Consider the following 72089-nt stretch of genomic DNA (forward strand, 5'->3'; position numbering starts at 1 on the left):
TATAAGATACAATTTGTAAAACACATGAAACTGAAGAAGAATGAAGACCAAAGTGTGGACACTTTGCCCCTTCTTAGAATTGGTAACAATCACACATGGAAGGAGTTACAAAGTTTGGAGCTGAGACAAAAGGATGGACCATCTAGAGACTGCCATATCCAGAGATCCATCTTATAATTAGCCTCCAAACGATGACACCATTGCATACACTAGCAAGATTTTGCTGAAAGGACAGTGATATAGCTGCCTCTTGTGAGACTAGGCTGGGGCCTAGCAAACACATAAGTAGATGCTCACAGTCAGCTATTGGATGGAGCACAGGGCCCCCAATGGAGGAGCTAGAGAAAGTATCCAAGGAGCTAAAGAGATCTGCAACCCTGTAGGTACAACAACATTACGAACTAACCAGTACCCCAGAGCTCTTAACTCTAGCTGCATATGTATCAAAAGATGGCCTAGTAGGCCATCACTGGAAAGAGAGGCCCATTGGACATGCAAACTTCATATGCCCCAGTACAGGGGAACGCCAGGGCCAAAAAATGGGAATGGGTGGGTAGGGAAGTGGTGGCGGGGAGGATATGGGGGACTTTCAGGATAGCATTCTAAATGTAATTGAGGAAAATACGTAATAATAAAAAATATTAAAAAAATATTAGAAAGAAGCATCCACAGCCTGATGTTTCTTCAAGAGATTTATCACCACTGATTTGATACACTCTATAGAAGTCAAAGATCAGATCTCAGGGTGATACTTAAAATCACCCACCCAAATTGTTACACATGCACAGTCTTTTATTCATAAATAACATAAAACATGCACAGATTATCCTCTCTCACCTACATGTCAAGATTAATATAAGCTCTTGTGTAAGAGGTATAACTAATACAGAACAAACTCTGTCTCAAGCATAATCCATTTTAAACTTAGGAGTTAGCCAGAGCAAAGCTGACTTCATGACAGTCTGGATACTGACAGGTCAGGATTACGGCGGGAAATTTTTTTTTTCATTTTTTTTTCTTTTTTTTAATTAGATATGTTCTTCAATTACATTATCAATGTTATCCCAAAAGTCCCCCATAAACCCCCAACTCCCCTACCCACCCACTCCCACTTCATGGCCCTGGCATTCCCCTATAGTGAGGCATATAAAGTTTGCAAGACTAATGGGTCTCTCTTTCCAATGATGGCCTACTAGGCCATCTTCTGATACATATGCAGCTAGAGACATGAGCTCTGGGGGGTACTGGTTAGTTCATAATGTGGTTCCACCTATAGAGTTGCAGATCCCTTCAGGTCCTTGGGTACTTTCTCTAGCATCTACATTGGGCGCCCTGTGATCCATCCAATAGCTGACTGTGAGCATCCACTTCTGTGTTTGCTAGGCCCTGGCATAGTCTCACAAGAGACAGCTATATCAAGGTACCTTTCAGCAAAATCTTGCTAGTGTATGCAATTGTGTCAGAGTTTGGAGGCTGATTGTGTGATGGGTCCCCCAGGTATGGCAGTCTCTAGATGGTCCATCCTTTCGTCTGAGCTCCAAACTTTGTCTCTGTAACTCCTTCAATAGGTGTTTTGTTCCAAATTCTAAGAAGAGGTAAAGTGTCCACATTTTAGTATTCATTCTTCTTGAGTTTCATGTGTTTTGCAGATTGTATCTTCTATCTTCTGTATTCTAAGTTTCTGGTCTAATATATACTTATCAGTGAGTACATATCATGTGAGTTTTTTTGTGATTGGGTTAACTCACTCAGGATGATGCCCTCCAGGTCCATCCATTTGCCTAGGAATTTCATAAAGTCATTCTTGTTAATAGCTGAGTAGTACTCCATTGTGTAAATGTACCACATTTTCTGTATCCATTCCCGTGTTGAGGGACATTTGAGTTCTTTCTAGCTTCTGGCTATTATAAATAAGGCTGCTATGAACATAGTGGAGCATGTGTCCTTCTTACCAGTTGGAGCATCTTCTGGATATATGCCCCGGAGAGGTATTGCTGGATCCTCCAGTAGTACTATGTCCAATTTTCTGAGGAACTGCCAGACTAATTTCCAGAGTGGTTATACAATCTTGTAATCCTACCAACAATGGAGGATTGTTCCTCTTTCTCCACATCCTTGCCAGCATCTGCTGTCACCTGAGTTTTTGATCTTAGCCATTCTGAGTGGAGTGAGGTGGAATCTCAGGTTTGCATTGATTTGCATTTCCGTGATGATTAAGGATGCTGAACATTTTTTCAGGTGCTTCTCGGCCATTAGGTATTCCTCAGGTGAGAATTATTTGTTTATCTCTGAGTCCCATTTTTTTAATGGGGTTATTTGATTTTCTGGAGTTCACCTTCTTGACTTCTTTGTATATATTGGATATTAGTCCCCAGTCTGATATGAGATAGGTAAAGATCCTTTCCCAATCTATTGTTGGCCCTTTTGTCTTATTTACAGTGTCTTTTGCCTTACAGAAGCTTTGCAATTTTATGAGGTCCCATTTGGAGATTCTCGATCTTACAGCATAAGCCATTGCTGTTCTATTCAGGAATTTTTTTTCTGTGCCCATATCATCGAGGCATTTCTCCACTTTCTCCTTTACAAATTTCACTGTCTCTGGTTTTATGTGGAGTTCCTTGATCCACTTAGATTTGACCTTAGTACAAGGAGATAGAAATGGATCAATTCGCATTCTTCTACATGATAACCGCCAGTTGTGCCAGCACCATTTGTTGAAAATGCTGTCTTTTTTCCACTGGATGATTTTAGCTCCCATGTCAAAGATCAAGTGACCATAGATGTATGGATTCATTTCTGGGTATTCAATTCTATTCCATTGATCTACCTGTCTGTAGATGTACCAGATCCATTCAGTTTTTATCACAATTGCTCTGTAGTACAGCTTTAGGTCAGGCATGTTGATTCCAACAGAGGTTCTTTTATCCTTGAGAAGAGTTTTTTGCTATCCTAGGTTTTTTCTTATTCCAGATGAATTTACAGATTGCCCTTTCTAATTCGTTGAAGAATTGAGTTGTAATTTTGATGGGGACTGCATTGAATCTGTAGATTGGTTTTGGCAAGTTAGCCATTTTTACTATATTGATCCTGCCAAACCATGAGCATGGGAGATCTTTCCATCTTCTGAGATCTTTAATTTCTTTCATCAGAGACTTGAAGTTGTTATCATACAGATCTTTCACTTCCTTAGTTAGAATCATGCCATGGCATTTAATATTATTTTTGACTATTGAGAAGGGTGTTGTTTCCTTAATTTCTTTCTCAGCCTGTTTATCCTTTGTGCAGAGAAAGGCCATTGACTTGTTTGAGTTTATTTTATATCCAGCTACTTCTGTGAAGCTGCTTATCAGGTTTAGGACTTCTCTGGTAGAATTTTTAGGGTCATTTATATATACTATCATATCATCTTCAAAAAGTAATGTTTTGAATTCTTCCTTTCCAATTTGTATCCCCTTGATCTACTTTTGTTGTCGAAGTGCTCTGGCTAGGATTTCAAGTACAATGTTGAATAGGTAGGGAGAAAGTGGGCAGCCTTGTCTAGTACCTGATTTTAGTGGGATTGCTTCCAGCTTCTCGCCATTTACTTTGGTGTTGGCTACTGGTTTGCTGTAGATTGCTTTTATCATGTTTAGTTATGGGCCTTGAATTCCTTAACTTTCCAAGACTTTTATCATGAATGGGTGTTGTATTTTGTCAAATGCTTTCTCAGCATGTAATGAGATGATCATGTTGTTTTTCTCTTTGAGTTTGTTTATATACTGGAATACATTGAAGGATTTCCATATATTGAACCATCCCTGCAGTCCTGGGATAAAACCTACTTGGTCACGATGGATGATTGTTTTGATATTATCTTGGATTCAGGTAGCTAAAACTTTATTGAGGATTTTTGCATCGATATTCATAAGGCAAATTGGTCTGAAGTTCTCTATCTTGTGAGGTCTTTTTGTGGTTTAGGTATCATAGTAACTGTGTTTCATAGAATGAATTCAGTAGAGTACCTTCTTCTATTTTGTGGAATAGTTTCTGAAGAACTGGAATGAGATCTTCTTTGAAGGTTTGATAGAACTCTGCATGAAACCCATGTGGTCCTGGGATTTTTTTTTTTTTTTTTTTTTTTGGTTGGGAGACTATTAATGACTGCTTCTATTTCTTTAGGAGATATAGGACTGTTTGGATCATTAACCTGATCCTGATTTAACTTTGGTAACCTGTATCTGTTTAGAAATTTGTCCCTTTCATCCAGGTTTTCCAGTTTTGTTGAGTATAGCCTTTGGTAGAAGGATCTGTTGGTATTTTGGATTTCTTCAAGATCTGTTGTTATGTCTCCCTTTTCATTTCTGATTTTCTTAATTAGGATGCCTTCCCTGTGCCCTCTAGTGAGTCTGGCTAAGGGTTTGTCTATCTTGTTGATTTTCTCAAAGAACCAGCTCCTCTTTTGGTTGATTCTCTGAATAGTTCTGTTTGTTTCCACTTGGTTGATTTCACCCCTGAGTTTGATTATTTCCTGCAGTCTACTCCTCTTGGATGAATTTGCTTCCCTTTGTTCTAGAGCTTTTATGTGTGTTGTCAAGCTGCTAGTGTGTGCTCTCTCTACTTTCTTTTTGGAGGCACTCAGAGCTATGAGTTTTCCTCTTAGAAATGCTTTCATTGTGTCCCATAGGTTTGGGTATGTTGTGACTTCCTTTTCATTAAATTCTAAAAAGTCTTTCATTTCTTTCTTTATTCCATCCTTGACCAAGGTATAATTGAGAAGAGTGTTGTTCAGTTTACACATTAATGTTGGCTTTCTATTATTTATATTGTTATTGAAGACGAGCCTTAGTCCATGGTGATCTGATACAATGCATGTGAAAATTTCAATATTTTTGTATCTGTTGAGGCCGCTATTGTTACCAATTTATATGGTCAGTTTTGGAGAAGGTACCATGAGGTGCTGAGAAGAAGGTATATCCTTTTGTTTTAGGATAAAATATTCTGTAGATATCTGTTGAATCTTTATTTTTCATAACTTCTCTTTGTTTCACTGTGTCCCTGTTTCTTTGTTTCCACGATCTGTCCATTGATGAAAGTGGTGTATTGAAGTCTCCCACTATTATTGTGTGATTTGCAATGTGTGCTTTTATCTTTACTAAAGTCTCTTTAATTGATTTGGCTGCCCTTGCATTTGGAGCATAGATATTCAGAATTGAGATTTCCTCTTGGAAGATTTTAGCTTTGATGAGTATGACGTGCCCCCCTTGTCTTTTTTTGATAACTTTGGGTTGGAAGTTGATTTTATTCGATATTGGAATGGGTACTCAAGCTTGTTTCTTCAGACCATTTGCTTGGAAAATTGTTTTCCAGCCTTTTATTCTGAGGTAGTGTCTGTCTTTTTCCCTGAGATGGGTTTCCTGTAAGCAGCAAAATTTTGGGCCCTGTTTTGTAGCCAGTCTGTTAGTCTATGTCGTTTTATTGGGGATTTGAGTCCATTGATAATAAGACATATTAAGGAAAAGTAATTGAAGCTTCTTACTATTTTTGTTGTTAGAGCTGGCATTCTATACTTGTGGCTGTCTTCTTTTACGTTTGTTGAAGGATTACTTTCATGCTTTTTCTAGGACCTGGTTTTCTTCCTTGTATTGGTTTTTTTCTGTTATGGTCCTTTGAAGGGCTGGATTTGTGGAAAGATAATGTGTGAATTAGGTTTTGTTGTGGAATACTTTGGTTTAACCATCTATGGTAATTTAAAGTTTGGCTGGGTATAGTAGCCTGGGCTGGCATTTGTGTTCTCTTAGTGTCTGTATAACATCTGTCCAGGATCTTCTGGCTTTCATAGTCTCTGGTGAAAAGTCTGATGTAATTCTGATAGACCTGCGTTCATATGTTACTTGACCCTTTTCCCTTACTGCTTTTAATATTCTATCTTTATTTAGTGCATTTTTTGTTCTGATTATTATGTGTCGGGAGGAATTTCTTTTCTGGTCCAGTCTATTTGGAGTTCTGTAGGCTTCTTGTATGTTCATGGGCATCTCTTTCTTTAGGTTTGGGAAGTTTTCTTCTATAATTTTGTTAAAGATATTTGCTGATCCTATGAGTTGAAAATCTTCATTCTCATCTACTCCTATTATGCGTAGGTTTGGTTTTCTCATTGTGTCCTGAATTTCCAGGATGTTTTGAGTTAGGATATTTTTTGCATTTTGCATTTTCTTTGATTGTTGTGCTCATATTCTCTATGAAATCTTCTGCACCTGAGATTCTTTTTCCCATCTCTTGTATTCTGTTGCTGATGCTCACATCTATAGTTCCAGATTTCTTTCCTAGGGTTTCTATCTCCAGCGTTGCCTCACTTTGGATTTTCTTTATTGTGTCTACTTCCCTTTTTACGTCTTGTATGGTTTTGTTAATTTACATCACCTGTTTGGTTGTGTTTTCCTGTTTTTCTTTAAGGACTTGTAACTCTTTAGCAGTGTTCTCCTGTATTTCTTTAAGTGAGTCATTAAAGTTTTTATTGATATCCTCTACCATCATCATGAGATATGCTTTTAAATCCGGGTCTAACTTTTCGGGTGTGTTGGGGTGTCCTGGACTGTGTGAAGTGGGAGTGCTGCGTTCTGATGATGGTGAGTGGTCTTGGTTTCTGTTAGTAAGTTTACCATTCTCCACCTGTTATTCCCTGGAGTTAGTTGATATAGTTTTCTCTAGTTAAAAATTGTTTCTCTCATGATTCTGTTAGCCTCTATCTGCAGAACTGGGAGACTAGCTCTCTCTTTAGTTTCAGTGGTCAGAAACCTGCAGAGCTCTCCTCTTACAGGAAGGTGCACAGATATCTGGCTTTTGGACCTGCCTCCTGGCTAAAGATGAAGGCCTGAAACAGTACCTGTCCCAGAAGCTGTGTAGCTTAGTCCTACCACAGAAGCGGTTAGCTTCTGTAGTCCAGTCTCACCTGTACAGACTAGTCTTGGTGGGATCTGGGAACCAAATGGCTCCCCCAGATGCTCAGGCAAAGCCATCCTGGGCAGGATTGACTCCTCTCCTCTGGCAGGGAAGGTGCCAGGATGTCTGGAGCCTGAAATGGTGTCTGCCTCAGAAGCTGTCCTCTAGGGACCTTAGGGGTGTCAGCTGACTCTGTGCCCAGGTGATCGGGTGCTGGTGCAGACTGGAAGGGGCCCATGTCCCTGGTCAGGCTGTGCTTCCTGCTTCCCTAATTGTAGCATCAGCTCTAGACCAGTAAGAACGATAGGACCACCAGTTCTTCTAACAGCATTTTATTCAGCAAGCTTCAGTTTTCATCTCTTTCCCTCTTCTTATCTCTCTTCATCTCTCTCCCCCTAACCCCGGGCCTCTCACTCTTATATACTCCCAGCCCCCATCCACTCAAGGCATGGCTTCAGACAATCAGGGCCGCCGGGGCACGTCTCTACCAAATATGGACTTGTTTACACCACCAGCTCTGCATCTACCAGGTGCCATCTTTCAGGTGTCGCTTGGGCAGCCCAAGGGGGGGCCGAGGGGGTAGGCCACGGTCTCCCACACCTAATGCTGTCTCAGGTCCTGCGCAATTGGATTGGAGCAGAAGCTGTGTTCCACTCACCAGAGGTCCTAGGATCGCATGGAGAGTCCTCTAGGGACGTTGAGGGTGTCCGCTGACTCTGCACACAAGGCCACCTGGTACTGGCACTGACTGGAAGGGATCTGGACTGTGGTCAGGCTGGGTTTTCTGCCTCCCCAATGCTGTCTCAGGTCCCGCGTGATTTGTTTGGAACAGAAGTTGTGTTCCACTCACAGGTGGTCCAAAGATCGTGTATAGAGTCCTCTAGGGGACCTGGGGGGTGTCCACCGACTCTGGGCCCCAAGAAATTTTAACTGAGATCCAGGAACCTGCAACTGACTGTAACAACTATGGACAACCAATAAAAAGACACCTTGCAATATGGCCTACAATAGAAATAGGTAGCTGAAATAAATAGATAATCAGCCCTTAGGAGGGAAGTATATGGCATCTAATGTTTTAGAAGTCATAGACAAATTGCTAAAGCTAACTGAGCACACTGCTAGCTAATGACTATGTGACATGCTTATAGTTTCACATGCCAACCAATCATGTACCTGCCAAGTTGAAAACTACTAATCCTGCTACAACCAAACTACAAAGGCTAAATCTTAGGTGCTCTAGGTCTTCAGTGCTGCCATGCTGCCCCAGAGAAGCCCAAGGATCCAATCTCTGGCCTGAACAAAGACTCTCTGCTCTTGTGTATAGGTTTTACTCCTAGTGATCTTTGAGAACCTCAGATCTGGGCATTACATAAATTACTTAATGCCCTGTTGTAAACCATATACACATGGGCACTTAAGAACCTCCAGTTAGTTAATGGTACAGATTACATATAAATACACGTGTATAAGTATGTTTTATGTATATGGTAATCATGAATATACACATATGTATATTTCAACAACCTTTGCTTATAGTTCAGTTTTTATGTTGTACCTGTCATTTGACACGCACTTTTTACATCTAGAGTTTATAATTTGTTGGCCTACAGTTATTAAAGATTCTCACTAACTGAGTAGATTTGTTTTATTGTCAATGTGACCCAACCTAGAGTCACTTGGGAAGAGTCAATCTTAATTAAATCACCTAGATTAGAATTGCCTGTAGCCTTGTCTGTATGGAGTTTCCCTTGTTACTGATACAGGGAGGACGCAGACCATGGTGAGTGGTTCTGTCCCTAGGAAGGTGGCTGATCATCAGCCTGGGTGAAAGCTAGAGAGGGAGTGTTCGTATATGTTCCTGAATTCAAGTGCTTGAATCCATGCTTTTGCCACCATGTTCCTGCCTCCATTCTTTTGCCTCCATGTTTCTGCCTCCAGGCTACTGCCTTGAGTTCTGCCCTGCCTTCCCTCAGTGATATACCATGATCTAGAAGTGTAAAATGATATTTGCTCCCTTTCTGACAATTTCTTTTTTTGTCAAAGTCATTTTTTACTGCAACAAAAAGTAACTAGCACACTAATAACATATTATGTTTCTTTGGATTTTAAGTCTTCTTTTCCTTTTTTGACAATTTTTGACTGGTCTGGATATAATACTGTTAGTAACCTTGTATTGCTCTCAGGTCTCTTTTCATTTGTTTCTGCTTTGAACTTTGTTCTTTCCTGGTGATATTTTGGCCTTCCTTAACTTTTCTGTACTAAGGCCATGTTATGCATTGTTAGGTTGACTATCTGAAATCGATCCAGTGTTGATACAGGTATGTATTCTTTGCTGTACTCAAGATAAACCCCAAGGATTTTGTATGCTGTGTTTTCCTGCTAGTTTGTGAAAAACAATATTTTATTCTTACTTGTGGTTTATATAATTGCAATTTAGTAGCATGTTTTTCATTCTCTAAGTATTTTTTCACAAAAAAGTGCATAGTATACTGATTTATTTAACTCACTGTGTGTATTCCCCTGAATCTCAGTGGTGTTTTTCCATCATCCTCTTGAGGTTTATTTTTGTTTGTTTGTTTGTTTGTTTGTGGACTCCTGCTACTTCTTTCCCTCTGTGATCTGTCATAGGGAATAACTGGACAAGGCAGTATTCCTTTGGTAGTTTCTCTAGCTTAATCAACAGTGTTGGTTAGATGTGCCTGGTGAAGTTGTCTGGGTACTGTGGGAAATCCACGCCTGTAGTGTCCCAGCTAGAATAGGGCACAGGCAGTGGAGAGGAAGAGCTGCTTTCTGGCCTAAGGCAATGTGACTGAAAGGAGTAGGAAGATGGGGGATAGTGGGCACTCTCTACAGTCTGGCTTCAGGAGGAAGTGTGATTATCTTATGCTAGGCTCCAAGGCTTTGTGTTTGCCCATCACAACCCATGACAGTGGGAGGTTTCATAAATTATTATACAGAAATCCATGTATACTTTCTCATTAGACAGAGTTAAAATTTTCAGCTCAGCTCTAGACACCAGGGTAAAACTTTATAATTCCAGCTACATGAGAGGCTGAGATAGGTGGAGCACAAGTTTGAAGCCAGCCTCACTCAGGAGTATAGTGAGACCACAGTTGTAAGAAAAAGACTCAAACTTTTCATCTTTTTGCTTTTTGATGTTGGATATTCTACTTAGCTTCTTTCCGTGGAAGACACACATCTGAAATTCAAGTTAGGTTAAGTATTAGTTGCATAGAGGTTGTTTTCTGAGCAAATAGCTATGGCATGGTAAATGCTCAGCTGAGACTCAGTTTTCTCTAAATTGCACTTGACATTTAGGTTTACCTTAGATCTCTTACTTTCAAAGTTATGACTGAAACATTGATTTGAAACCAGACAAAATGCACCAAACTCCAATCACATAAAAAATCACACAAAAATTACCAAACTGTAAAATGTCATAAAAATTGGATTAAAACATTATAATTTGCCAACCATCACACAAGAGCTCAGGGACATTAACAGCATCCATGGAAGGATCTTGACATCTTCAGCAACTGCAGAACAGACATGGAAATTCATTAATCATTGTCTTGTCTCCATAGTCTTCACAGTTTATTTGGATTATGACCTTGGACAAGTCATCTAAATCACTAGCTTTAATTATCTGCCAATCAGAGAAATTATAAAAATGATAAATGACAGAATGGGTTAGTTAATGAGAACATGTTTACTGAAATCTTTGAACTCTTAAACAAAAATATGGTTCCTGGGTCACATAGTATACATGATATGTATATGTATGTGTATGTGTATGTATATGATGTATACACACATATGTGTGTATGTGTGTGTCTGTCTGTCTGTCTGTGTGCATACACATACTCATAAGCATATGCATATACATCATATATGTGTAAACATATACATACATATACAATGATTGAAATAATTTGATGTAATTTTAGAGGAAGGAACAAAAGTGGGATTTTTTTTTTTTTTGCAAAACTTGACTCTTATAGCAACTCCATAATTAATTATTTTTATAACTATATTGACACTATGAAAATACTAGTTGTAATGTTTATATCCTGAGGAAATTTGTTTTTGTTATTAGTTCGTCAGTACTATCAGATTAATATTCATAGAATTCTTTTGTTGTCCTAATTTTCAGGGTCTTTGGTTTTGTTCTTAATGTTGATATCTACAATTGTCAAATTTTGACATTGAAATTTGTCACCATAAAATTAGGTTTCCTTAATTCTCTGTGGAGTTTTATGTGTTGTCATTACCCAATGACATGTACCCATGTACATATTAATGGTTTTAAAGATAAACAGTTTAAATTTGTTCCTGTATTTTCATTGATATCCATTTTATTCTTGATTTCCTCTATCTGGAGGTTATCTTACAATTCAATTTTATTGTGTATTAGTGTATTAACTATCTTTCTGATTACATTTTTATGAATATCAAACCACAGACTAGTTCAGATTCAATGAAGCAAGAGTTGTTTGTTTTGTAATTTGTCACAGTGTCTCTTCAGACAGTATTAGCGATTTTTATAGTTTAGAAAACAAAACTATAGACTTCTCCAACGTCCAGTTTTGCGTTATTATCTTATATATTTAACAGAACTTATGTTGAAGCCCCCAGGATACATTTTGTTTCACAAGACACTGTTAGTTTTGTTTTGTTTTGTTTTGTTTTTTTGTTTTGTTTTGTTTTGTTTTGTTTTGTTTTGTTTCTGTTTCTTATATCACTATTAACTTCTTGAGCACTTGTCTCACACTGACTGAATTCACTTTTCTAAGGGTCTGTTCTTAGTATTCCTGGACATCAGCATATTAAAAATGCCTCTGTATATTTTCTTCTCTTTTTATTTACATTTCAAATGTTGCCCCCTTTCCTAGTTTCCTTTCCGAAAAATCCCCTATCTCCTCCCCACTCCCTCTGCTCCCCAACCCACTCACTCCTGCTTCCTGACCTTGGCATTCCCCTATACTGGAGCATAGAACCTTCACAGGATCAAGGGCCTCTCCTCCCATTGATGACCAACTAGACCATTCTCTGCTACATATGCAGCTAGAGCCATGAGTCCCACCGTGTGTTTTCTTTGTTTGGTGGTTTAGTATCAGGGAGCTCTAGGGGTACTGGTTAGTTGATACTGTTGTTCCTCCTATGGGGCTGCAAACGCCTTCAGCTCCTTGAATACTTTCTCTAGCTCCTTCATTGAGGACCCTGTGCTCCATCCAATGGATGGCTGTGAGCATCCAATTCTGTATTTGTCAGGCACTTGCAGAGCCTCTTAGAAGGCAGCTTTATCAGGCTCTTGTCAGCAAGCACTTGTTGACATTCACAATATTGTCTGGGTTTGGTGGTTGCTTATGGGATGGATCCCCAGGTGGGGCAACCTATGGATGGTCATTCCTTCATTCTCTGCTCAGAACTTTATCTCTGTAGTTCTTTTCATGGGTACTTTGTTCCCCCTTCTAAGAAGGATCAAAGTATCCACACTTTGGTCTTTCTTCTTCTTGAGTTTCATGTGTTTTGCAAATTATATCTTGGCTACTTTGAGCTTCCGGGCTAATATCCACTTATCAGTGAGTGCATATAATGTGTGTTCTTTTGTGATTGGGTTACCTCACTTAGAATGATATCTTCCAGATCCATCTAATCATTCCATTTGATTACCTCTCAAATAGTATCCTGTTTCCCCATTACCCCTCCACCAAGACCCCATTCCACATCTACCTCCACAGTAGCACTTTGCCTATATGAGAATGCTCCCCCACCCACCCACACTCTCCTGTACCACCACGTCAGCATCCCCATACTCTGGGGCATTAAACCTCCCCAGGGCCAAGGGCCTCCCCTTCTGTTGTTGTCAAGCAAGGCCATCCTCTGCTATGTATATATCTGGAGTCATGAATCCCTCCAGGTATACTCCTTAGTTGTTGGTCTAGACTTTGGGAGATCTGGGTAGCCATGTCAGCCTACATTGTTCCTCCAGTGAGATTGCAATTCTCCTCTTCTCCTCTAGTCTTTCTGCCAGCACTCCCATCAGGTAAACTGAGCTTAGTCTGATGAGTGGCTCCAAGCATCCAATCAACATTGCTTAGTTGCTAGCTTAATCTCCCAGAAACTGACACAGTAGTTTCCTGTATGAGAGCACCTCTTGACCACAGCCACAGTGTTGGGGTTGGTGTCTGCAAGCATGATGTATCCCCATGTGGGGGCTGTTCCTGGTTCACACTTCCTTAAGTTTCTGTTCCATTTTTTGTCCCTGTTCTTCCTTTGGACTGGAACATTTCTGGGTTAAAAAGCTTTGAGATGGGTGGGTGACCCCATCCCTTGACCAAGGGCCATGCCTATTTTTGTTTTTAAAAAGGAAGTTGAAGTGCTATATAATTTTTGCATTACAACTCTCACAGATTAAACATGGGACTTTTCTCAATGCTTATATGACCTTTCATTAGAGCTTGTTATTCATTTTATACTGATTCTTCCATTTTGGATGACTATCTCATTTTCTTAATTCAGTCTATGAGATAATTTTTAAAATGCCTCAGTTATTGTGTTTAAAGATTTACAAGTGCTAGCTCATCAGTAACTCTCACCAAACTCAGCTAAAGCTGAGTCCAGACACTCACCAGCTCTCTCACTGTTGTCTGAATTTAAGGGTGGTGTGTTGAAGTTATAACTGAAACATATGAGGGCTCTGCTCAAGAAGAGTCAAGAATGTGACTGGATGGAGTTGACAGTGTCCAACAGGAAAGTTGAGAGTACACCTAAACTCCTCGTAATTTCAAGGAGAGCTGTGTTAAGGCAAACAACAACAATATATGGCTATAACTCTAAAACTGTCAAGAACCTCAGAATGTTAGATCAAATTGCTTAAAATTTAAAAAAAAACTGAATGCAATAGACTTTTGGGGTCCAAAGGTGAAGGCATCAAATTCCAACAATGTCCCGTGTTTAAAATGATTTAAATATATGTCATCTGAATCTAGGTCACAGGAGAATTGGAAAAGTAAGGCTTGGGAAGATAATGTAGAGAGGTGCTGTGTGGACTAAGTGATGTTGATATTGCTTCCTTGCTAATTATTGATTTTATACTAGGGATATTTGGGTTGCATAAGATTACTTATTTAAGTGTAATTAAGTTCAGTTTCATTGTATTCTTTCTTTAGAAATAATTTGCCTGAGTTCTCATTTTTCTGTGACTTTTCTCTGCCAGTATGAGCATGTAAGCAAGAGCAGCTCCCACTCTCAGATGTCATAGAGAGTCTTCCTGACCTTACAAGTATTATAGTTTACCAATTTTCTTTCATGTTAGTCTTGTTCAATGTGAAGTGTCACCTTTATAAGCTTCATTAACCTTCTAAGAAAAGTAAGACTTGGGTCAACACATTGACAGCCTCTACAAGACTTAGACCATTAGATATTCCTTTATCCAAAGAAAAGGTTGTTTCTGGGAAGTTGTATTCATTCATTCCTACTTAACTCTGTGGTAGAGCTGACAGAAGCTAACTCTGTCATCTTTATCCTAATTGGACTCCAGTGTAAAGGCATTCATTGGCTGTTAACATTCCAAGGCAGGCTAGACAATAACCATCCCCTTGACACCCCTAGACTCATTGGTCATTTCATGTGTTGTTCAAGGCTTCTTCACCAAGAAGGAATTATGAGCTTAGGTTACTCCTCTTGGGAGGATTTTCATCTGTAATTTTGAGCTGAGACAGGGCTCTGTAAACTGACAGCTCAAACCAATGTGATAATAACCACACCACCAAGTTCTTTAGAAATTGCTTTATATCAGGGTCCTTTCAGCAAAACCTTGCTGGCCTATGCAATAGTGTCTGCATTTGGTGGCTGGCAAACACAGAAGTGGATGCTCACAATCTGCTATTGGATGGAACATAGGGTACCCAATGGAGGAGCTAGAGAGAGTAACCCAAGGAGCTGAAGGGGTCTGCAACACCATAGGTGGAACAACAATATGAACTAACCAGTACCCCCAGAGCTCATGTCTCTAGCTGCATATGTAGCAGAATATGGCCTAGTCGGCCATCATTGGGAAGACAGCCCCCTTGGTCTTGCAAACTTTGCATGCTCCAGTACAGGGGAATGCCAGGGCCAAGAGGTGGGAGTGGATGGGTAGGGGAGCAGGGGGGGGGGAAGCGGACTTTCAGGATGGCATTTTTTAATGTAAATGAAGAAAATACTTAATAAAAAATGGAAAAAGAGAAATTGCTTTATAATTTTAGTATCACATTTATACAGTTTTGAGCAAATCACAGTGTCTCTTCTATGCCCATTTATATGATCTAGGCTTGCTTTTCTTTCCCTGAATATTATATTTTAAGTCTCATAAGATATGATCTTTGCTACTCAGCCTTATTATGTTTGTATTTCATGTATTATATTCCTTACACCATTAGAAGTTTAAAACAACATCATTTTTTAAATTCCCACAGCTGAGTAGGATTTTGGTTGAGTATTATTAGGACTAAACTTATTCATTTTAGAGAACAGATCTGCATATTTTGAACCACAATTCTACACCAAAATGATTTATTTTGCTTAAATTACAGCTTTAAGGACACAATTGAGACAAATGTCCTCAGTATAATCCTGCAATTGTTCTATATGAGCCTTGTAGAATGACTGAAATGGGCTAATTGAGTATTTAATTATATGAAGAACTGAGTCTCTTTATTTCTCAATTCCAAGATCAATGTTGCGATAATCAGTGTACATCTCAGATTCTCTATTTATAGTTGTGGATGTGAAGTGCCCTTGTAACTGACTGAGCTTATTTCAATATTTTAATGAAGAAAAAAAAAGCAAGCAGGAGGTATCACAGTTCAATTTCCCATATCAATTTAAAATCAGTTGTTACTAAGTTCATTTCTTAACTATAAGAACTATGAGTTTAGGAAACATAATTTATTGTTTTTATAGCTTCCTCTTTAGACATTCTTCCTGATTCATGGTAAACAATATTTCCCAACACTACTGATGGATCAGCTTTGGTTGCAATTTAAATGGAATTATGAATGCTGTCATTATTAAGACTCACAACAAACCCATCAGTTTTTTTTTTCTTTACAACTATATTCTACAGATTAGTACACTAAGATATGACATGGTTTAATCAAATTTCCAGTTTAGAATGTGAGAAAGCTAGATTTGTTTTATTCATTTTTATTTAATCACCATTTAATATATTGTCACACACATTATTGGTCTGAAATCCTTCTAGAACAGCAGATTTTGTCACTAAGTACAGACTTCAGTTTCAGGTTTGAGACTTCTTATCACTTGACTCATAAAAGCAATATCATATCTTGAGTGGTTGTCTATCAATGTTTTATTGAAGATAAAAGAGGCTGCATGAATGGTGCTCAGCTCTGCCCATGCATAGCTTCTACCCTGAAAAGTGCACAAGCAACTTGATTGCAATCAATTTCAGAGCAATCGGGAATCTACTTTTTTGGAGTACCAAGCTGGGAATTAATAGATTATTCTTGAACAAAAAGACCTCATTGACTTCATTCTGTCCTTTCAAGTACCCGTTAAGAACATGCCCGCAAGTGATCAAGAATGATTAAAAGTAATTAAAACATGTAAGCCTTTGTCATTTTCTTTCATGATACTTGAGTGTATTAGATACACAATGAAGGTACATTTTTTCCTGTTTTAGACATTACATGGATGCTGTAATCATTGCATTACAATATCACTATAAGTAACACTAACTTTGGCTTCTGGTAATATACTGTCTCTACTTTCTATTGATATCCTCCATTTCTTAGTAGTCTAGAAAGGACCTTTCTCTACCTCACAACTTTCCTCAGTGCTGACATGTTTTGGTGGTCAGTCCATGAAAATCACGCAAGGCTATTTGGACTCCAAGTGCCAATTTTGCATTAGATTTCATCACCTTGGATTCCTCACTTTCATCTTCTTTACTCACCTTAAAATTAAAGAGCTCTGACTGTTTTGAAAGCTGTTAATTAATAAATGACAAATTCTAGTTTGTAATACATTCATAAAGTTATATTCCTACATCTGTGCTTGTGGACATTTGCAAATATACATGCTTATATATGCAGCCTCTACAACATATCAGAGATATTAAAAGTTATGAAAGCTATTAGCTTTAATGAAACACTAGTTGATTGCTTGTCTTAGTTTCAGCTATTACACTAAATTTTGTGCATCAGAGATCAATTTTACAGATTTTACAGATTTTATAGATAAAAATGATTTTGAAAAATTATGTTCCAAAAACCAAATTCATGCAGTTTCTAAAGAGCAGAGATAGTGTGAGATCCACACTGTCTTTTTTCTAGATCCATTTTTAGCTTGGTCTCTCAAGCTCTTCCCTGGTCCTTGCTCGGAACAAACATGGAAATTGTAAAAAATGGAAAAAAAATTCACCCAAGATGAAATGTTTATGGAGAGTCTCTTTTGTTTTGGAGACTAAACTCTGAGTTTATGTGAATGAAAAGCAAATGGATCTATGTTTCTCAGACAAAACAATATGAAATATAAGGTCCATGTCTTCAGAAATGACACAAGACCAAAGAAAACCAGCAACTGTTACTATCACTGAGACCATTCTGTTTTCAGACATTATATTAATCATTCTCAGTGTACATCTTTCAGTTATCTCAAATGATGTTCACAACTGCCAGAGAACTGTGTTCTCATCATATCTATCTGACATTTGAGAGAAGATAAAGAAAGCTTATGTGATATCTAGTCACAGAGCAGGACTGTTGTGGGAATGTATGCAGACACTGCCTAACAATACTTAGACCACACTCTACAATATTCACATCATGATAGAATTTTACCCTGGTCTCACCTGAAAAGACAAAAATGAAGTGAGCTTTAGCTAGGAGAATTGCTGAGAATTATTTCTGTACACTGTCGTGGAAGCCATTAAAGCAAGTCAAACACTTTTGTCTTTTGACATTTGACCAGGAACCTCTTTGAGGATGTTGTATAGTGCTGTTTTCCTCATCTATTTAAGTAATCACATTAAAGTCATCTAAAGCAATTTACTGTGTTTTATGTGTACAAGTACTCTGAAGCCCTGTATTTGTAAACTCACCTTCATTTTCCATTTCTTAGAGGGTTATGCATTGAATCTTGATGCATATATCACAAAGTTGTGGGGAATTGTACACTGGTGTCCAGGCGAGCTGAGGTCTGAACCACAATGGTCATTATTCACCTACATGACATGATAGGTGTACCCTCATGCTCCTGGAACTCCGGCCCCTGCCTAAGGTACCACCTCCCACAGACCCCACAAGAGAAGCATGGTCTGTAGTCACGTAAGCAATGGCCCAAGCTTCTGACCTTCAGGCTAAACTCTTCCCCAGTTACCTAGAAAGAGTGAAGACCATAAAAAGGGGTGCTTAGCCTCCACCTCGCTCTCTTACTCTTCAGCTCTTACCTCTTACCCCGCACTCTCACCCTCTCTCCCCACTCTTTGTCTTCTCTCTCCTCTTCCCTTTATCTTTGTCTTCTTCTCCCCCTCCCTTCTCTCTTTCCTTGTATTTCTATAATAAAGCTCTTAAACCATAGATAATCTCTGCTTATTCAAGGTCAGCGGTGCACTCTGGTCAGTGTTGGGAGCCTCTTCCTCTAATTCCTCTCTCCTACAACCCTGGTGGCTTTAGGAAAGTAGCTCCTGGGGGCGATCCGCCGGCAGGGCTGCCCCCTGGCCAGCCCCTAAAGAGTGGAATACAGGAATGCCCACCCAGGGGTGAGTGGATAGGGTAGGTAGCAGCCCTTCCACGCCTGACTGACCAGAGAATAGGGAAACTCTGGTGGGGTGTGGGCCTCTTTTTCCTTCCCCAACTTCCCCCGGGCCCCCCCGGCACCCTCCTTTATTTTGTTCCCAACACAAAGTCACTCCTTTGTATGGTTCTTCAATAACAAACAGTTGCACTATAACTTTTCCTACTATTAAAACTATGCATCTAATAAGAGATTAATATCCAGATTAGATGAATAATTTTTGCAGCTATATTCAGTTTTTCTTTTTCCTTTTTATTAATCATTCCATTCATTTACATCTCAAATGATATTCCACTTCCTGGTTACCCTTTCAATCCCCCTTCCATATCTGCTCTCCCCCCTTCTTTTGCCGATATGAGACTGCTTCCACACCCACCCACACTCTCTGTCCCAACCTTTCCATCAGCACCCTACACTGGGGAATCCAACCTCCCTGGCACCAAGGGCCTCCCCTCCCGTTACTTTCAGGCAAGACTATCCTCTGCTATATATGTATCTGGAACCATGGATCTATCCAGGCATACTCCTTGGTGGGTGGTCTATATTCTGGGAGAATTGGGTAGTCAGTTCAGCCTATGTTGTTCTTCTAATGGGGTTGAAACCCCCCTCCAGTCCTTCTGCCAACACCTCCACCAGGTTCCCTGAGTTCAATCTGATGGTTGGCTCTATGAACCCACATCTGCATTGCTCAGTTGCTGGCCAGATCATCTAACGAACTGACACAGTAGTTTCCTGTCCAAGAGCACCTCTTGACCACAGCAACAATGTTGAGGTTGGTGTCTGCAAACAAGTGGGAGCCATTATCAGTTGGCCCTTCCTTCAGTTTCTATTCCATTATTTGTCCCTTTTCTTCTTTTGAACAGGCATTCTTCTGTGTTAAAAAACTTTCAGATAGGTGGATGTCCCCATCCATCAACCAGGGGCCATGCCTATCATTTTGCTTTTTAATGGAAGTTGAAATGCTATGTAATTTTGTATTATAACTCACAGAGATTACAAGTGGGACTATCTGCTGGAGGTAATCTCCACAGGTTCTATCTCTTTTTCTGTGCTTTAGGGATAAAGTCTAGCCAAAAAGCTCACAATGCCAATGATACAACCTACAGACCACACAGAGTGTAGAAATAAAGAAGAACAGGGGGTGGATGCTTCAGTCCTTCACTGAGCGGAAAACAGGACAATTGTGGGAGGTGGAAGGAGAGAAAAGAGAGAAAGGAGAAGGCAGAAATAACAATGGCAGAAACTTGAGGAGATGTGAAAGAGGTAAAGAGGGTCAGAAAATAAAATAAAATTAAAAAAGTAATGTAGCAGGGAGGATGAGGAACTGGGGATAGCCAATGGAGAGTCCTAGACCCCAGGGAAAGGTGAGGTTCCCAGGACCCAATGGGATTGACTTTAGCTGTTATACGATTAATTTAAAAAGGAATACAATTAACACATACATAATATGTTTTAAATTTTCAATTGAGCTTCATTGATATTTAACTAAAAATATGGGAAATTTGACAGAGTGACAGGGACAATGTGGTTAATGTGTGTAGAGCACATGTGTAAAGTTTAATAAATGGTGTTTTGTACTATAATGTACAGAAGTAAAAGGGAGGGAAAGAACAAAAAGATAACAAGAAGTATGTGAAAAAAATCAATTTACATAAATTCCACAGTGATTTACCACCTTTCTCCACTAAGATTGACTGTGATACCAAAACAACAACAACAACAATAACAACAAAACAACAACAAAACAAACAACAACAACAACAAAGCAACCACTGATAATAACAAGTTCTGAATTAACGAATGTGGTTACAGGGCTCCCTTGTACTACTGTGCTGGAAATACCAAAACACTCATGAGTGGGGTTTTAACATCCCATTTCTTTAAAAATATTTTCCTAGTTTTATTACTGTTGCTGTAAAGAAACATGCTGACTAGAAACAACTAAGGGAGAAAGACTTTATTTTTTTTATAATTCCAGGTTACATTCCAGCATTTGGGTGATGTCAAGGCAGTAACTTAAGTGTTGAGTCACATGACTTCCACATTCAAGAGAGAAAGTAATTGATTCTAAAAGACTGATTGCTTTCTGCTTATGCTTAGCCAGCTTTCTTCTCAATCATTCAGTTCAGAGCAATCTATAATTAAGTGCTTCCCATATTCATGCATAGTGTGTCAATGAACAGACAAGACAATCACCCACAGACATGTGTACACTCAAACCTGATCTAAATACTTTCTTACTGAGACTCAACACAAAGTGATTCTTGATTGTGCCAATGTAACAATTAAAATCAACTAAGACACAAAAGCTTTGGGAGGCTACTGAATGTTGATGAGGCCCTAAGGGTAAAGAGTCAATGAAAAGTTCTAAGTAGCATTGTAAGATGAAAGAGATCAAAAGACATACCCACATATATTTGCCATATTCCATTTGAACCTAAGCCTGTTCCAACACTGAGCAATAATAAGCTTGTGTTCTTTATAACTTAATCTAGTATTCAGTTACTATGTAGTACAACCAACTACAGCATAGTTGTTATCCAATTTAAACATTTTTTCTGTACTTAATGTTTTCTTTTAGGAAAATTAAAAGAAGACTGGTTCAAGAATTCAGTTACTGAATACTTTTATAATCTGTGATACACAGGAATGAAGAGGAGAAAAAAGTTAAGGATAGGACACAAATTTTGTTAAATAAGTATTTCAATTTATTGAAAGGATTTCTAATTATTGAAAATTATTTAAGCATTTTCAGATGTTATCAGACATTATAAGATAAACCAATGAAATCCCAAAGGAATGGGATCATAACTCTCAACATGGACAGAAACAGAAATAAGTCTGTAACCTTTGTGTGTACATTGATCTCCCGAGATATGCTCCCCTCAAATCATTTTGCCTTAAAATATATATTTCCTAGTATTAATTCATTGTGATAAAAATTTCAACAAAACTTTAATGTTTTTCTCTGTTTCCATCTGTGATACTGTGCTACAGCCCACTGCACCCTAATTTGCCCCAGAATAAGTTTGTTCCAAGAAAGTGTTGATACACCCAAGATTACAGGTAAGACCAACACTATCACCCCAATATCTGGTCCAAGTGGAACCCACCTAGGGCCTTCTGGATGCAGGAACCTCAGCATAGCCTGGGGCACAATTCTTCATGTTTCCAACTGTGCCCAGCAGCTAAGCCTGTATTATAGATCTCCACACTGCAATCTCACACAAAGAAAACTTGAGCCCCCAGGAGTACTAACATACCCATGTTCATAGACTCACCAGAAGGACAAGCTACAGTCAGAGACAACAAAGCCAACTAAAAACAGAGGCAACCAGATAGCAAGATGTAAGCACAAGAACATAAGCAACAGATACAAGTGCTCCTTTACATCAACAGAATACAGTTCTGCCATGCAGACAAGTCCTGGTTAACCCAACATAACTGAAAAGCAGGATTCAGATCTATAGTCTCATCTCATGAAGATGAGAGAGGAATTTAAGGATATAAGTAACTCTCTTAAAAAATACAGGAGAACACAGGTAAACAAATAGAAGCCCTTAAAGAATAAATACATAAGTCTCTTAAAGAAATACAGGAAAACACAAACAGGTGAAGGAATAGAACAAAACCATCAAGGATCTAAAAATGGAAACAAATATATTAATGAAGTTACAAAGGCAGACATCTCTGGATATAGAAAACACAGGAAAGAGATCAGAATACAAAGATGCAAACCAAAGCACAGTAGGTATAGAAGAGATCAAAAATTTCCAACTTAAAGGGTCAGAAAATATCTTGAATAAAATTATAGAGGAAAACTTCCATAACCTAAAGAAAGGGATTTCCAAAAACATACAAGAAGTCTACAGAACTCCAAATAGATTGGACGAGAAAAGACATTCCTCCCATCACATAATAGTAAAAACACCAAATGCACAAAAGAAAAAAAGAATATTAAGATCAGTAAGAGAAAAAGGTCAAGAAACATATAAAGGCAGACCTATCAGAATTATACCTGACTTTTCACCAGAGACTATAATAGCCAGGAGATCCTGGACAGATGTCATACAGACCCTAAGAGAGAAAAAACAAAAAAGAGCTCTCAATTAACATAGATAGAGAAAGCAAAATATTCCATGACAAAATGATATTTACACAATGTCTTTCCACAAATCCAGCCCAACAAAGGATAATGGATGAAAAACACCAATACAAGGAAGGAAACTACACCCTAGAAAAATCAAGAATGTAATCATCTTTCAACAAACCTAAAAGAAGATAGCCACACAAACATATCTCTACCTTTAACAACAAAAAGAACAGGAAGTAACAATCACTATTTAATATCTCTTAACAGCAATGAACTCAATTCCCCAATAAAAAGACATAGACTAACAGACAGGATATGTAAATAGGACCTAGCATTTTGCTGCATACAGTAAACCCACCTCAGTGACAAAGACAAACATTATCTCAGATAAAAGACTGGAAAACTTTTTCCAAGCAAATGGTCCCAAGAAAGGAGCTGGAGTAGCCTTTCTAATATAGAGTTTCAACCAAATTTATCAAAAAACATAAGGAAAGACACTTCACATATATCAAAGAAAAAATATACCAAGATGAACTCTCAATTCTGAACATATATGCTCCAAATGCAAGGTTACCATAATCATAAAAGAAACTTTGCTAAAGCTCAAAAACACATTGCACCTCACACAATAATAGTGGGCAACTTCAACTTCCCATTCTTATCAATGGACAGATCATGGAAACAAAAACCAAACAGAGACATGTTGAAACTCACTGAAGTTATGAACAAATGGATTTAACAGATATCTATAGAACATTTCATTCTACAAGTGAAGAATATACCTTCTTCTCAGCACCTCATGGTACCTTCTCCAAAACTGACCATATAATTGTGTGGACACCTGACTCATCAGCAAGGAAGACGCCACAACAGGATTCTTCTGTACACGTTTATTGGGAGAGCTTGATAGCAAAGGCGAAAGACCCTGAGGCCCAGAACTGGAGCTGCTTATATAGGCCTAGGATGGCATTTCTATATCTGATTGCTTGTGCTTTCAGTACCTCATTTACATTCCCCGGATTGGGCTGTGACTTGTCAGGAAACCCTTATGCACATGCGCACATTGGTTGTTTACCTGAACTTATGGGCGGTGGCCAGTGGTAGCCAGCGCCATCTTGAATAGCGTATGTGGCTTCCCACATAATTGGTCACAAAACAGGCCTCATTGGATATAAGAAGACTGAAATAATCTCATGCATCCTATCAGATCACAATGGACTAAGGCAAGTTTTCAATAACAACAAAAATAACAGAAAGCTCATATATAGATGAAAGCTGATCAATTTTCTACTCAGTGATAACTTGCTCATGGAAGCAATAAAGAAAGAAATTAAAGACAATGTAGAATTTAACAAAAATGAAGACACAACATATCTAAACTCAAGAAACACAATAAATGCAAGAGGAGAACACATTGTTCTGAGTGACTCCTTAACAAAACTGGAGAGAGCATACACTAGCAGCTTAACAGTACATCTGAAAATTCTAGATGAAAAAAAAAGCAAATACACCCAAAAAGAGTAGATGGCATGAAATAATCAAACTCAGGGCTGAAATCAACCAAGTAGAAACAAAAAGAACTATATAAAGAATCAATAAAACTAGGAGCAGGTTTATTGAGAAAAACCAACAAAATAGATAATCATTAACCAAACTAACCAGAGGGCACATAGACAGTACCCAAATGAACAAAATCAGAAATGAAAGGGGAGACATAACAACAGAAACAAGGAAATCCAAAAAAAATTCATCAGATCCTAATACAAAAGCTTATACTCAACAAAACTGGAAAATCTGGATGAAATGGACAATTTTTTAGACAGATACTGGACACCAAAGTTAAATCAGTATCAGATAAACCATCTAAACATTCTGATAACCCCTAAAGAAAGAGTAGCAGTCATTGAAAGTCTCCCAACCAAAAAATATCCAGGACCAGAGTGTTTAGTGCAGAATTCTATCAGGCCTTCAAAGACAACCTAATACTAACACTCTTCAAACTAATCCACAAAAGAGAAACAGAAGAAACACTACCCAATTGTTCTATGAAGCTACAATTATGGTTATACCTAAACCACCAGTCTCACAAGAAAGAAAGGGATTTTCAGCCCAATTTCCCCATTAAATATAGATGCAAAAAATCTCAGTAAAATTTTCACAAATGGAATGCAATAAAACATCAAAACAATCATTCACCCTCATCAAGTAGGCTTCATCTCAGCTTTGCAGAGATGATTCAATATACAGAAATCCATCAAACTAATCCACTATATAAACAAACAAAAAGGAAAAAAAAACACATGATCATGACATTAAATGGGGGGAAAGCATTTGACAAAATATGACACCCCATAATGTTAAACATCTTAGAAAAATAAACAATTCAAGGCCTATACATAACCACAATAAAAGCAATATACAGTAAACCAATAGCCAACATCAAACTAGATGTAGAGAACCTTGAAGCAATCTCACTTAATCCAGGAATTATACAAGGCTGCTGACTCACTCCCTTCCAATTCAATACAATACTTGAAGTTCTAGCTAGAGCAATTAGATGACAAAAAGGAAGTCAAAGGTATTCCAATTGGAAAGGAGTAAGTCAAGATATCACTATTTGCAGATGATATAATGTTATACTTAAAAAACTTCAGCAAAGTAGCTGAATATAAATTTACTTCGAACAAATCAGTATCCTTCCTCTTCTCAAAGGATAAATAGGCTAAGAAAGAAATTAAGGAAATGACATCCTTAACAATGGTCTCAAATAATATGCAATATCTTTGTGTTACTAACCAAGCTCATCAAAAGTCTGTAGGTCAAGAAATTCAAGTCTCTGAAGAAAGAAACCAAAGAGACCTGAGAAGATGGAGAGATCTCCCATGCTCATGATTTGGCAGGGTTAACATAGTAAAAATGGCCATTTTACCAAAAGCAATATACAGATTCAGTACAATCCCCATCAAAATTCAAAATCAATTCTTCAAAGAGATAGAAAGAGCAATTCTCAAATTCATTTGCAACAACAAAATACCCAGGATAATTGAAACTATTCTCAATAATAAGAGAACTTCGGGGGAAATCACCATCCCTGACGTCAAACACTACTACAGAGCAATAGTTATAAAAACCTAATGGTATTGGTACAACAACATACCTGTCAAAGATCATATGCCCCAGTACAGGGGAATGCCAGGGCCAGGAAGCAGGAGTGGGTGGGTTGGGGAGCAGGACAGGAGGAGGGTATAGGGGACTTTCGGGATAACATTTGAAATGTAAATGAAGAAAATATCTAATAAATAATAATAATAATAATAATAATGTTATAGAACTGAAGACCTAGAATTAAACACAAACATCTACAGTCACCTGATTTTTGACAAAGAAGCCAAAGTCATCCAATGGATAAAATACAGCATTTTTTTAAACAAGTGGGTCTGGCTCACGTGGAGATCTGCATGTAAAACAATGAAAATTAATCCATTTTTATTTTCTTGAATAAAGCTCAGGTCCAAGTGGACCAAGGGCCTCCACATAAAACCAGATACACGGAATCTAATAGAAGAGAAATTGGGGAAGAGCCTCAAATACAAGGCCACAGGGGAAACTTTCCTTAACAGAAAACCTATGACTAAGGCTCTAAGGTCAACTATAGACAAATGGGGTCTCATAAAATTCAAAAGTTTCTGTAAGGCAAAGGGCAGTGTCAACAAAACAAAAATGACAACTTACAGATTGAGAAAAGATCTTTACCAATCCTATATCCAATTGAAGGCTAATATCCAATGTATACAAATAATTCAAGTTAGACTCCATACAGTCAAATAACCCTATTATGTGTGTGGTACAGAGCTGAAGAGAGAATTCTCAACTGTTGGATCTTGAATGGCTAAGAAGTGTGGAAAGAAATGTTCAACAACCTTAGTAATCAGAGAAATGCAAATCAAAAGGACACTGAGATTCCACTTCACACCATTCAGAATGGCTAAGACAGGTGACAGCAGATGCTGGAGAGGATGTTGAGGAAGAGGAACACTCTCGCATTGCTGGTGGGATTGCACGCAGGTCCAATTACCCTGGAAATCAGTCTAGTGGTTCCTCTGAAAACTGGACATACTACTACTTGAGGACCCAGCTGTAGCATTCCTGAGCATATACCTAAAAGATGCTCCAACATTTAAGAAGGTCACATGCTCCACTATGTTCATAGAAGCCTTATTTATTATAACCAGAAGCTGGAAACAATGCAGATGTCCCTCAACAGAGGAATATATATATATATGTGTGTGTGTGTGTGTGTGTGTGTATGTGTGTGTGGTATATTTACACAATAGTGTATAACTCATCTATTAAAAACAATGACTTCATGAAACTCACAGGTAAATGGATGGTACTAGAAAATACCATCCTGAATGGGGTAACCCTGTCACAAAAGAAACACCTGGTATGTACTCACTGATAAATGGATATTAGGCAAAAAGCTCACAATACACACGATACAACTCATAGACCACATGAAAGTCAAGAACAAGGAAGAAAAATGTATAGATTCTTCAATCCTTCTTAAAGGGAATATGAAATATTCACTGGAGGTAGAGGGAGGGAGAGACCTGGGAGGAAGAGAGGAAGCGAAAAGGGGGCAGTATCAGGTATGGGAAGTGACCAGGAAGAAATACAGAGGGTCAGAATATTGAACAGAGGTGTGTAACTGTGGAGGATGGGGAACTGGGGTTAGCAACTAGAAAGTCCCAGATTCCAGGAAAGCAAGTGTCTCCAAAGACCCAAAGGGGATGGCATTAGCTGAAATACCCAACTAAGAAGATAGAGAACCCTTAGAGACCATATCTACAGGTTAAGTACAGCCTGGTTGAGGGCTGTACTTAATCCTAAATTTCTCCTGTGTAAAGGAAATGCAGTGACAAAGAATAAAGAAGAGATTGATGGAAAGGCCTTCCAGAGACTTCACCACATGGAGATCCATCCCATACACAGACATCAAACCTAGACACTAGGCTAAGAACAGCTTGCTGGCAGAACCCTTGTAAAGCTGTCCCATGAGAGTCTCTGCCAGAACCTGACCAATACAGATGTGGGTGCATGCAGCCAACGATTGGACAGACCACAGGGACCCCAGTGAAGAAGATAGAGAAGGACTGAAGGAGCCCCATAGGAGGAAAAACAATATCAACCAACCAGATTTGCTCAAAACTCCACCAGGAGCTAACCCCCCGACCAAAGAGTACACGTGGAGGGAATCATGGTTCCAGGTGCATATGTAGCAGAGGATTGTCTTATCTAGCATCAATGGGAGAGGTGTCCCTTGGTCCTGTGGAGGATTGATAAACCAGCATGGGGAAATGCTAGGGAGGTGAGGTGGGATGGGTGGGTGCGTCATCACCCTCATAGAAACGGGGGGTGGGGCGGAAATGTAATAGGGAGTTTTTGCAAGGGAAACCAGGAAAGGGCATGATATTTGAAATAAGCTGTTTCCTGAGCTCTGTCAGTCCCTGACAAATACAGAAGTGGATGCTCACAGTTATCTATTGGACAGAGCACAAGGTTCCCAATGAAGGAGCCATACAAAGTACCCAAGGAGCTGAAGGGGTTTGCAAGCCCATAGGAGAAACAAAAATATGAACTAACCAGTATCCCCCAGAGCTCCCTGGGACTAAACCACCAACCAAAGAAAACAGATGTTGGGACTCATAGCTCTAATTGCATATGTAGCAGAAGATGGCCTAGTTGGTCATCAATGGGAGGGTCAACAGTAGGTCCTGTGAAGGTTCTATGCCCCAATATAGGGGAATGCCAAGACTGGGAATGGGTGTCAGTGGGTTGGTGAGGAGGGGGAGAGGAGAGGGGCATAGGGAGCTTTCGGGGGGGGGGGACCAGGAAAGGGGATAATATTTGAAATGTAAATAAAATATCTAATAAAAATAAAATAACCAATAAAAACATTTAAAAACAGAAAAAAAAATTTGATGTCTGAAGCTGAATATAAGTATAGTGGTTAAGAGCTCTTGCTTTTCTGGCAGAGGCCAGGATTTAGTTCCTAGTATCCAGAACAGGCACCTCACAACCACCTGGAACCCAAGTTTAAGGAGATACAGCACCCTCTTTTGTCTTTTGAGAATACTTGTTCTCATGTGGACACAGACACATGCACACACACACACACACACACACACACACACACACACACACGTATACACATTAGAAACAAGTAAAATTTAATGTCCAACAATATTGAGAAATTTTCCAAATTCTTCCATTTCAGTTTAGAAACATAGGCAATTATTTTTAAAGCACACTTTAAATTGATACATAAACATGTTAATTTACAAGATCTGTGTGGACAACATTGTTTAACATGCAGTGCCATAAACAAAATGAGATATCACTTACGTAATTTTTAATACCAGAAAAATAGAAACTAAGAGTGCTCATATCAAATAAGACTATATTAAGAAATTACTTGAAGAAATCTTGATAACATGCTTAAATACTTACTTCTATATTGGGTACAGATATAAAGAGATTAAGCTCAATCTAGGCATGAGATGACATCAGACAGTGTAAGATAAACCCATGGAAGCAAAAATGAATAGGCTCATATCTCTCAGCATGGACACAAACAGAAATAATGTCCATGACCTTAGAGTATATGTTAATCTCCCAAGATATACTCCACCCATATATATTTTGTTTTGAAAGACACATTTCATACATAGCGAGATCCAGGATAGCCAGACCTTTGCAGAGAAAGTCTGTCTCAATACATAAAATGGTAAGGGTTTTAAAGATATTCAAAGACATATAATGCTTTAATAGGCTAAATTTTCATGGAGGTTTGTATTTTTAAATGGATGAATTTTATATATAATAAATTAGCTTCTGTATAGTGATAAATATTGGAAGCAGACAGATCGAAATATTAGCTGCATTTCCTTGGTCCTTGTAATATTGGGAGCCACTGGCATTTTATTGTTCTCTCCTCATTTTCTTTCATGTCCTTCTTCAATATTGTAAATAAACAAGTAAAACCTTACACTAAACACCTTCTCTAAAATAGAGATTAGCAGAATATTAGCGATCTTCATGATGTAATTGGTGAGGGAGTTTCCTCACTTCTATACAATACCTTGCATCACTCACAGCTTCCAGTCTGAAAACTTCACTTATCTTCTCAATATTTCATGGCTTCCAATGTATCTCCAATTCTGTCAATTCCACATACTATTGTGTGTGTGTGTGTGTGTGTGTGTGTGTGTGTGTGTTTTAATCTTCTCATCTTACTCCACAAGTCAAAGCTCTTTCCTGTGATTTATGTCCTTTCTTTAAAATGTACAAAGTTTACATGGGTTTCCACACTCTGGTTAGCTTGGGAAAGCCATCAAGCTGTGGAGTAAATAGTAAAATAAGCCTGGTTCTAGGTGAGGAACTTAGGATATAGCCCTGACTGTCATCTCTGTCTTTTCAAACAGCTTTGGACATTTGGTGTCAGGCACACTGAAATTCTGTGTTTCAAATGCCTCATACTGCCTGTTCCTGCATGAGTTGTTCTCTGTTACCTTGAGACACAGAATATTTGTGTGCGTTTTGGAAAACCTCTTTGTTCCTATAGTACAAGTTCTGTCACCCTAAATCTAGGTTTCCATAGAATTTGGAGTAATCTATTTATGGTCACAAATGTTATTACCCATTCTCCCCTATGACTCAATATTATTCTTCTCTGTTCCATAGACAGATAACTTTGTTTTTATTTTAGCCTGGAACCCTAACATTGTCTAGGAGTGTTTCCAGGGAACTACCTGCATAATGGCAATACCAAGTAAAGGATCTGTGTTAAAAGTAAACAATTGTTAATTCACTACTCCATCATAGTGATGACATCTGATACTTTTTCTGTTCATTTTCAATTTTCCCCTTTAACAATAAATTTCAGCTGAAACCAGGGCATTTTGGGCCATGATTACACAAGAGTGCTTGTGTTATTCATGAGTCTTCCTTCTAAGACACCATCCCAGCAGAGTTGGGGAGAACACTCTCCTGGTACTGCCAGGCAGTACAGATCATTGGCGTCCTCGTACATACAGTTGATATATGAGCATTATTTGCTGCTGTGAAGTGGCCGTGAGATTCTTGACTCCCTCATCTCCTTGGCTTGGCAGAGGGTGAATGTCAGCTTAGCTATGGCCAGAACATTTTTAGGAATAAGTAAAATAATAAGCTACATAGAACCACAGTGGATATTCCTGGCAATATTCCTCTTTATTACATACATCACTATTTGAGTTTTCTGTTTTCTGAGGTTCTATTTTCTAAATTTAAACATGTCTCTCCTAGCTCTTTAATATTTCTTTCTAAAAACACCTGTCAGTTTCAATGTCACATTTTTTTTTTTTTACTTTTTCCCAATATCCCTCAGTAGTAGAGATTTCTTATTTTAAACATTCATCAGATAAATATAGTGCAGGATCTAGAACTGACATCTGAGATCTGAAATAGAAACAGAAATAAAATATACTTAGCAAATGTTTTTTGTCTCCAATCTCAGAACAGATTTCATTTTGGCCCTGATCACAATTTCTTAGCAATGTGTTTGCAATTTCTTTTGTATCTCTATATTTTCTTCACCATCTCTTCCCCTTTTGCAAAGGGGACAGTAATTTCTATAAGATATATGTAATTATGCAGAGGCAAGTGTGTTTTCATTGAGTTTTCTGAAAGTTGACATCACGTATACCCAACTCCAAGAGACAGTGCTGGAACACTCCTGAATCTCAGCATGATAAATCCAGTCATTCCTGGGTATCTCTGTTGTGTGCTTCATTCAGGGATACCTTGTGAATGTAGTCAGCTCATTCAGTCTCTGCTGGCTCAGGTTGAATCACTGTATATTATGACTGTCTTAGTTCATACACACATTGAGATAAGGAATTATGAATCATCCTTTTTACTGAAACTATGTTGAATAAAAGGCAGAAATGGTTGAGTCTCTATAGTGCTATATAGCTAAATAGCAGAGAGGGCAGAATGGTGGACACTGGATAAATGTCAAAAAGGGTAGAGTGGAGGGCACACACTAGATAAAGAGAAGGAACAAATCCCCTAAGTTTCCCAAAGAAATTTGTTTTGATCATAATATCCAGGTCCTCTAGTTGGTACACAAAGTTTGCTCCTATATGCAAGCCTACATTACAATAATATTAAGTGTAGGTAGTTAGAATAGACTGCATTTCTTAGATTTGATTCATAGGTCACCATAATCTTTTTCTCTAATATGTGTTCTTTAGACAATTCTATTTGTTCCCAAGATGCTGATATATTTTTAAAATCTGGAATCTATGATGGATTTTTGCTAATTTTTATATGAGTTTACCAAATAGCAATAGGTCATGAGTTAATAAACTAGATCTTCAACTGAAGTATACAGTCTCTAGAGCCCATGATCTGACAGGACGTGATGTGTTATGAGTTTAATTAAAAAAAAGGTATATATTTAAACCACAATTGTGTGTTTCTAATTGTTAAATCACCAAATTGTTGAAAAAATGACCTCTTGTCTAGTGTGTAAAATGATTTTCATTAAAGAAACTGGGCATTGTCTCTTAGTGTTCCAAAGAGAATATTAGAAAATAGAGGTTATTAATACTTTTATAGAGTGTCTGGAATAAACAAACAACAGTTTCTTTACTTTCATGATGTTAAATATATAAACAGCTATTAGGAAGGAGATAAGATTCCTTGTGACTCACTAGAACAGACTAGCTAAAGTGCTAAAGACTTTAAGTATGACACTAGCTAACAGCACAGCCAGCATTTCTGACATGTTATCATTTCTGATATGTTATCAGACTCTAAATTAGTTATTTTCCAGTAGCAGTGATAAACTACTCTGACATATACAAGTTAATGGAGAAGAAGAAATTTTGGCTCACCATTGTATGGTACTTCCATCCTTCATGGCAGGGAATCTCTAGCAGCAGGTGCTGGAGGCAGCTGTGACATTGCATCGAAAGTCAGTGAGAAAAGAGAGAGGACAGCTGGAGTCATCACATTTTCTATTTTCAATCAGTTCAGGACCCTTGGCCCCATGTGATGAAAGTACACACTTTGGGTGTAATTGTTTCTCACCTCAGCATCCTAATCTAAATCATCCTTCCCAGCCATGTTTCAGTGATACTATCTCCTGCCATGTTGACCTTACTAACTGTAACAATCTCCTTATGCTCTTATTATATCAGCCAGTCAGTGGCAGAAGCTGACAACAGCGAAGAACTTTAATGTGGATAATTTCAAGAACTATTCCTGGTTATTGCGATATGCACTGGCCCTTAAATTAATGCCTACAGTTTCCAATTTAATTAACTAAGAACATACATGAAGTATCAGGATATTTAACCTATATTTTTACTGTGTCCATAGATAAAGTTTTATTAAGTGGATAATGTATTATTATACGTAAAGCAGGTAGTATATTTTCCATTATACCTTTGAAGAATTATAGATTACCATTTATGATATTGTGAAGTACAGCAAAAATAGATATGCTATCAAAGAAAGGGTAAATCTCATTACCAACCCCCAGGGAATTAATTATACATCTAAGGACTACTACTACTACTACTACTATGTTGTTTTTAAGGTTATCTAAAATATATTTTTGTTTTGTGTAGTGTGTGTGTGTGTGTGTGTGTGTGTGTGTGTGTGTGTTCTGCCAATTGAATGCACTGGCTATGTAGTTGGATAGATAAATGCTGAAGGTATTGCTTAGCATTCACAAAGCCTTGTGTTCAATACACAGCACTGAAAAGATGTATAAACATAATCCTTAAACACCAGCTCTGCAGTCCACAGAATTGCAGTAGACAACCCAAGCAAACAGTTTAAAAGAACATGCTACCTCTTGGAGATGACACTTATCTGTTAATCTCCATCTAAAACAGTGGGCCAAGAATGACAGTAACAATGGTAGAAAATTATATTAAATTACTAGAAGTCACAGCATCACTGAAGATATATGAAGCAGCTGGCTTTCTTGAGCACCCACAGATTTTGCTGGTTTAATGTTCTATTAGAGGTAAAGGGGTTTTATCTACTTCCACAGATTTAAGAGTATGGAGAGATGAACATATTAGTGAGGCCTGATTATATGGAGGCAATCTTATTTATCACTGTAGAAAATGTTCTACAATGATCACAGTTATTACATATCTCCACTCCCTTGATCCATGGTATAGGTTTTACACAACTGAAATTTCACTTGCCCCACACTTTGACAGTGTGCTACTTAGTAGATGGGCTACTTGGTTACCTTGACAACTGCAGACATAACTATTGAACCTTGAAGATAGACTTATTACAACAGGAAACTTTCCAATTTCTTTTTCAGTCTCCACATTAAGAGGTCATGTTTAACTAATAATTCATAGTAAATACGATACAGCTGGACAGTTTAGAGAAGTTGAAGCTAGCATTTTCAATGTGACTTTGTTTGTTTGCATACCTGGTTGCAATTCATTAACTAGAGTGAAGATCACCATTAAAACATCTGATACTGGAGATAAATGAGGAAGAAGGTTTAAAACATGCCTCCAGCTCCCATCAAGGCCCGACTTAGACGTGTCAAGCATCTGACTTTTCAAAATATTGAAGAGAACAAAAAACATATGAGTTAGAGGTCACATACCAGAAAACTAACCTTGAAAGCATTTTAGCCAGAATAGATAAATACTCTATTCACCAATTTTGAATCAAGAAGTTTGAAGCTGGTGGAAAATAATTAGTGTTGACATTTCAACCATCATTAAATACCATGATGCTATTAGAAATTTAAGTTGTACAAATTATGTATATTTCATACTGTCTAAACAATGTGCATTTTAGAATAAAGTACATTTCATTTCAACACCCCCCCAAAACACCACAATAAACAGATAATACTTAAATATGCATTATTGTATTAATTCAAGAACCTTTACAGGAGAAAATATTATATATAAAACCCCTGGCACAAAAGAGATCCAATTCAGTTGCCCTGATCTGAATTTAATAAAATGCAAAGCATATTAATAGAAACATCATAAATGGAATAAAATACTTTCATAAAATAAATGTCTTTCTCTGATGAAATGTATATATTAATAAGTCCAGTCTTGGATTTCAGAATATTAGATGGTATATTTTCTTTTTAAGCATATATTTAACAAAAGCAACTTGGCTATAACCTTATACAAATTAAATTTAATTTCATGTGGCTTTCTCTCTATTCTCAGAATGCCTAGCACTGTGTGGTACTAATTGCCTTCTTTAGAGGACTTATTTCTATTAAATTAAAATAACTAAATGAAATAAACCATTCATCAATGGAGATGTCTAGGATATAGAAAATGTCATAAGTCCTTGACACTCAAAAATTATTAAGAAGCAGAACTTAAAGGTGAGAGCCATTGGCTTTTATTAAAATGCATTATATTCTTCAAAATTAAAAATGTTATTTTGTTGATTTTAGCTATAAATTATTTTCATATGTGTCACTATTTTTTTTATTTAAATAGCCAATGATAATTTAGAAAACCCACAATTAACTAAATTTAAAATGTCTGGTTGCACACCCCTTTAGCTCCTTGGGTACTTTCTCTAGCTCCTCCATTGGGGGCCCTGAGTTCCATCCAATAGCTGACTATGAGCATCCACTTCTGTATTTGCCAGGCAACGGCATAGCCTCACAAGAGACAGCTATATCAGGGTCCTTTCAGCAAAATCTTGCTGGTGTATGCAATAGTGTCAGCATTTGGAGGCTGATTATGGAATGAATAACAATATGAACTAACCAGTACCCCAAGAGCTCGTGTCTCTAGCTGCATATGTAGCAGAAAATGGCCTAGTTGGTCATCATTAGGAAGAGAGGCCCCTGGGTCTTTCAAACTTTATATGCCTCAGTACAGGGGAACTCTAGGGCCAAGAAGTGGGGGAGGGTATGGGGGACTTTTGGGTTAGCATCTGGAATGTAAATGAAGAAAATACCTAATAAAAATGTCTGAATTATAATTATCATTAGTATTTCACTGTAGACAGCTCATAGTAGTAATTTCACCTCATTTTTATCCTCTTCAAAATGAGTATATTCATCAAACATACATCACTATCCTTTTAACTTGAGAGACAACATGACAATAATTAAGTTTTGGCTAATATTTACAAATTATTTAACAGATCATTGTTAGACACATTTCTTTATATATGAATAGTTCTGAAGCAGATGCTCACAGAGCTTCCATTTAACCTGCATTTCTTATTGTGTGTTTGATTAAGTAACTGACACACTAATAGAGATTCTGCTGCTTTGTTTTTAATTTGCATAGTACACAGGCTTCAATAGATGCTTTGAGAATTACTTTGCTATTGTTACTGTGTGCATAAGTGTGTTCCCTGCATGTAACTATGTATACTTTCTGTGCGCCTGCTATCCATGGAGTCTAGATGTGTGAGATCTTGTTACCTGGAATTACAGGTGACTGTGACTTACCATGTGTGTACTGGTAAATAAACCTCAGTCCTCTGCATAAACAGAAACTTTCTTAACTGCTGAGCCATCTCTCCATCCCTTAAATCAGTTTTCAAAAAAACTGGACTTCTGTGTTTTATATGTTGTGAGTTAATATGGTGCTTCTCTTATAATTTTATATTTTAAATCATGGCATCCCATTTTGTTTGTAAGAGGAAAATTTGTTTCAGCATCATTAAAAAGGAGTAAAGTTAACAAATAGTGCATTTCCTTCTAAACTTTTATGTTGCTCTTCACTAACACCAATGTGGATAATGTTGCAGAAGGGGAAGGATGAATTTACTGGGTTTGTGAGCATCTTCTACATGCACAAGAACACACAGATGCACCAGGATCTCCTAGCACAATGTAGAAAGCTTAAATATGAATGCAATGATGAGAGGGCAATATTGGCATAAGGGTTTTAGTCTGTTCGGTTGAGTATCCAAATAATGAAATGACTTATATTTGGTTGCTGTTCTACTCACAATATTCCCTCCTTCTCCTTCTTACCTGTTATCCTTTTCTTCTGTGTTTCCTCAATTACTAAACTTTTCTAAGTTATTAAAATTTTTTGCAGATTTGTGGACTTACAATGTATAAAATTTAGTGAGGTCACAATCCCAGAAAAAAATAAGGAGAAAAAGAAAGATAAAGAAAGGAGGAAAGGAGAGAAAGATGGCATACATTCTTCCTGATATGTGGATCCTAGCATAATATAAACACACACACACACACACACACACACATATATATATGTATATATATATATGTATATATATATATATATATATATATGGTATAATATGTAGAAGAAGGAAGGACACCATGTGGATAATTCATTACTCCTTAGAAAAGGGAACAAAATACCCATGGAAGGAGTTACAGAGACAAAGTTTGGAACTAAGATGAAAGGATGGACCATCCAGAGACTACCCCTCCTGGGGATACATCCCACAATCAGCCACCAAACACAGACACTATTGCATATGCCAGCAAGATTTTGCTGAAAGGACCCTGATATAGCTGTCTCTGGTGAGTCTATGCCAGTGTCTGTCAAATACAGAAGTGGATGCTCACAGTCATCTATTGGATGGAACACAGGGCCCCCAATGGAGGAGCTAGAGAAAGTACCCAAGGAGCTGAAGGAGTCTGCAACCCTATAGGTGGAACAACAATATGAACTTACCATTACCCCTGGAGCTCATGTCTCTACCTGCATATGTAGCAGAAGATGGCCTAGTTGGCCATCATTGGGAAGAGAGGCCCCTAGGTCTTGCAAACTTTATATGCCCAAGTACAGGGGAACACCAGGGTCAAGAAGTGGGAGTGATGGGTAGGGGAACAGGGCAGGGGGAGGGTATAGGGAACTTTTGGGATAGCATTTGAAATGTAAATAAAGAAAATATCTAGAAAAGAAAAAAAAAGAAATGGTAAGAATATGCCAGGCGGTGGTGGTGCATCCATTTAATCACAGCACTTGGGAGGCAAAGGCAGGGAGATTTCTGACTTCGAGGCCATCCTGGTCTACAAAGTGAGTTCCAAGACAGACAGGGCTGTACAGAGAATCCCTGTCTTGAAAACAAAACAAAACAAAACAAAACACACAAAAAAGGCAATGTAAGTATTGGGCATAAGAAAGGTATATATGTCAATAAAGAATGTCAGTAGTGAAAATGAGAAATGCAAGAACATAAAAAGTTAATTATTATTCTAGCTTCAAATCCTTGTCATTTTTTCCTTTGTATTGGAGGATAGGTGAACAAAAATATATTTGATAATGAATAGGTAAAGTCCATTATGAAATTCCACAGCTCCAAATTAGCTACTCTAAATCTATAGATGTTTACTGATATGGTAAAACTATGTCTGGTTAATATTGGTTCATTGTATTTTATATTTTCACTTTCCTAATAATAAAGTTTTAGTTATAAAATATTCTGCACATGAATTTCTATCAATCCTCCATTGAATGTACATCTAAGATATTTACCTTACTCTCAAATAATGACTTAAAATAATGTAAAATACATGTGGATAAGTTTTTCTGGTAGTGTGATAGAAATAGCTCAGTTGTAAAAGTCTCAAATCAGAACTTGCAAATTTGTCTTGCTATATAATTTTGTTTTCTTGCTATATAATTTGATATGAGACAATTTAATGTAAAATATCACTTTCATTATTCTATGAAATGGTGGATGGAATTACTGTCAACTAAGGTGAGGAGAGGTTTTATCTTTTGACATAATGGTAATTACTGTCAGCTAGAGTGTTTTATCACATCTGCTCCTCTAGAAATCTGTTTACTTCCCCCAAACACAGGGACTCTCAGAAAAGAAACTTTTCTTTTTTTTTTTTCCCTTTTTCTTTCTTTTTTTTTTTTTTGACTCTTTTTTTTTAATTAGGTATTTTCTTCATTCACATTTCCAGTACTATCCCAAAAGTCCCCCATACCCTCCCGCCTTCCCTCCCCCCTCCTCCCTCTTCTTCGCCCTGGCATTCCCCTATACTTAGGCATATAAAGTTTGCATGACCAATGGGCCTTTCTTTCCTCTGATGGCTGACTAGGCCATCTTCTGATACATACATAGCTAGAGACAGGAGCTCTGGGGGGGGGGGGGGGAGGTACTGGTTAGTTCATATTGTTCCACCTATAGGGTTGCAGACCCCTTTAGCTCCTTGGGTACTTTCTCTAGATCCTCCACCTACTCAACAAAACTGGAAAACCTGGATGAAATGGAAAAGAAACTTTTCTAATGGGTCATTTCAAACTTTAGAAAGTGAATATATGTGAATACAAAATTTACCCTCTCGGCTGTGTATTTCTATGTAATCTTTCCAAGATAGACTAAGGGATCCTGGTGTATGCTCCCGCAGGTAGGGTAACCTTTGAATTAATAGTCACTTGAAATTAATGTGTTACATTGTCTGAATATTAGAGTTTAGGAGAAAAAGTCAACAGCAAAAACACATTTTATATACAATCAAACTTTTAGTAGCTTTCAAGTGGTCAATTATATCACAAAGTCTCAAGTTTTCTTAGAACTGAATTGCCATGCTTCTTTAGTTTCTTGCAATTTTCTTTCTTCATTTTTATAGACCAACCTTTTCCATGACACTAAAAAACTCTGTCCATCAATTTATTGTTACTTAGGATGTAGAGTTTGTTAACTGAAGCCAAAACACAATGTATTGCGCTTATTCTGTGTTATCTCCTTGTTATTGACAGCCAGTTTGTGTACATATATGTGCTCATGTTTGCTTGTGTGTGTGTGTGTGTGTGTTTGTGTGTGTGTGTGTGTGTGTGTGTGTGTGTGTGTTAGACTTAAAGTCTTTTATAGATTCCCCCCTTTCCCTCTGGCTAAGTGAGCTGCAATTAATGTGTTCTACACTAAAATTTTACAGCATTTCCTATTTCTCAAACATAATATTTTAAATGATATCCATGCCCTTCCATTCAGCAGCAGCACTGGGTCACCTTGGGTGCAGAGTCAACGGACACCCCCAAGGTCCCGAAAGGACTCCAAACAGGATCTTAGGACATGTGGTGAGTGGAACACAACTTCTGTTCCAGTCCATCGCATGGGTCCTGAGACAGCATTAGGGAGGCAGGAAGCACGGCCTGACCAGGGTTACAAGTCCCTTCCAGTCAGGTCGCCAGCACCCACTCACCTTGGGCACGGAGTCATCAGACCGCCCCAAGGTCCCTACAGGAGTCTCCAAGTGACCTTAGGACCTCTGGTGAGTGGAACACAACTTCTGCTAGGAGGCAGGTTAAAACACCAGATATCTGTGCACCTTCTTTGCAAGAGGAGAGCTTGCCTGCAGACAGTGCTCTGACCACTGAAACTCAGGAGAGAGCTAGCCTCCCAGGTCTGCTGATAGAGGCTAACATAATCCCCAGAGGAACAAGGTCTAACCAGAGACAACTATAACAGCTAACTCCAGAGATTACCAGATGGCGAAGAGCAAAAGTAAGAATCTTACTAACAGAAACCAAGACAACTCAACATCATCAGAACGCAGCACTCCCACTTCACCCAGTCCTGGGCACCCTAACACAGCCGAAAAGCTAGATATGGATTTAAAAGCATATCTCATGATGATGGTAGAGGACATCAAGAAGGACTTTAGTAACTCACTTAAAGAAATACCTGAGAACACTGCCAACGAGTTACAAGTCCTTAAAGAAAAACAGGAAAACACAAGCAAACAGGAAGAAGTCCTTAAAGAAAAACAGGAAAACACATCCAAACAGGTGATGGAAATGAATAAAACCATACTAGACCAAAAAGGGAAGTAGGCACAACACAAAGTGAGGGAAAGCTGGAGATAGAAACCCTAGGAAAGAAATCTGGAACCATACATGCCAGCATCAGCAAAAGAATACAAGAGATGGAAGAGAGAATCTCAGGTGCAGAAGATTCCATAGAGAACATCAGCATAACAATCAAAGAAATTGCAAAATGCCAAAAGATCCTAACTCAAAACATCCTGGAAATCCAGGACACAATGAGAAGACCAAACCTACAGATAATAGGAGTAGATGTGAATGAAGATTTTCAACTTAAAGGGTCAGCAAACATCTTCAACAAAATAATAGAAGAAAAATCCCCAAACCTAAAGAAAGAGATGCCCATGAACATACAAGTAGCCTACAGAACACCAAATAGACTGGACCAGAAAAGAAATTCCTCCTGACACATAAAAATCAGAACAACAAATGCACTAAATAAAGATAGGATATTAAAAGCAATAAGGGAAAAAGGTCAAGTAACATATAAAGGCAGGCCTATCAGAATTACACCAGACTTTTAACCAGAGACTATGAAAGCCAGAAGATCCTAGACAGATGTTATACAGACACTAAGAGAACACAAATTTCAGCCCAGGCTACTATACTCACCCAAACTCTCAATTACCATAGATGGAGAAACCAAAGTATTCCAAGACAAAATGAAATTCACACATTATCTTTCCACAAATCCAGCCCTTGAAGGATAATAACAAAAAAAAAATTACAAGGACAGAAACCATGTCCTAGAAAAAACAAGAAAGTAATCCTTCAACAAACCAAAAAGAAGACAGCCACAAGAACAGAATGCGAACTCTAACAACAAAAATAATAGGAAACAACAATTACTTTTCATTAATATCTCTTAATATCAATGGACTCAATTCCCCAGTAAAAAGACATAGACTAACAAACTTGATACACAAACAGGACCCAACATTTTGCTGCTTACAGGAAACCCATTTCAGGAAAAAAGACAGACAGTACCTCTGAGTGAAAGGCTGGAAAACAATTTTCCAAGCAAATGGTCTGAAGAAATAAGCTGGAGTAGCCATTCTAATATCGAATAAAATCGACTTCCAACCCAAAGTCATCAAAAAAGACAAGGAGAGACACTTCATATTCATCAAAGGTAAAATCCTCCAAAAGGGACTCTCAATCCTGAATATCTATGCTCCAAATGCAAGGGCAGCCACATTCATTAAAGACACATTAGTAAAGCTCAAAACACACATTGCACCTCAAACAATAATAGTGGGAGACTTCAACACACCACTTTCATCAATGGACAGATCGTGGAAACAGAAACTAAACAGGGACACAGTGAACCTAACAGAAGTTATGAAACAAATGGACTTAACAGATATCTACAGAACAATTTATCCTAAAACAAAAGGATTTACCTTCTTCTCAGCACCTCAAGGGAACTTCTCCAAAATTGACCATATAATTGGTCACAAAACAGGCCTCAACAGATACATAGGTTTAGTGCAGAGTTCTATCAGACCTTAAAAGAAGATCTAATTTCAGTTCTTCACAAACTATTCCACAAATTAGAAGCAGAAAGTCCTCTACCCAATTCATTCTATGAACCCACAATTACTCTGATACCTAAACCACAGAAAGATGCAACAAAGATAGAGAACTTCAGACCAATTTCCCTTATTAATATCGATACAAAAATACTCAATAAAATTCTGCCTAACCGAATCCAAGAACACATTAAAACAATCATCAATCCTGACCAAGTGGGTTTTATTCCAGGGATGCAGGGATGGTTTAATATAAGGAAATCCATCAACATAATCCATTATGTAAACAAACTCAAGACAAAAACCACATGATCATCTCCTTAGACAGGGAGAAAGCATTTGACAAAATCCAACACCCATTCATGATAAAAGTTCTGGAAAGATCAGGAATTCAAGACCCATACCTAAACATGATAAAAGCAATCTACAACAAACCAGTAGCCAACATCAAAGTAAATAGTGAGAAGCTGGAAGCAATCTCATTAAAATCAGGGAATAGACAAGGCTGCCCACTTTCTCCCTATCTATTCAACATTGTACTTAAATTCCTAGTCAGAGGAATTGGAAAACAAAAGGAGATCAGGGGGATACAAATTGGAAAGGAAGAAACCAAAATATCACTTTTGCAGATTATATGATAGTATATATAAGTGACCCTAAAAATTCCACCAGAGAACTCCTAAACCTGATAAACAGCTTCAGTGAAGTAACTGGATAAAAAATTAACTCAAACAAGTCAATGGCCTTTCTCTACACAAAGAATAAACAGGCTGAGAAAGAAATTAGGGAAACAACATCCTTTCTTAATAGTCACAAATAATATAAAATACCTAGGTGTGACCCTAAATAAGAAAGTGAAAGATCTGTATAATAAGAACTTCAAGTCTCTTAAGAAAGAAATTAAAGAAAATCTCAGAAGATGGAAAGCTCTCCCATGCTCATGGATTGGCAGGAACAATATAGTAAAAATGGCTATCTTGCCAAAAGCAATCTACAGATTCAATGCAATCCCCATCAATATTCCAACTCAATTCTTCAACGAATTAGAAAGAGCAACCTGCAAATTCATCTGGAATAACAAAAAACCTAGGATAGCAAAAAACTCTTCTGAATGATAAAAGAACCTCTAGTGGAATCGCCATGCCTGACCTAAAGCTGTACTACAGAGCAATTGTGATTAAAAATTTCATGGTAATGGTGCAATGACAGACAAGTAGACCAATGGAATAGAATTGAAGGCCCAGAAATGAACCCACACACCTATGGTCACTTGATCTTTGACAAGGGAGCTAAAACCATCCAGTGGAAAAAAGACAGTGTTTTCAACAAATGGTGCTGGCACAACTGACAGTTATCATGTAGAAAAATGCGAATTGATTCATCCCTATCTCTTTGCACTAAGGTCAAATCTAAGTGGATTAAGGAACTCCACATAAAATCAGAAAGAGTGAAACTTACAGAGAAAGTGGGGAAAATCCTTGAAGAGATGGGCACAGGGGGAAAATTCCTGAATAGAACAGCAATGGCTTGTGCTGTAAGATCGAGAATTGACAAATGGGACCTCATAAAATTGTAAAGCTTCTGTAAGGCAAAAGATACTGTCAATAAGATAAAAAGGCCAACAACAGATTGGGAACTGATCTTTACCTATCCTAAATCAGATAGGGGACTAATATCCAATATATATAAAGAACTCAAGAAGGTGGACTACAGAAAATCAAATAACCCTATTAAAAAAATGAGAATCAGAGCTAAACAAAGAATTCTCTCCTGAGGAATACCAAATGGCTGAGAAGCACCTGAAAAATGTTCAGTATCCTTAATCATCAGGGAAATGCAAATCAAAACAATCCTGAGATTCCATCTCACACCAGTCAGAATGGCTAAGATCAAAAATTCAGGTGACAGCAGATGCTGGCTAGGATGTGGAGAAAGAGGAACACTCCTCCATTGTTGGTGGGATTGCAAGCTTGTACAAACACTTTGGAAATCAGTCTGGCAGTTCCTCAGAAAATTGGACATAGTACTAGCGGAGGATCATGCAATACCTCTCCTGGGCATACATCCAGAAGATGTTCCAATGGGTAAGAAAGACACATGCTCCACCATGTTAATATCAGCCTTATTTATAATAGCCAGACGCTGGAAAGAACCCAGATGCCCCTCAACAGAAGAATGGATACAGAAAATGAGGTACTTTTACACAGTGGAGTACTACTCAACTATTAAAAAGAATGAATTTATGAAATTCCTAGGCAAATGGATGGACCTGAAGGGCATCATCCTGAGTGAGGAAACCCAACCACAAAACAACTCTCATGATATGTACTCACTGATAAGGGATATTAGCCCAGAAACTTAAAATACCCTCTTACACGCGTCAGCGACCGGCCAGGAAAGACGCCACAAACGGGAATCTTCTGCAGCAAAGCTTTATTGCTTACATCTTCAGGAGCCAGAGAGCAAGAGCAAGAGAGCAAGAGAGCAAGAGAGCAAGAGAGCAAGAGCTTTATTACTTACATCTTCAGGAGCAAGAGAGCAAGAGAGAGAATGGCGAAACCCCGTCCCTTTTAAGGAGAATTATCCTCCGCCTAGGACGTGTCACTCCCTGATTGGCTGCAGCCCATTGGTCGAGTTGTCGTCACGGGGAAGGCAGAGCACATGGAGTGGAGAACTACCCTTGGCACATGCGCAGATTATTTGTTTACCACTTAGAACACAGGATGTCAGCGCCATCTTGCAACGGCGAATGTGAGGGCGGCTCCCCACAATACCCAAGATATAAGATACAATTTGTGAAACACATGAAATTCAAGAAGAACGAAGACCAAAGTGTGGACACTTTGCCCCTTCTTAGAATTGGGAATAAAACACCCATGGAAGGAGTTACAGAGACAAAGTTTGGAGCTGATACAAAAGGATGGACTATCTAGAGAGTGCAATATCCGGGGATCCATCCTATAATCAGCCTCCAAATGCTGACACTATTTCATACACAAGCAAGATTTTGCTGAAAGGACCCTGATATAGCTGTCTCTTGTGAGATTATGCTGGGGCCTAGCAAACACAGAAGTGTATTCTCACAGTCAGCTATTGGATGGATCATGGGGCCCCCAATGTAGGAGCTAGAAAAATTACCCAAGGAGATAAAGGGATCTGCAACCCTATAGGTGGAACAACAATGTGAACTAAACAGTACCCCCTGGAGCTCTTGACTCTAGCTGCATATGTATCAGAAGTTGGCCTAGTTAGCCATCAGTGGAAAGAGAGGCCCATTGGTCATGCAAACTTTATATGCCTCAGTACAGGGGAATGCCAGGGCCAAGAAGTGGGAGTGGGTGGGTAGCGGAATGGGGGGGGGGGAAATGGCATGAGGGACTTTGGGATAGCATTGGAAATGCAAATGAGGAAAATACCTAATAAAAATAAATAATAATATGATATCCATATTTTCATTTTGTTGTTTCATTTTTCAGAGTTAAGAAATATATTTTAAATCACTGAAATTCCTCCTCTTTAGTTGCAGAGAGGAAGGATATCAAACTCTGTTGTCGTATTTAATGTTGAAGTATGCAGAGGCATCATGGGAAAATCAGTGAGAGCATTTCAGGATAGGCATTATGCTGTATAGTTTGCAACAACAATATTGCACTTCTGGATAAGCTTTCCTGGATACTATGTGTCAGGAAAGTTCATTTTAGAATTTGCTCATCCTCCTTTCCAAGACAATCTTCCTTCCTTAGATGGAACCACATGTCCCTCTGAGAGGTACATTTTATGGACTGACAGATGATCTGTTTACAAGGGGGAAAATGGTTATATTCACATTGCTTTAACAACCTAAAATAACACCCTCATCCTAAATCATTAATTTTCCTTGAAACTCAAGACACTTAGCTATGAATGTAATTTGATCCGTTTTTGGAGAGCAGAAATGAAATCACTAGGAGATTGTCATTTTGACAGAATTCAACTGCCCCTTAAAACATAAATGATTAAAAATGGAAAAAGCTGAGATAATGGTGGTAATTACCATCGTGTTGTCTTCACCTAATATGTTCTTTGAAGTTTTTTTAATCCACAAGATGGTCCAGTAATACTCATCTCTGAAAGAATGATTGTGTCCAAATATTGGTGGAAATCTACTTCATCAATGTAATTTCCAGGAAAATCAGAGATCCTAAGAAAAGGAAGGTGTACAGGGTGAAGAACAGAGGGTTAGCAGGCAGGAAGTCTTGTCATCTTGGCTTTCTAAGAACAGATGAATGACAATTTGAGACTGTTTTATAAATATACTCTTTCCCGAGATGCTTCATTTGTTCATTTCCTTGTGTTAGAAATTCTTAAACTTTAGTAACTTTAATTATTGAGTATCAATATATAGAATAAAATAATCTGTTTTCAATGTAACAAATAAAACAGTATCTTATTGAAATTGTTTGAGCCTCTCTTTCCCACCACTTATTTGCTCTGGAGAGAACTACTTTAAGAGATAGAAACAGAAGTTATTTGTTCTGAGTATCTCTGAACAGTGGAGCTGGAATTCTGAGTGTAACACTCACAGCAGTTAGACAGTTTCATTACTGACCAACCTCTACCAATGTTACAGAGAATATCTGTAAAAGTCAACGACAATTCTTTCTCCTTGGTTATTCATAGATTATGCTAAACTCTCATCATATTATATATTTAAAAAATAAGAAAAATTTAAAATACTCTTAGATAGTTTAGATCATGGATGGAAACAGCAAATTTTCAGAGCTTGTGACTTTGAAAGAGGCAGAATTTATAGACCTCCACCAAGGAATTTCCTTACTTTTTCAAGCCCTGGGATTACAAGACTTTCCGTCAACATTCAGAATCATCTACTGCTTATGGAAATGTACATGCACCAGTAATGGTTGGGGAGTGAAACAGCTACATTTGGGACACAATTCTTTATAATACATTTCAAAACCTGAGAATTTAGGAAAATTTTTGACAGATTATATTCAATATATGCCATCATATGACACAGCTTAATAATTGTTGGACTTGACTTATTCTTAGTACTTCATCAGTATTCTATGAAACACACTCTTAGGAACCTGACTCTATGGACCTTGCATTCTGGACCATTATACACATGTATTAATACACATGTATTATCAGAACCTGGGTCTGAAATAGAAATGTTTCACATAACGTTAAGGGAAATTTAATATCCATGTACTATTTTTTAAACATAGATATTTTAATTGCCATGGCAGCAGTGTTCTCAGAAGCTCAAACAGTCATATTGTATGATTTAGTAAGGATATTGATGAATAAAAAAGAAATTCAATTAATAATAATAACACCCTAAACTGGATATATTTTATGAATACTTTACCAGATTCACTTAGCTAATATTTTCAATACTTTTCAACATATGAGTAACATACACAAAAATACAGGCTAAAAATATATTATAGTGATCTATCCTTCACCTATATGTTTTTACCTATGTATGTATCTATGTATCTATATATCTATGTATCTATCTATCTATCTATCATCTGCCACCTATATATCTATCATATATATCTATTATCATCTATCTATTATCTATCTATCTATCTATCTATCTATCTATCATCTGCCACCTATATATATCTATCATATATATCTATTATCATCTATCTATCTATCTATCTATCTATCAATCTACCATATAACTATCAATCTTCTAGATACTGTACAATGTAATGAATGTAAAAGAAAAATGGCATAATGCAAAAGTAACCCTTTCTATTTCTTATGTGATTTAAAGGGTTTATTTCAAATTGATTCTGTCTTAGATTTTAAAATATAGCAATTTCATGTTACAAACACTATGCTTGAAAGTAAGCTCATTTCCCAAAATGCTACCATTTTTTAATATGGTGCTTAAATAGAGACCTGTATTTTCTTACTTATAAATCACAACATCTGAAGTACTTTGAGAAATCAAGTAAGATAAACCATTTACCAACCATGTATAAGATAAGGGTTAATATAAAAAATGTGAGGGGCTCTGTAAGCTCCTTTGCCAAACAGCAATTAGCCAAATTTTAAGAAGAAAGAAAGAGAAAATGGTCTGAGTACTATCTTCCCAAAGGTGCCACTCACCGAGTATTATAAAACAGTTCAACATTTCTAATCATAAAGGTGATACAAATACAACCTGATATATCACTTCACAGATGTTGGCGTGGATGCTAATAATATAAAAACTAAAAGAAAATTTGGTAGGGCTGTAAGTGGAATATTGTGGAGCTATAAAGAAAAATTTAACCACAAAATTTGCATGAAATTAGAATACATAATACTATGTGACATCATACAATCTCAGGAAGAAAGAAAATAAAACGTATAATCTCTCCCATGTGCAGAGCCCTGCTAAAATAACGTATGTATATATGTGAACAAATGTACATGTAGGAAAGTATCACTTGTAGACAAAGAACAAGAAAGTAGAAATTTTAAATGACAAGGAAGTATAGAAACCAGATAATGGACTTAGGTTATCAAAGAATATGTAATAATTGGTTTGCTAGTCTAACTTTATCGTGGATTTTTCACTTATGGTGGCTTGTAAGTGAAGGAAAATATAGTGAAAGTGTAGGATCATTGTGAGGTTCCATGGATTTCATTTCTGACCAGTGCTGTGCTATTGGCTCTTCATTCCAGCCCTTAGAATTGGTCTCAATTCTCTCTCTCTCTCTCTCTCTCTCTCTCTCTCTCTCTCTCTCTCTCTCTCTCTCCTCTCTCTCTCCTCTCTCTCTCTTCTTTCCACTCTTTTCTTTCTTTTCTTCCTCCCTCCCTTCCACACTACTATAATTTTGACTCTGTTCTTAGACTATATATTAACATAGCCTTGTGAGTTTTCTCAGTACTGACCCATTTGATGTGGCTTCTAGAAATTGATTTCAACTCCTTATAAGACATTAAAAGATGATTCTGGCTGTCCTATCTGTCTAGCTTAGCATAATGAACATCTATAGGCTTGTAAGGAAGATTCTTTAGAACTCTCATCTGATAGAGTTCTAAAAAATAAATAGTATAATTGAAAAATAAAATGAAAATAGAACATGTTTCACATTAATTCTTATTAGGAACATGAATTCTGGATTTAAATTGTTAGAAATTTAAATGGTGTCTCAGCTCACCATTTATTAAATTGGTGACTTTACAATTTTTTCTTACCTCCCTGCTCATTATGTTTTTCCATCTATGAAAGGAGCTAACAGTTAGTATGGTATTATGTTTAAAACTGCACTACTTGCCTTTACTTCTATTCTAGTCTAGTTTGTGCATGGTTTCATGAACACCTAACCATATTTAAACAATGACTCATCCAGTATTATATGAAACATTTTACTTAAATAGACTTCATGTGCTAAGTGCTATATTATACTCATTTGAATACATGTATGTATGTATATATATATATATATGTATATATATATATGTGTGTGTGTGTGTGTGTGTGTGTTTGTGTGTGTGTGTGTGTATGTGTGTGTGTGTGTTTCTATGCGTGTTACATACGTAATTAGTATATACAAAGTATAATGCCTAAATCATTGTACTGTATAGAAATACTAAAAAATGCTGAAGTTTCATTAAGTTTATACAAATATTGAGGACTCTTTTGGGGAAAACAAGAAAAATATTCCAAGTGGCTGTATGGAGTGGAGAATTCAGGAACAGCAGCACCATAAGTGTGACTAGCAGTAGGTTCAATGACATCAGTGAAGGCTTGAGTGACAGTGATCGTTTTCATCCTAGATTACCAGAGGCTGCAAGTGTCGAGTCCCACTCGACCAGCAAGAAAGACACAACCACCGGTTCTTTTTTAAGCAGTTTACTCAGGCAGCTACTTTCTTCAAATCCCCCAGCCTCTCTAGTTACAAGAGTTTTTCTCCACTCCAGCCACAACCATGCCCCCACCAATCACCACAGGTCACATTACGTCACCAGGCAGGCTTACTCAGCCAATCAGAGATTAAGGGCGGGCCATCCACCAAACATAGGGTTGTTTACTACCTGGAATAGATTTCCGTCTGGCTGGCCTGTTTACAGCCTGAAATGGCTTCCTACATATCCCCCATATATATATATTTTTTTTAACAAGCTCTGTGGGTGAAGATAGAGGTCTGATCCCCAGTGTGCAGAAATAGGGGCCATGTACAGGATTGACTCTTAGGCTCACAGGTTTTTACCCAGAGCAAGCCTGACCTGCTCCTGTGCCGTTTTTTCTGGGGGAAGGACACTAGGACACTCAACCCTCATGCAATCAGACATACCTCCCAGAGATTGTCAAACAGTTTCTAGACTAACCTGGTGCAGTGCTTAGCCATACAACCCTACAGAGCGATGGCTTCATTGTTCACTCTTCATGGTAGCAAGCCAAATCTGAGGTGACTCCCTGCTTTCACTTTGGCAAAAGCTTGCACCACCATAGCGGCAGTGTGGACCTGGGCATTCCACAACCAACACATACACCATACACACAACACGCATGCCAAAACAAGGGCCATAGCGAAGGCACCTATCCCAGTCTATTCTTTGCCGATGCCAAGCCAGGATCCACTCGGGTAGAATTCACAGTGACAATTGCCGAGCGAAGCTCATTCATCTTGCCATCAAATTTTACAGTCCACTTTAAATACTGACAGTATTCTCCATCTGGGTTCCACACCCATCAGGGGCAGACACATGCTCATCACCAGCAAGATCAGCTTCTTCATTTTGACAGCGTCGCACTAGCCACTCTGGAACCCACACTGGCTCTTCGAGATTCTGTGGAAACATGCAAACAGACCCTTTCCCCCAGGCTAACACAGGATCTGGACCATTCCATGATCTTGTAAGCACATCCTTCCATTTAGCATACCCCAGTTTACTGGAGCTGGTATTAGCATGTCGTTCAGCAGCAGAGCAACCTTCCTTATCCAATTGCAAAAAAATTCTTATCTTTTGGGTATGGCCATAGCCTATTCCCCCTTTTTGTTTTACTAATAATTCTTTTAAGGTTCTATATGCTCGTTCAACAATTCTTTGGTCTTGAGAATTATATGTTAGGCCATGTTTAACTTGTACTTCCATCTGTTGACAAAAAGACACCAGGGTTTTGGCAGTATATGTAGGGCCATTGTCTGTTTTAAGTTGTTGGGGCTTACCCCAAGCTGCCCAGGCCTCTAAACAATGCTGTATAACATGGGAGGCCTTTTCCCCTGCCATGGGAGATGCATAAACTATTCTTGAACATGTGTCAATGGATACATGAACATATTTCAATTTGCCAAATTTTGAAAAATGTTTCACATCCATCTGCCACACCTGTAGAGGGAGCAATCCTCTAGGATTCGCTTCATAAGAAGGTGGATGTTGAAACTCAAGGCAATGTCCACAGGTAGTGACTACATCCCGAGCTTGTGCTCTAGAGATTCTAAATTTTCTCTGTAGAGTTTTAGCATTAACATGAAATTTAGAATGAAATTGTGAGGCTAACTCTATAGGGGATGCTAAATATATGAATTCCATATGAGTACAATTATCCACAATATCATTTCTTCTACTTAAGGGTCTTGGAAGCCCACTATGGGCATGGATATGTCTAACATATAATGGTTGGCGTCTTTCTAACAGCAACTTTTGTAACTGTAAGGCCAAGGCTTGGATGGTACTAAGAGCTTTTATTGGGCCTGCCACTTTTAGGGATAAAACTAAATTAACTACATATTGTGAATCTGAAATTAGATTAAAAGGAAAATCATAATCCTTAATGACTTCAATAACTATTTGTAATTCTACCATCTGCGGAGTACAGGGATAATACTGCCTGACCACAGGATCTTTTCCCTCTACCATATATACCATATATACTCCACATCCGGTTTTTGATCCATCAGTAAACACGTTAACTGCATCTTTAATGGGTGTTTTCCTCACCACTTGAGTGAAAATGACTGGTGTTCCTTAAAAAATGTCATTAACGGATGTTTGGGATAATGATTATCAAATGAACCCTCATTAATACAGGCTAAAATAGCCCACTCATCAATATTTGCTGTTAGGACCTTTTGTTGATACCCATCACAAGGGATTACAATAGAGCTGGGTTTTATACCAAAAAGTTGTAAACAATGCTGAATTCCCAACAAGGCTAAAGAAGCCACTGTTGTAGGCTAATGATCTAATGTCCTCCCAGCAGATATTTTGGAATGGATCCATAACAATGGACCTTCTTGCCACAATAATCCTGTGGGTTGTATCTCAGTAGGTAATATTATCAAAATGATGGGTAACCCTTTTCTACAATGCTGAAGCTGGGCTTCAATCAATTCTTTTTCTTCTAGGGTAAGGGCCTTTCTAGCCTCAGGTGTTAATTCTCTTTTGGAACTTAACTCTGAGTCTCTTTCTAAAATTTGAAACAAAGTATGTAAGGAATCAACCCTCAATTGTATCTTTTGAGGCCAAACTGCCGCCGTAGGGGCAATCCTTGCTCCTAAACAGGATACTATTTTCTCTTGTTGCACTTTCTCTGGTGCAGTATGTAAACCCCATTGTCTCAAACTCTCTACCATTTTTTCATAGGCTTCCCGCAAATACTTTTCTTCCTTTGTTGTAAGGAGGATGTAATGAACACAGCGAAGTTTGGGATAATCTTTCCTAATTGGTTCCAATGTTTTTCCTACATAAAGCTGGCACATGGTAGGACTATTAGCCATTCCTTGAGGCAACACTACCCACTCAAATCTTTGATTAGGCTCTTCATGATTACAGGAGGGCAAAGTAAAAGCAAATCTAACACTATCTTTCAAATCCAAGGGAATGGAAAAGAAATAATTTTTAATATCAATTACTATTAGAGGCCACTTTCCTGGCAGGGCAGATAAGAGAGGCAGACCCCTCTGAATGGAGCCCATCAACTGCATCTGTGCATTAATAGCTCGCAGATCATGTAATAACCTCCATTTGTCTGATTTCTTTCTGATAACAAAATTTTGGGTATTCCACGGAGATACAGAAGTTTGAATATGACCCAAAAATATTGTTTTGTGCCCTTTGCTCTTAGCAGCTCATCGAGCACTGAAAAAATTGGGTGTGACTATGACGACCCCATACCTCATCTTTCACGCTCCACACAGTCGCCACAGCAACAAAAAAAAGCTCAGAAAAATTACTCCAATGGCTAGAAAAAGAAAGTAACCCATAGACTGTCCCTATTACCCTCTTACTTTCACTTTTCTCTTACTTTCACTTTCTCTCTTACTTTCACTTTTTTGTCTCCAGAGCCAGAGAGCCTTATTGTCTCTTTACCGAGAGCCTATTTGCTCTTTACAGAGAGCCTTATTGTCTCTTTACGGAGAGCCTAATCCCAATCTCGGGATACTGAGTTACTTACCATACTCATCCTGTCGATAGACCCTGACTGCAGAAAGTTCTGAACCTCTTCAGTGGGGGACTCGGGTCCCAGATTTCGGCACCATTTGTCGAGTCCCACTCGACCAGCAAGAAAGACACAACCACCGGTTCTTCTTTAAGCAGTTTACTCAGGCAGCTACTTTCTTCAAATCCCCCAGCCTCTCTAGTTACAAGTGTTTTTCTCCACTCCAGCCACAACCACGCCCCCACCAATCACTACAGGTCACATCACCTCACCAGGCAGGCTTGCTCAGCGAATCAGGGATTAAGGGCAGGCCATCCACCAAACAAGGGCTTGTTTACTACCTAGAATAGATTTCTGTCAGGCTGGCCTGTTTACAGCCTAAAATGACTTCCGACATGCAAGGAAACAAACATTTTCAAATGCAGCAGTATTGAACAAATTTGAGGACACTGACTACATCTTTGGGGAAGGAACCCACTGTTGAATGTTACAATACTGCCCCATGGAGACACAGGGTCCTGGAAACAGGTAATTTCTATTTCTTCTGTCACATGATTAATTCATCTTTAGTTACGCATTTTAATACATAGGTCAACAATTCATAATATTTCATTATTAGAGTTTAATTTTTTTCTTCTATGTATGCATCTATATCTGTGTGTGTGCATAACCAAGCACATATGTGCAGGTACCCACAGAGGAATGAAGAGACTGTCAGACTCATGAAGCTGGAGGTATGAGTGGTTATGTGCTGCTCAACATTAGTACTGCAAACTGAACTTGAGCCATTTGAAGGCAGTAAAAGCTATTATCTCTTGGGTCATCTTCCTAGAATGTATTTAACCTCCTAAAATATTTTGAAAGGATTTAAGCAATAAGAAAAATCATCGCCTTTGTACTAACTTCTCTGGATGTTATCTCCTCCCTCCATTACAGTCATAATTATCTGGTGCTATTTCTTCCTCTGGTGTGTTTGTTCTAATGAAAGTCTTGTAGAGATAGCAATAATAGACACAACTACATCATGCACTGTCACCAAGGTTTTCCTCAATTGAGGTAAATCCCTCACATTCATGGAGAACTTATAAATGGTGAAAGAGAGACTTTTCAGAGCCCAGAGTCAAAAAACACACAAGTTTGGCACAGTCTTTCTATTAGGAGATCAAATGCATTCAGTACCAGTGAATCCAGGCATATTGAGAGAAGCAGGAAATGTGAGGTTCCAGTAGATAGACACTATCACCAGTTGAAGGAGGGGGCCACCTACCCATCTTCAAAAATTTTAACCCAAACTTCTTCCTGTCTAAAGAAAATTCAGGAACAAAAACAGAGCAGGAAAGAAAAGAAAGGCCACCCAGTAACTGGCCCAACTTGGGATCCATCCCATGTGTGCAAACCAAATCCTGACACTATTTCTGAGACCACATTGTGGGTGCAGAAAGGAGCTTAGCATGACTATTCTAGGAGAGGCTCTACCAGCAATTGACTGATACAAATGCAGGTACTTCCACTGGATTGAGGTCAAGGACCAATATGTCAGAGTTAAAGAATGGACTGAAGGAGTTAAAGGGGATTGCTACCCTGTAGCCTCCCTCAGCCCTGAAGTAGGCTGATACAGACATTGACCTTGCTGCCACTAAGAAGGAAATTACCTAAGGTGGAGCCTTCTGACCTAGATGGCTCTTTTGTTCTGTCACCTGCCACTGCTCTCTCCAAGGCACTGCTACCCCCTGAGAAGCACCTGATACATTCCGGAAGAATATCCTATTCTGCACATCGCCTACAGGCTGGCTCCAGACACCAAGAATGGACTGGCGGGGGGATGGGCCTTCCCCCCTTTTATAAGCACTCTCTTAGTAAACTGGAGGGCCTTGAACAGAATCATGTCTTGACTCCATTAACCTCTTGCCATCTAAGTCTCTTTCAGCCCCATCCTGCCTCCCTGGTATACCCGGTCCTTGTAAACCGCAGGCTGGCATACAACACTACCCCACAGGAAGAACAAGAGTGTGAAATAATCCAGACCCAAAAGAGCTCCCAGAGACAAAGCCAAAAACAAAGGAGCATACAAGGTTTTGGCAGTGATCTTGTGGCCTCAAGCACATGTATAGCAGAAGACTACCTTGTATGGCCTCATTTGGGAGGGTGGGTGGTATTTTTAATCCTTTGGACACTTGATGCCCCAGGGGAGAGGGATGCTGGTGGGGGTGAACTGAGCAGGGTGGTCTGGTGGGTGAACACCCTCTCAGAGGTGGGCAGGTGAAGAATTTGGGGAGGAGGGACCAGAAAGAGGGACAATATTTGTTTTGTTTTGTTTTGTTTTGTTTGGTTTGGTTTTTTTTAAAGTTCTATAATTTATTTGTATTAAATCAAAGACATGGGCAAGTACATTGATACACATCTGTATCTGGTAAAAGAGTAATTAATTTTTTTGTGGTTCTAAAATTGGATTTTCCTCAAACAAAATAAATCTTCCTTCTTTGCTCTTATGCTGATGCCACTTCTTTTTTTTTTTTTTATCTTTTCAAAAAATATTTACTGACTTTTTGTGTTTTCTCTGCTGAAAGCTCTCTGTTCAGCTCTTCAGCCTATTTTTTTCTTATTTTTTTTTTATTACGTATTTTCCTCAATTACATTTCCAATGCTATCCCAAAAGCCTCCCACACCCCTCCCCCACTCCCCTACCCACCCATTCCCATTTTTTGTCCCTGGCGTTCCCCTGTACTGGGGCATATAAAGTTTGCCTATCCAGTGGGCCTCTCTTTCCAGTGGTGGCCGACTAGGCCATCTTTTGATACATATGCACCTAGATTCCAGAGCTCCGGGGTACAGATGGCTCAGCCGTTAAAAGCTAGGCTCACAACCAAAAAATAATATTTGGAATTCAAATAAATAAAATAACAATAAAGATTTCTAAAGGGGGTGGGGCACCGACTCCAACAAGGCACAATTGTTTTTTTGTTTTTTTGTTTTTCTTTTTTGAGTCAGGAAATGACTTTTTACTGTGTTTTAGAAATGTCATTATGCTTTCCAAGCAAACGCTAAATTTTCTGTCAAGGAACCATTTCTACTCTACTATAAACAACAAGGTCAGAAGGTTCTGTCTTCTGCTTACAGCACTGAGGTAAGCTCCATATCGCACACATTCTTACCACCCCACCCCATCTCCACATGGATGCTCCCAACCCCCACCCCACCTGACCTCTAAACACACCCTAGGGCCTCCAGTCTCTTGAGGGTTAGGTACTTCATCTCTGAATGAACACAGACCTGGAAGTCCTCTACTGTATGTGTGTTAGGGCCCTCATATCAGCTGATGTATGCTGTCTGTTTGGTGCTCCAGTGTTTGGAAGATCTTGGGGGTCCAGATTAAGACTGCTGGTCGTCCTACAGAATATCCCTTCTCCTCAACTTCTTTCAGCCTTCCCTAATTCAACAGCAAGGGTCAGCTGCTTCTGTCCATTGGTGGGGTGCAAATAACTGCATCTGACTCTTTCAGCTGCTTGTTGGGTCTTCCAGAAAGCAGACATGCAAATTTGGAATTCTTTTCTTTTCTTTTCTTTTCTTTTCTTTTCTTTTCTTTTCTTTTCTTTTCTTTGCTTTGCTTTGCTTTGCTTTGCTTTGCTTTGCTTTGCTTTGCTTTGCTTTTCTTTGCTTTTCTTTTCGTCTCTTCTCTTCTCTTCTCTTCTCTTTTCTTTTCTTTTTTTTTTTTATTGGTTTTTGGTTTTTCGAGACAGGGTTTCTCTGTATAGCCCTGCCTGTCCTGGAAATCACTTTGTAGACCAAGCTGACCTTGAACTCAGAAATCCCGCCTGCCTCTGCCTCCCAAGTTCTGGGATTAAAGGCGTGTGCCACCACGCCCAGCTTGCAAATCTGAAATTCTTATGTCGAGGATTTCTGACACAGATGAACAACCCTGGAAATGTCAAGGGAAACATATGGGTAAAAGTTGTCAGATAAGCTAGAGATCTTGATATACTGTCACCAGCACAAACTTTTCCTATGTTATATTATTGTTCCTCAAGTAAGCCCTATACCTGCATATAGCTATGTTCTAGCTTCCAGCTAGAATCTATGTTTTCTTTGCCTATAAACCTGATAATTTTAATTGCCAAATATTATTGATTCTCTCAGCTTTAAATGCCACTTTTTTTTTTTTTTTTTTTTTTTGGTTTTTTGAGACAGGGTTTTTCTGTATAGCCCTGGCTGTCCTGGAACTCACTCTGTAGACCAGGCTGGCCTCAAACTCAGAAATCCGCCTGCCTCTGCCTCCTGAGTGCTGGGATTAAAGGCGTGTGCCACCATGCCCAGTTTAAATGCCACATTTTGAATTAACTAATATTGGTAGGTGTGGTGGTATACACCTAAAAGCCCTGCAATTGGCAATGCAGGGCAGAATGATTAAGAGTCAGGGCCAGATTGTACATAGACATTTTGAGTCCTCTTGAACTGTAAGTGACCCTATATCAGAACACAAAATCCACTGAAGAGTTCTTCATAGATGCACAAGTTTGCTGTCCAATAATTCAAAATGCAAAGTATATTTATGCACATTTGCTTGTTTATTAGCTTAGGAACTACTTCACAGTCACATGAATTATGGGGAAATATATACCAAGCTAAGATAAAAAAACTGACAAGAGTTGTAGAAACTTTTAATCCCAACATGGGGTGTCTACTCTGCCTTTATCATTCAATTCCCAGATAAAAGACACATGGCTTTTATTATTTATAATAAGCCTTAAACAATACAATAACTGGGCAGATATCTACCCTCTATGCTACTAGAATATACTTTCCTATTGAAAACCTGGAGTTATTGCTTAATATGTTTCAACTAGACTGCTCTTAACCTCAGTTGGCCAGCCCTCAGGGCCATGTTTTCATGACTCACCTAACCTATGTCACTTTCTACTCCACTCACCTTCTTCTACCCGACTCATGTTCCTCAGCTGACCTCCAGCCCAGAAATCCTCAAACTCACTTATGTTTCTTCTGCCAAGCTATTGGCTGTCAGCATCTTTATTCACCTATCAGAAGTAATTTGGGGACAAGGTAGTATCCCTTAGGTCTATATGATTACTATTATCTCTGGTACATCCAGCTCTTGAGTAACCAGTATTAGCATTAAAATACAAGAAGCATCAGGCCAATCCACTACAGCTAAGAACATATGAGAAGAAATAATTGAATACATTACTTGAAGGTTATCTATTATCTTCCATTTTGAATTTTGGAATCTCAAGTCACAAAACACAACTCCAAGAAAATGACTCAATTCCACATGAGCAATGTCGTTACTGCCTGCTATTATAAAAGAAACTAAGTGCTTATTGATCAGAATCATTTCCTGACACAGTATGTGCAGAGACAAATCTGAAGAGTGCACTGTTAAAGAACACAGAAATAATTAAGCTTTTCTTGTAAATAAAGAACAGTGTCTTAGGCATGGTAGCTGGCCTGTAATCCTTTGCCAGAAGCAAAGATAGAAATTTAGGTTCAGTCAGCTAGCTACCCTGGTCAATGCAGTGACCTGAATTGATAAGATAAAGCCCAATCAAGGACAATAACCCACATCAATCTCCTGCTTCCACACACATTTTCACAAGTGTGCCAACACATGTGACATACATATGAACATGCATACTATATACTCATGTATATCCAAAATACTATTAATTAACTCAAGTTGTGGTAAGTATACTTAACACCAGAAATCACACTACCTAACCACTAGAACAATTTCAATAACAAGGAAAGAATTATGAATAAATCAATAAACTTTATGTTACTGCTTTTCTCTAGCACAAAGGTGTATTTACAGAAAAGTCTATAGTTCTCTTTTGTGTATAGGTTGGTTTCATATACCTGATGCCTATTACACTCTTAACTGAACAATGACTTGGATTTGTGATATACGTGGGCAGGTTTGCTGGGTATCAAAGTCACTGATATTTACCCTTCCTTATAAACAAGTTTACTGATTACCTCAAAAGCTGACCTGTCTCAGACATAGCTTCTCTCTCCACTGCAGGCAAAGCTGTCTGAGCCACAGCCTCAGTCTCTGGACTTTTACCATATTACTCAGCTCAAGAAAGTAGCTCAAAGTATAAATAGAAGGGTCACTGAAAGGTTGCTCAGTCTGAAACTCAAAAGGCTTCTTGGAAATTCATTTATTTTTCATGGTTAAAAAAGATGAGAGAAAGCACCCAAGGAACTAAAGGGAACAGCAACCCTATAGGTGGAACAACAATATGAACTAAGCAGTACCCCGGAGCTCTTGTCTCTAGCTGCATATGTATCAAAAAATGGCCTAGTCGGCCATCACAGCAAAGAGAGGCCCATTGGACTTGCAAACTTTATATGCCCCAGTACAGGGGAATGCCAGGGCCAAAAAGGGGGAGTGGGTGGGTAGGGGAGTGGGGGGGGGTATGGGGGACTTTTGGTACAGCATTGGAAATGTAAATGAGCTAAATACCTAATAAAAAATGGAAAAAAAAGATGATTCTTTCCATTTTTAAGGTAATATTATAATATCTGAGAAGGTTTTCACAAGAATTGCCAGGCTAGGACAATCACTATGCAATATTAGGCACAATTTCTTGCTTCCCCTTAGAGATTGGATGTCACCATCCTGATTTTTTAGGACCTGGGAGATTAAAGAACATGTGCTCGGAGTCATGATGTTATGAGAGATTAAACTGTCTGTAAAGTCCTACTCTGCTTGACTCTATTTGATGGCACATCAACCAAAGCATAATACCAGATCCACTTCACGTACAGGTTTATTTTAATCTCTGAGATAAAACTCGACTCAGTCTGTCATTCTTGGTGCCTTCATCTCTCTGCTTCCCTCTTTTTCTTATTCATGAGCACAGGCCCTTACTAGAACACTCAGCATAACTTTGTTTCCATGTAATGCCACTTTTCTTAGTTGAAGCATATTGCTCTTTTAAATGCAGTAAGAAGTATTTGTGCTGTAGCTCTGTTGGCAGATTACTTGCTTAACATGCACAAAGTTTATGGAGGCAAGAAGAGTAAAAATACTGTAGCATCCTGAACTTCGCATTATGTTTCCCTGTACTACAGAGGTTCCTGTTCAAACAAATAATTGGTTAATCAAATACTAACATTTATAAACAGATATCTTAAATATTCAGTGAAGTGACTGTTTGATCTAAAAATCTCTGTAATAGCACTCTAGACATGTAAGCTGTAGGGCAGAAAAGTGAATGAATTTTGCACCTTCTGAGACATTGCAGATTGAAATATCTTATTCTGATTTCAAAACTATTCCTTCACTATCTTTCCCTGAAGCCTCCAGTTCTTGTGTCTTTCCTGCTGGAATAATCTAAGTCTATTCCGTTAGGCAACAATCCTCTTGTGGGCTGCTCTTTTCTCAGAAGTCAGAGGATCACTCCCTGCAGCTCTCCTCAGAAATCTGGTGAGAAGTGCATTTTGTAAACTTGAAGGATTTTTAAAAAGAGTTGAATCCTCCTGTGGATGTAGGTTTTCCTGTCTTCCTAACATCCAGATAAAAGGTGGTTTTGGGTTATAAAGAATCCTTAGAGCTGGGCATGGTGGCGCACGCCTTTAATCCCAGCACTCAGGATGCAGAGGCAGATGGATTTCTGAGTCCGAGGTCAGCCTGGTCTACAGGGTGAGTTCCAGGACAGCCAGGGCTATACAGAGAAAACCTGTCTCAAATAAATAAATAAATAAATAAATAAATAAATAAATAAATAAATAAATAAATAAATAAGTGAATGAATGAATAAATAAATAAGAACAAAACAAAAAACCAAAACAAACAAAAAAAAGAATCCTTACAGTTATTGTCCTGGCTTATAGCATATAGAATAGGTCATCACAAGGAAGCCACCTTTCTGCTCCTGCAGCCATATGAACAAACATCTTCCCCTATTCCCTTGGCAATTAAGAGAGATGAGGGAGTCTCATCTTCCTCAGGATCCCATCATGCCTGCCTACAAACATGATACTATAATTCTCCTAATGAAGTTCTTCTGTAGGGATTTGTTCTCAGCTTCTCTTCTAGAAACCTAGGTCACCTTTAGTAAATTTGAATAGTCACTTCATGCTGTCAGTCATCAATCAGCATCAATTCCAATGTTCTAGAAGTCTCTTATTTATTCAATATCAAAACCCAAGTGCCTCTCAGGTTTGACTCCTTCACATCAAATACATCATTAAACAGTAAAAATTGTCTCCTACATAATTAAAATTCAAAATATCTTAAATTCGTATGGTTGCTTGCATCTCTATTAACGCCAAGACTGACTATCTTTCTTCTCTGCTCTGTGCATCTGCTGTTAGGACTGCTGTCAGAACTACAGGCATTCCATCTCCAAATCATAACTATCAGCATGCTTCAATCATTTCTTTATATTGTTGACTTTTAACAGTTAATTGTCTGAGGTTTGTGGTGCTATGGCTTCTCTTCCTCAAGTGCTATGGTAAATTATTAATGAATCTGTTCATGTTTGAAATAAGTAGACTTCTTGTCATAGTCCTCTTATATCTCAGATGTTCTTTTCTCGTTTCTCATCATATCTATGGCAACCTCCATGGAAACTTCCTCACGTGTACTTTGTAAATAAGAGTTGATAGTTCTCAGGGCACTTATGTCAGAGTACCCTGCTGCTCACAGCTGCTAAGAGCGAGCATGACATTCTTCATTTTTAGTCATGTGGTCAGCACTATGGAACTTCACACAACAATTCTGACCTGTTCCTGCATCTCTTGTAAAACAAGCTTTACTTTTTAAAAACCTTAAAAATAAATCAAAATATCACACACTAAAATTGACCATACCCAAAATCTACATAAATTGATGAAGAGTAGGAATTATAATCCAACTAGAAGCTACAAAGGTTCACAATGGATTTTTCTTTCCACTGTTGAAGACATTTATACACATAGGCACCACCCATAAGAAAAAAATTAACAGAATTGAAACTAGAGAAGCAATTAGCTTTATATTTTCTTTCTGAAGTCATATCAATTATTTGCATTCAGTCCTTTCTCATCCCTAACATTTTGCTTTTCTTGATCACTTTTCTGCATGTGTATCTGTATACATGTATTCTATATACTCCATGTATCTAGTCAAAGAAAAAGTGAAAAATTCTTATCAAGTATTTATGACTTCTACTTCTTAATATAAAGTACAAATTAAAATACTTACAAGTGTAAATGTTCATAATGAATAACCAACTAAACTAGTACTAGGTTGAATCAATTTATTTTCTATTGTTATTAAAGTATAGGAACAAATTGGCTTTCTAGCTTCTAAATTACTCTATTGCAAGCAAACTTTATATACCTTTGTTCCTATTTTTGATATCCATTTTTATCACTTATTTTTTAATCTGATGCTGATTGTATAAAGGACAATAAGATGTTGTCTAAATGACCTATATGTTCAATCAAAGTCACAGTGTATGGTGGTCACTGAATCAGTTCTAAATCTGTTTCTGTTCCATAACAATGAGAGAAAAGCAGAACACCAACTTTAATTTGATATGGGTTCATCTGAAACGTGCAACTAGATAAATCTGGCTTGTTTTCAGTTGATTATCCATTATGATTATTTATACTTGTAAATATTTTAATTTGTACTTAATATTCAGAAATAGAAGTCATAAATTCTTGATCAGCATTTTTCATGTGTCTTTGTACTAAATTAAAATAAAATATTTAGAGACTTACAGCGAAAGTAAATATCTTCTGTCACCTCAACACTACAGCCATGTAAATCTTGGCCTCCTTCTATGAGACACTTAGAACATGGCGTGAAACTATGGATTTGATGTATAAGCTTAGAATCTGGTCCTCTTTGTGATAAATGAATCTATAAAATCAATTTCTATTCTGCTGCATTCTTGATAATTTGTTTAGTCATAAATATACAGTATGTGATATGTATAACTGTAGTTGATTCTGCAGCAAATGCAGCCCTCTTTGCTGTGTCTTTTCCCATTCACAAATGATTTTAAATATGAACCAGTGTGGTATGTGTGAGTATATGATAGATAGATAGATAGATAGATAGATAGATAGATAGATAGACAGATGATAGGAAAATGATAATAATATTGATTAAATTTTAAAAATTTGATAACAGACGCTTGGTAGATAATATACATAAAAGTAGAAGTAACATGAATTATGAGTTGGCATTGCGACTCCATGTTGCTTTTATCTGCAATGATATTCAGTTATTTTTGTTTATTATTCTTTAAGAATAATTTTATTCGTCCCGACCAGAGGACAGGTGTCTGCCTGGCTTGGGAGGCGGCCTCAGCCTCAGCAGCAGCAGTCGCCATCTGGGTTCCGGGACTCCACGGGACCTAGGAAATTAGTCTGAACAGGTTAGAGGGTGCGCCAGAGAACCGGACAGCTTCTGGGACGGGCGGAAGCACAGAGCCGCTGAGGCAGCACCCTTGGCGGGCCGCAGACAGCCGGCCACCGTCCGGACCAGAGGACAGGTGTCCGACTGGCTCGGGAGGAGGCCTCAGCCTCAGGAGCAGCGGTCACCATCTTGGTTCCAGGACTCCCTGGAACTTAGGAATTTAGTCTGCACAGGTGAGAGTCTGCACCACAGAAGCTGACAGCTTCTGGGAACTGCCAAAGCAACACACCTTCTGAGAGAGGCCCTGTTTTGGGCCTTCTTCTTCGACCAGGAGGAGGTCCAAAAACAAGATATCTGCGCACCTTCCCTGTAAGAGAGCTTGCCAGCAGAGAGTGCTCTGAGCACTGAAACTCAGAGGAGAGAATCTGTCTCCCAGGTCTGCTGAGAGACGGTAACAGAATCACCAGAAGAACAACCTCTAAACAGAGTCAACTATAACTACTAACTCCAGAGATTACCAGATGTCGAAAGGTAAACGTAGGAATCCTACTAACAGGAACCAAGACCACTCACCATCATCAGAACCCAGCACTCCCACTTCGCCCAGTCCAGGGCACCCCAACACGCCCGAAAACCTAGACCTAGATTTAAAAGCATATCTCATGATGATGGTAGAGGACATCAAGAAGGACTTTAATAAATCACTTAAAGAAATACAGGAGAACACTGCTAAAGAGTTACAAGTCCTTAAAGAAAAACAGGAAAACACAATCAAACAGGTAGAAGTCCTTACAGAAAAAGAGGAAAAAACATACAAACAGGTGATGGAAATGAACAAAACCATACTAGACCTAAAAAGGGAGGTAGAAACAATAAAGAAAACTCAAAGTGAGGCAACACTGGAGATAGAAACCCTAGGAAAGAAATCTGGAACCATAGATTTGAGCATCAGCAACAGAATACAAGAGATGGAAGAGAGAATCTCAGGTGCAGAAGATTCCATAGAGAACATCGGCACAACAATCAAAGAAAATGGAAAATGCAAAAAGATCCTAACTCAAAATATCCAGGAAATCCAGGACACAATGAGAAGACCAAACCTACGGATAATAGGAGTGGATGAGAATGAAGATTTTCAACTCAAAGGACCAGCAAACATCTTCAACAAAATTATTGAAGAAAACTTCCCAAATATAAAGAAAGAGATACCTATGAACATACAAGAAGCCTACAGAACTCCAAAGAGACTGGACCAGAAAAGAAATTCCTCCCGACACATAATAATCAGAACAACAAATGCACTAAATAAAGACAGAATACTAAAAGCGGTAAGGGAAAAAGGTCAAGTAATATACAAAGGCAAGCCTATCAGAATTACACCAGATTTTTCACCAGAGACTATGAAAGCCAGAAGAGCCTGGACAGATGTTATACAGACACTAAGAGAACACAAATTCCAGCCCAGGCTACTATACCCAGCCAAACTCTCAATTACCATAGATGGAGAAACCAAAGTATTCCACGACAAAACCAAATTCACACATTATCTCTCCACGAATCCAGCCCTTCAAAGGTTAATAACAGAAAAAAACCAATACAAGAACGGGAACAATGCCCTAGAAAAAACAAGAAGGTAATCCCTCAACAAACCTAAAAGAAGACAGCCACAAGAACAGAATGCCAACTTTAACAACAAAAATAACAGGAAGCAACAATTACTTTTACTTAATATCTCTTAACATCAATGGTCTCAACTCCCCAATAAAAAGACATAGACTAACAAACTGGCTACACAAACAAGACCCAACATTTTGCTGTTTACAGGAGACACATCTCAGAGAAAAAGATAGACACTATCTCAGAATAAAAGGCTGGAAAACAATTTTCCAAGCAAATGGTATGAAGAAACAAGCTGGAGTAGCCATCCTAATATCTGATAAGATTGACTTCCAACCCAAAGTCATCAAAAAAGACAAGGAGGGGCACTTCGTTCTCATCAAAGGTAAAATCCTTCAAGAGGAACTCTCAATTCTGAATATCTATGCTCCAAATACAAGGGCAGCCACATTCATTAAAGAAACTTTAGTAAAGCTCAAAGCACACATTGCACCTCACACAATAATAGTGGGAGACTTCAACACACCACTTTCACCAATGGACAGATCATGGAAACAGAAACTAAACAGGGACACACTGAAACTAACAGAAGTGATGAAACAAATGGATCTGACAGATATCTACAGAACATTTTATCCTAAAACAAAAGGATATACCTTCTTCTCAGCACCTCATGGTACCTTCTCCAAAATTGACCACATAATAGGTCACAAAACAGGCCTCAACAGATTCAAAAATATTGAAATTGTCCCATGTATCCTATCAGATCACCATGCACTAAGGCTGATCTTCAATAACAAAAAAAATAACAGAAAGCCAACACTCACGTGGAAACTGAACAACACTCTTCTCAATGATACCTTGGTCAAGGAAGGAATGAAGAAAGAAATTAAAGACTTTTTAGAGTTTAATGAAAATGAAGCCACAACATACCCAAACCTTTGGGACACAATGAAAGCATTTCTAAGAGGGAAACTCATAGCTCTGAGTGCCTCCATGAAGAAACGGGAGAGAGAACATACTAGCAGCTTGACAACACATCTAAAAGCTCTAGAAAAAAAGGAAGCAAATTCACCCAAGAGGAGTAGATGGCAGGAAATAATCAAACTCAGGGGTGAAATCAACCAAGTGGAAACAAGAAGAACTATTCAAAGAATTAACCAAAAGAGGAGTTGGTTCTTTGAGAAAATCAACAAGATAGATAAACCCTTAGCTAGACTCACTAGAGGGCACAGAGACAAAATCCTAATTAACAAAATCAGAACTGAAAAGGGAGACATAACAACAGATCCTGAAGAAATCCAAAACACCATCAGATCCTTCTACAAAAGGCTATACTCAACAAAACTGGAAAACCTGGACGAAATGGACAAATTTCTGGACAGATACCAGGTACCAAAGTTGAATCAGGATCAAGTTGACCTTCTAAACAGTCCCATATCCCCTAAAGAAATAGAAGCAACTATAAATAATCTCCCCGCCAAAAAAAGCCCAGGACCAGATGGGTTTAGTGCAGAGTTCTATCAGACCTTCAAAGAAGATCTAATTCCAGTTCTGCACAAACTTTTTCACAAGATAGAAGTAGAAAGTACTCTACCCAACTCATTTTATGAAGCCACTATTACTCTGATACCTAAACCACAGAAAGATCCAACAAAGATAGAGAACTTCAGACCAATTTCTCTTATGAATATCGATGCAAAAATCCTCAATAAAATTCTCGCTAACCGAATCCAAGAACACATTAAAGCAATCATCCATCCTGACCAAGTAGGTTTTATTCCAGGAATGCAGGGATGGTTTAATATACGAAAATCCATCAATGTAATCCACTATATAAACAAACTCAAACAAAAACCACATGATCATCTCGTTAGATGCAGAAAAAGCATTTGACAAGATCCAACACCCATTCATGATAAAAGTTCTGGAAAGATCAGGAATTCAAGGCCCATACCTAAACATTATAAAAGCAATCTACAGCAAACCAGTAGCCAACATCAAAGTAAATAGAGAGAAGTTGGAAGCAATCCCACTAAAATCAGGGACTAGACAAGGCTGCCCACTTTCTCCCTACCTTTTCAACATAGTACTTGAAGTATTAGCCAGAGCAATTCGACAACAAAAGGAGATCAAGGGGATACAAATTGGAAAGGAGGAAGTCAAAATATCACTTTTTGCAGATGATATGATAGTATATATAAGAGACCCTAAAAATTCCACCAGAGAACTGCTAAACCTGATAAACAGCTTCGGTGAAGTAGCTGGATATAAAATTAACTCAAACAAGTCAATGGCCTTTCTCTACACAAAGAATAAACAGGCTGAGAAATAAATTAGGGAAACAACACCCTTCTCAATAGTCACAAATAATATAAAATATCTCGGCGTGACTCTAACTAAGGAAGTGAAAGATCTGTATGATAAAAACTTCAAGTCTCTGAAGAAAGAAATTAAAGAAGATCTCAGAAGATGGAAAGATCTCCCATGCTCATGGATTGGCAGGATCAACATTGTAAAAATGGCTATCTTGCCAAAAGCAATCTACAGATTCAATGCAATCCCCATCAAAATTCCAACTCAATTCTTCAACGAATTAGAAGGAGCAATTTGCAAATTCATCTGGAATAACAAAAAACCTAGGATAGCAAAAAGTCTTCTCAAGGATAAAAGAACCTCTGGTGGAATCACCATGCCTGACCTAAAGCTTTACTACAGAGCAATTGTGGTAAAAACTGCATGGTACTGGTATAGAGACAGACAAGTAGACCAATGGAATAGAATTGAAGACCCAGAAATGAACCCACACACCTATGGTCACTTGATCTTCGACAAGGGAGCTAAAACCATCCAGTGGAAGAAAGACAGCATTTTCAACAATTGGTGCTGGCACAACTGGTTGTTATCATGTAGAAGAATGCGAATCGATCCATACTTATCTCCTTGTACTAAGGTCAAATCTAAGTGGATCAAGGAACTTCACATAAAACCAGAGACACTGAAACTTATAGAGGAGAAAGTGGGGAAAAGCCTTGAAGATATGGGCACAGGGGAAAAATTCCTGAACAGAACAGCAATGGCTTGTGCTGTAAGATCGAGAATTGACAAATGGGACCTAATGAAACTCCAAAGTTTCTGCAAGGCAAAAGACACTGTCAATAAGACAAAGAGACCACCAACAGATTGGGAAAGGATCTTTACCTATCCTAAATCAGATAGGGGACTAATATCCAACATATATAAAGAACTCAAGAAGGTGGACTTCAGAAAATCAAATAACCCCATTAAAAAATGGGGCTCAGAACTGAACAAAGAATTCTCACCTGAGGAATACCGAATGGCAGAGAAGCACCTGAAAAAATGTTCAACATACTTAATCATCAGGGAAATGCAAATCAAAACAACCCTGAGATTCCACCTCACACCAGTCAGAATGTCTAAGATCAAAAATTCAGGTGACAGCAGATGCTGGCGAGGATGTGGAGAAAGAGGAACACTCCTCCATTGTTGGTGGGATTGCAGGCTTGTACAACCACTCTGGAAATCCGTCTGGCGGTTCCTCAGAAAATTGGACATAGTACTACCGGAGGGTGCAGCAATACCTCTCCTGGGCATATATCCAGAAGATGCCCCAACTGGTAAGAAGGACACATGCTCCACTATGTTCATAGCAGCCTTATTTATAATAGCCAGAAGCTGGAAAGAACCCAGATGCCCCTCAACAGAGGAATGGATACAGAAAATGTGGTACATCTACACAATGGAGTACTACTCAGCTATTAAAAAGAATGAATTTATGAAATTCCTAGCCAAATGGATGGACCTGGAGGGCATCATCCTGAGTGAGGTAACACATTCCCAAAGGAACTCACACAATATGTACTCACTGATAAGTGGATATTAGCCCCAAACCTAGGATACCCAAGATATAAGATACAATTTCCTAAACACATGAAACTCAAGAAAAATGAAGACTGAAGTGTGGACACTATGCTCCTCCTTAGAAGTGGGAACAAAACACCCTTGGAAGGAGTTACAGAGACAAAGTTTGGAGCTGAGATGAAAGGATGGACCATGTAGAGACTGCCATATCCAGGGATCCACCCCATAATCAGCATCCAAATGCTGACACCATTGCATACACTAGCAAGATTTTATCGAAAGGACCCAGATGTAGCTGTCTCTTGTGAGACTATGCCGGGGCCTAGCAAACACAGATGTGGATGCCCACAGTCAGCTAATGGATGGATCACGGGGCTCTCAATGGAGGAGCTGGAAAGAGTACCGAAGGAGCTGAAGGGATCTGCAACCCTATCGGTGGATCAACATTATGAACTAACCAGTACCCCGGAGCTCTTGACTCTAGCTGCATATGTATCAAAAGATGGCCTAGTCGGCCATCACTGGAAAGAGAGGCCCATTGGACACACAAACTTTATATGCCCCAGAACAGGGGTACGCCAGTGCCAAGGAGGGGGAGGGGCGGGTAGGGGAGTGGGCGTGGGTGGGTATGGGGGACTTTTGGTATAGCATTGGAAATGTAAATGAGCTAAATACCTAATTAAAAAAAAAGAATAATTTTATTGGCAATATGTTTCTTCAAAAGGAATTTCATTTTATAGATTATTTTACATAATCCACTTAGTAACAAAAGGAAACTCTGTAGTTGTATTTGCTATTGACTTGAGTCTTCTTGCTTAAACAAATTTCCTGCTAATCCATGAGGAACACAGTGCCATAAACAGGAGTTTCATACCACACACCTCCTGCAAGACAGCCTTTCCTCTGGGAGAACCCTCTGTCATCTGGTGCTTTTGCTCTTTAAGCGGGAAGTGGACATGAAGTCAGCTTCAGACATGAGTTTGAGTTTCACTTTAGTTCCTACTGGCATTTGAATTTCAGAAAGTTTCTTAACTTTCTGAACTCTACTCTCCATTTCCAGCAAGACAGAACTGTCTTCTAGTTTTCCTTACAAACAGCAATGGATAGGGTGAGATTATGGCTACCCTAAGAAGCAGCTCACTAAAGGTGGGTGCTATGGCACTGCAGGTTGACCCTCAGGACCTGGGCAGGCAGTGCCATCAATCAGGACTGCTGGGAAAAAAAAGCATGAGTGAGTGAAGAACTTCATCAAATTATGATGATGATAGCATACATTAAACAAATACAGTGACTAGAAGTAGTCCTTGAATAACATAGTGTGCACTGTGGTGGTGCTGTGGATGAGAAATGAGCTTATGAACTGACAAGCTTCGTATGTATCCTTTCAAAATGACATTCAGACAAAATTTTAATGAGGTAGGGAGTATAGTTATAAATCTAATAAGAGTCAGTTAAGATGAGATTTTAAATTCTATACAGTATTTATACAAATAAACTGTTTATGTATATACATATTTATATGTATATATGTAGAATTTATATCTATCACACATGATAGATATATGTATGCATATATATGTGTTATATACTATATATATATACATACATATATACATATATATATGTATATATATATATATATATATATATATTTGTGTGTGTGTGTATACAAAACCTACTAGATAAAAGTTTAATAGGTATTTTGAATGGCTTTATGGTTGTAATAATTGATTTAATTACTTGTATAGTGTTACTAAAGTACCCTTTACTCTTCTTATCACATATCTGTAATCATTATATAGAGATAGATAGATAGATAGATAGATAGATAGATAGATAGATAGATAGATGGTAGATGATAGGATTATTGTAGTGCTATATTATTTCAGAATAGCAGAAGTCCCAACAATTTCCAAGGAGTCGCAGCCCAGTGACTCTGCATGGCCTGCGCCCTCAGTATTGTACATGGGAAGCTGCTTGCCTGCCTGCCAAATATGTTTCACCTCTAATCGTTGTTATAAAACTGTTTCTCCTCCTTTTGTCCTGTGACTTCATCATAGTGGGCGTTTTCAGTGTATGTTATAGCAATTCTGGATAAGCATAACCTTTCTTTGTTGATGTTATTTTTTGTTGTTGTTGTTATCTGCTTACTATTTTAGAAAAATTTCTTCATGGAATATTTTGCTGACATCTATAAACCACAACCACAGTGCCATAAATATGTTGCAGCCTCTGATGTTATAGGGAGTGCTGACTTGAGGCAGGTGCCCTGTTCATGACCCTGTGGTAGTGGTGTTGGACAGGGCTCTCCTTATCAACTCTGGTCTGTGTTAAGATGGGTGCATTTGTGTTGTTGCTCCAGTCATCAATATTACTCAGTGACAAGTGCCTGCCTCTCCTTTGTTGTCACAATTCTTCCATATCTGGTCTGATTTCTTTTTTTTTTATTTTTTATTTTGTATTTGTTTGTTTGTTTTTAATTATGTATATGCGGTGGTATATGTACTTGAGTGCAGAAACTTGTGGAAGCCAAGGGTTTTTAATCCCCTTGAGCCTGATTTATAGATAGTTATTGGCTACCTTATACAGGTTCTGGAAACGGAACTTAGACCTTCTGCAATAACTGTATGTGTTCTTA

The sequence above is a fragment of the Mus musculus genome, chromosome 7 (genome assembly GCF_000001635.26).
Source record: "Mus musculus strain C57BL/6J chromosome 7, GRCm38.p6 C57BL/6J".
Lineage (NCBI taxonomy): Eukaryota > Metazoa > Chordata > Mammalia > Rodentia > Muridae > Mus > Mus musculus.